Here is a 72,089-nt window from a genome sequence, read left to right as displayed (position 1 = left end):
ATTATGCTTTGGAGAATAAGTACAACTTCGATGGACTGTGCTATCCACCACCATTAAATCAGATAAAAGTTTTTGAGAAAAATAACCCTGAAGTCTCAGTTAATGTGTATGCGCTAAATGAGGATAATAAGGTGTGTCCGATTCGGGTAACCAAACAAGAAAGAAAAAATCATTTCGATTTGTTGCTTGTGACAAATGAAAGTGGTTCTGCACACTACTGCTACATCAAAAAGTTATCCTGACTTGTGAGACACCAGGTTACAAAACATCAACATAAGATTTATATGTGTAAGATGTGCTTTAAGTATTTCGCTAATCAACCTCGAAAATCAGGACTCACAGCTATACAGTGTCTTGAACAGCACAAGATTAAATGCGGAAATAAATCTTAACCAAGACTTTAGTAATTTGTCTGTGTATTTTTTGCACTTGTAGTAGTGTAGTATGTATGTAATAAAAGTTTTTTTAAAAGAACTTGTGGTGTTTTTTATTTTCTCAAAACTGCCACTTTAGTGGTACTTTTTTAAAATATTAAAGTTGGTTTGTATCGGCTAGGGATCGAACCAAGGACCTTAGTCGACCTAATCAATCAGTATATAGATTACAAATTTATTTAATGAATTTTGGAATTCTTCCCGAATTTCTAGCTAAATAATCACGGATTTTCAAGATGGCGGCCAAATGACCATATCGTGGGTGTCACAGCAATAATAAATTATTACTGCACTCTAGCGGATAAGAATTAAACTAACATGGTGTCAGCGCACTCTCGCCGACGATACAATGATAATGGCTTCCAGCATCGAAGACAAGATGGCGGACATGACGTCATACTACCTGACGATATATATGCTTTGAAAAAGAAAAGTGGTGGGAGTCAGTATGCCTGCAGCCACCGCAGGGGAAGGATCGGTCGCCATTTTTTTTTGCACTTGTCGGGTTTGAACCGAGGACTCCGAGCTCCGTGTCGTAAATGTTTGTTTTTTAAATATTTTATTAAAAATTTTATTATTTAATTTTTTTAAAATTTTTAATTTATTTTTCATTAAAATCGGATAATAAATTTAAAGATGGCGGCCGTAACGGAAATTGCAACGGTGACGTCATAATTCAAAATGGCGGATAACACAATGCCGGAATGTTCGAGAAAACAAAATGACGTCATCCAAGTTGGTGGATCCAAGATGGCCGTCGGGGTCAAGGTCAAGGTCAAAAGTCAAGGTCACATCCTAATAGAGGCTTAACTGAGGCTTGAGTTAAGGATGCTTAAGCCTCTATCAGGACATTTCTAGCCGCTGGAATTTTTACGGAATAAAATGGGAAATTTTCCCTCGAAACGGGAATTTTTCCCTCAAAAAAAGGGAAATTTTTTCTTAAAACGGGAAATTTTGAGTCATTTTGAGTCATTTTTGAGGAATTTTGAGGAATTTTTGCCGCCGTGACGTCACAATCCAAGATGGTGGACACCGGCACCGGCACCACGCGCCTGGCGCCTGCGCCCGGAAATACTTTCCTATACTACTTGCTTTCAAGAATCTGTGCCGGTTGTTTTAAGCCTAAATATTTTTCCGAACACACGCCTTTTTGCCATTGTCACTATTCTAAAAACACAGTTTATAGTATAATCAGAAAACAAAAAGTACTTTTCGGACTTCAGCGAATTCTTAAATTATTTTCGTAAACATACCACACTCAGACATCTTGAGTAGTTTTGAAACCACGTGGTTTGTTTTTTCTGAAGCTCAGCACATCGTATTTGCGCCTGGGCAGAGGGCGACTTAAAGTTATAGCGTATCCCGGTTTGATTTTTGCATATTCAAAGTATTTCTTTTTTAAATGAAAGAACAAAATTCATGTAAAATCACAGATATTTTTAAATTTACATGAAAACAACTGTATCACTTCAAGATAGTGTTCGCTGTAATACTGGGTTCGGATTCTTTCCCGGGCACTACTGCTCTGTGTTGTCCCAGTACCCCCATTTGTTAAAGTTATTTGTAAACTTTTCCCTTAATTGCTTTACAGAATTAACTGCGCATGTTGATAAGCATATGAAAATCAAATTATCCCCATTATTGAATACTTAGTACTATCTCGAAAAATAATCAAACCATGTGTCGTACAAAAGTGCCAGTATCTTTCTTGCAGTATTACAAGCTATTTCTTGACAACTGGTTGCAATAGTATATAATAGGGGCAGCTGGGACAGGCTTCCGGCTGTGGAGCCGGGAGCCGGTGTCCGCCATCTTGAATGTGACGTCACGGCGGCCATCTTGGATGTGTGTAACGGGACAGCGTAACGGGACAAGTACGACATTGACCTTTGACCCTCAAAATCCGCCAAAATTGGGCAAAATTTGCCCAAAAATCCTCAAAAATCGCCAAAATTTCCATTTATGTGGAAAAAAATTCCGCCAAAAAATCTCAAAAAATTCCACAAATTAAAAATTTCTCTTTTCGAGGGAAAAATTTCCCGTTTCGAGGGAAAAATTCCCGTTTTTAGTCCTTAAAAATCCCAGCGGCTGAAAATTCCTAAAACTGGCTTAAAACTCCTAAGAGATAGCCGCTTATAAGCCATTTCTAGGGATAAGGATACCATGACCGCCATCTTGGATGATGACGTCACCGTTGCAATTTCCGTTACGCCCGCCATCTTTAAAATCTTTATTTATTATCCGATTTTAATGAAAAAAAAATTTTTAAATATATAAAAAAATTAAATAATAAAATTTAAATAAAGTTTTTATAAAAAACAAACATTTAGGACACGGAGTTCGGAGTCCTCGGTTCGAACCCGGTGAGGGCAAAAAAAAATTAAATTGGCGACCGATCCTTCCCCCGTGGTGGATGCTGGCAGACTGACTCCCACCACTTTTTTTTCAAAGCATATATAACATCATCTAGTATGACGTCATGTCCGCCATCTTGTCTTCGATGCTGGAAGCCATCTTCATCATTGTATCGTCGACTAGAGTGTGCTGATGACATGTTAGTTTAATTCTTATCCGCTAGAGTGCAGTAATCAATTATTGCTGTGACACCCGCCATCTTGAAATTTGGACGCCATCTTGAAATTTGGACGCCATCTTGAAAATCCGTAATAATGTAGCTAGAAAAGCGGGAAAAAATCCAAAATTCATTAAATAAATCACTCATTAATTTACATATTGATTCGACCAGTTTCAGTCCTTGGTTCGATACCCGATCGATGCAATAATGTTTAATTTCATGTAAAAAATAATAATTTCAATAAACCATGCTCAAAATTCGTAAAGAGACTTTAAAACCTCTACTACCATCATCCTATAAGCCATCAACACCACCATCTTGGAAAATTCGTAATTATATTGCTAGAGATCCGGGAAAAAGTTCAGAAATCATTTAATAAATTTCCGATCAATATACTGATTAATTAGATCGACTTAGGTCCTTGGTGCGATCTAGGATGATGCAAAAAAAATTAAATATAACATCAATTTAACATATTAGTAACAGGTTCGAGGAATTAAACACCGCAAGCTCTTTTACAAACATAATATTTATTACATAATTTCTATTCTACTACAGGATCACTTACGAAAGCCAGCAATCTTACAATCATTTAGTTCCGCAGCGGTGTGAAATGACTAATTCTTAACTCCAATCGGTTTATACTAGACAGAGTCCAGCCAGAACCTTTACAGACATATTCCACCTCTTCTTGACAGAGTTTCTGGATACCATTTTTAACAGTTTACTTCACATTGTTAGAACTGTAAATTACTGCAGCCGATGTCTTGAATGCACACTTCTTCACTTTGTCATCGAACGGATATGGCTTTCCATATATACAGTCCAACCACAAGTTATATTTCAAAGGTCCGTTTGTTGCTACATCATCAGTAAGCTGATTGATTATCTTCTGTCTGATATCGTCAAGAAAATTACAAATGTCCTTCGACTCACCGAACGTATTTAGATAATAGTAGTCTTTCAACGTTCCACGAAATGCAGACTGTGCCAAGTAGAAGCAATTATCGTTCACTTGTAATGCTCCGAACACAGTCTTAGGTTTATTTCCATGTTCAGACGTCATAACAATCGGTTGCTGGGCATCTTTTTTTTGGTTGTACGCTTCCGTGTCTCCAATCTAAAGCGAGGAGTCGAAATGTTGGCAGGTAGTTCAGCAGTAGGAGCACAGACTCCACCTTTACATTTTTTCGCATGATGTCGCAAACTGTCAATTCGAGTAAACCATTTAAGGCACTCATCACATCGAAACTTCATGCGAGAAGGATTCTTCGTGCATTTGCTCCGCTCATGTCTTCGTGCATCATGGGAAAATGCGAACGACGTATCACAGTAGCTGCAAGGATACCGTGGTGATGAAGACGATCCTTTCAGACCTGATCCAGATACAGGCGTTGCAACAGTAGTACCATTTCCAGGCATACTCTTATGCACATCGATGCATCGTTGTTGCGACGAAACCTTTACTTTCTGCCGCACAGCAGGACCTTTGCATGCCTTCATGTGCGTTTTCATATTATCTTTTCTGGCAAACTGCTTATGACATTTCTCACAAACAAACATTTTACGATATAGGTTCTTGGCACATTCGCTCCTCTCGTGTCGTCGAGAATTGCTGTTGTTTGAGAAAATCTTGTCGCAGTAACAGCACCGATGTTCGCTAGTTGTCAAATCAGCATCCATTGAAGTCTCCATCGAGGTCGTATCGTCTATCGTCGTGGTTTCCTGCACATCCAGCTCTGTAGTCATTAATCTATCTTCTGCTGGTGGTATCACATCTGTTGAAATCTCCTCCAATGTTGACGTCGTAGTCGTTGTCAACGGAATCTGCTCCAACATCGTCGGCGCTGACGTCATGGTTCCCGCAGTCGATGGTACAACCTCCATCGAGTTCGACGTTAAAGTCGGTAAAGATGCCATCGAAGTCTCAAGAACAGGCAATTACACGACTTATGCACTAGATGAAATAATCTAGGTGATCCTTACACCGTCGACGACAGTAACAAACTGAGCGACCTGCTGTCTAGGACTCGCTTATATACATGCACCGGATGGAATAATGCGCAAGTCAAATCAAGAACAATTTACTATAATACTAGAGTCAAAACAACATTAAAAATAGAAGCACCATCAAAAAAAAGGCACCACATTTGTAAGCACCGACAACGAAAAGGCAGCACATTTGGAAGCACCGACAACGAAATGCAGCACATTTGGAAGCACCGACAACGAAAAGGCAGCACATTCGGAAGCACCGACAACGAAAAGGCAGCCCATTTGGAAGCACCGACAACGAAAAGGCAGCACATTTGGAAGCACCGACAACGAAAAGGCAGCACACTTGGAAGCTCCATCAACAAAAAAAGGCAAAAAGGAAGCACAAGTTACGAGATCTAAGTCTTAGAAATCAGAATACAAGAAATAAAAACATTAAGTTCTTATAATTTAAATTATTTATTTTATTTCTTTACATTATACAAATGCAAGTAAAACAAACCATTATTGTATGTAGCCAGCTTTCCTCAGTTCCATGGATCTACGAAGCTTCTAGAACATAAGTTTACGAGACTGCGAGAATACAGGACTACAAGTCTACACGAGTACTTGACTACTTCTTAGCTCCAACAGCTCCAAATGGCTCCAACCAAGGACTGAAACTGGTCGAATCAATATGTAAATTAATGAGTGATTTATTTAATGAATTTTGGATTTTTTCCTGCTTTTATAGCTACATTATTACGGATTTTCAAGATGGCGTCCAAATTTCAAGATGGCGGGTGTCACAGCAATAATTGATTACTGCACCCTAGCCGATAAGAATTAAACTAACATGTCATCAGCACACTCTAGTCGTCGATACAATGATGATGATGGCTTCCAGCATCGAAGACAAGATGGCGGACATGACGTCATACTAGATGATGTTATATATGCTTTGAAAAAAAAGTGGTGGGAGTCAGTCTGCCAGCATCCACCACGGGGGAAGGATCGGTCGCAATTTTTATTTATTTTTGCCCTCACCGGGTTCGAACCGAGGACTCCGAACTGCGTGTCGTAAATGTTTGTTTTTTATAAAAACATTATTAAAATTTTATTATTTAATTTTTTTTATAAATTTTAATTTTTTTTTCATTAAAATCGGATAAAAAATAAAGATTTTAAAGATGGCGGGCGTAACGGAAATTACATCGGTGACGTCATCATCCAAGATGGCGGTCATGGTATCCATATTCCTACAAATGGCTTATAAGCGGCTATCTCTTAGGAGTTTTAAGCCAGTTTTAGGAATTTTCAGCCGCTGGGATTTTTATGGACTAAAAACGGGAATTTTTCCCTCGAAACGGGAAATTTTTCCCTCGAAAAGAGAAATTTGTAATTTGTGGAATTTTTTGAGATTTTTTGGCGGAATTTTTTTCCACATAAATGGAAATTTTGGCGAGTTTTGAGGATTTTTGGGCAAATTTTGCCCACTTTTTGGGAATTTTGAGGGTCAAAGGTCAATGTCCTACTGGTCCCGTTACGCTGTACCGTTACACTCATCCAAGATGGCCGCCGTGACGTCACAATCCAAGATGGCGGAAACCGGCTCCCGGCTCTACAGCCGGAAGCCTGTCCCAGCTGCCCCTATTATATACTACTGGTTGCCAAAGGAATCATTTGTGAAAGTACAGGGAAATATTTTTTCTCTGTGTGTGGTTTCCCACCGCGCCCGAACTACGGAAATGCCTCGCCCCTGAGGTCGGAAGCATTGTTTCAGCGGGAGTCCGGTGGTGGAGCACCCTGGCGCTGCCAGCCCGCGGGTCAGCGGGGGAGCGGGGGTGAGTACTGAGCTGCTGGCCCCGGGATGTCCTGTGCACACTGCCCGGACACTGGTGAGCGACCCCGGCCGGCTGGTGGTGCGACGAGCGGACCTCGAGCCCAAGGTCGTCCCGGCGCGGGCGGACCAGGGCAGCACAACCGTCCACGTGCACCGGACACCAGTTCCGTGAGGCAGCTGACGTGTCGCGTCAGCTCTGTCAGTGTGATCAACATCGAAGGAACATCCGTGCTCGACATCGCGGCCGGCGTGTTCTCCTAGTTTTGAGCGCTGCGCAGATTTTAAAAATATTTCTGAACTTTTACAATATATTCCTTAAGAAACCAGTTCACAAGCAAGATGTCGTGAATGTAGATGGAATAATGTTTTGTTTATTTCTAACCATGGAAAAGAATATCTAATGTTCCACAATTGTAATATTTCCATGCGCGCAGTTAATACTGGAAAGCTATTCAGAGATTGGTTTAAAATACCTCTAGCTAATGAAGGTATTGGGGCAACGCAAAGCATAAATTCCCGGGTAAGAATACGAACCCAGTATTACTAAGAACACTATTTGGCAGTGATACAGCTTTTTCCGTGTAAATGTTTAAATTTACGGATATTTGTAATTTTTACATGAATATTTATTTTTTCGTTTACAAAAAAAATGTGCAGTGCAAGTCATATTTGGATGCCAAGTTATATTACATGGGTGAATAAGTCTGGAGTAAAGCATTTGAAAAAAATAGCACGTGAAGAAAAAAAGCTAGAGAATCTCACGGGGAACTTGCGTTAGCAAATGAACGATTTGATATTTATAAATAAAATAAGACAACCAAATAATTAAATGAAACTACACAAACGAGATTTGTCAGTCAGTTTCCGTGTCAGAGCCGCGTGCTGTTTCCCCCCCGGACATGAGTCACAGAGACTGAGCTGACCCGCCTGCGCCCGTACTCGCCATTTGCCAACAGCACTGTCAATGTAGACCGATGTGAACCGAACACACACTTTTAATGTGTATCTTAGCTCTCGGTATACTGTATTTACTAGGAGTAATTACTTGAATCGGAAGTCGCATGGAACGGATATGTGTAACCACGTTGCTGACATTTGTGGCGAATAACGGGAACCAAATTTAACAAAGCAAAAAAGAAACTTTATAGTGTTAACTGTTTAAAGAATTTTAACAAAATGGGCCTTTTATTATGGTAATAAAATTCGTTGTCGAAAATCAGCCTGAGTTTAGTAATTTTTTAAATTTTGTTTCGCATCTATCGGAGCCGTTTCTTTGTATAGGTTAACATTTCGCTCTGCAAATCGCATAATTCGGTTGTCCACGTAGCTGCTCTAGCAACGAATTCTAGCGGCGTGTGCGGAAACTACGCTTGATTCGCTTCCAGAATTTAAAAAAAAAAATAATATTCGTATGTTTATTACGCTTAACAATATTAAGAAGATTTGCACGTTAAACTTCGTGTGCGAGTTTCATATCATAAGTGTATTTTAAACACAAGAACACGTGAATTTTCTCGTTACTAAGATTAGATGTTATACATCTTTGGCGAGTAATAAAAGACTCGCTCACAATTTGTTGTTAAATATCTATTAAATGTCAGAAAAATCATACCCACTAGTAATGAAATAACAAACAAATACTGCATTAAAATTCAGATGTACAAAGCACTATGAGTTGCAGGAAGCAAAATTTCTTGATTGTACGACAGCACCAGTCAATGACGAACCTTTACGCCACATGCTCCTGGATTCAAATTGTTAAATTGATAGAACTTTCAGTACAGAAATGTTATATCCTTTCGTGGTTAGAAGCAGAATTATTGTTTTATGTACTAAAACTAGTAACCTGCATGTGTTGATTATTTATTGGCTTGGAATGGGGCTGCGAACTGTTGATAAAAATTAAATAAATAATGACTAGAATGGAAAAATTTATAATATTTTAACAGACATTTTACGTGAATATTATTTAAATTATAATCAAAAAATTTGCACGTGATAAAAGCATGCCTCGCCTCTCGCTAAGATATTATTCGTTCCAAACCCGGCTTGTTTGGAGAAGGAATTTTCACAATTTGGAGGAGTTTCACACCAAGGCCAGATGCTGCTCCACGATCTCCATTTCTCACCTACAGAGATAAAAAAAAGGCTGTACTTTTACAAAAGGTTCCTTTGGGAACCAGTTCCAATAAATGTTTTTTTAATTGCTATGGGTATTTTTTTCATGTATGAAATAAGTTTTTCAGATAATTCTAAATATTTCTCTCGAAAATCGGCACATAATTGTATATTTATTTGATTTTTTATTGTAGCATAATTTTTAAACCATAGTACAGACAACCGATTATTCAATAATTATACTTTGTTTTGTTTTGTTACGCTTCTTTATGTGCGCAGTTAAAACTGGAAACACAGTCAGTAAAGTCAATAAAGTTCATTTTAAATTTGAAAAATTAAATAAATTAATTTACAGAATAATAAAGATATGACATAATTTGCACTAAATATTATAAGATTCTTAATTTTAAATATTTAGTATTGATTATTTAATATTTTAAAGGAAAAAAAATATTGTGTGGAGTCCCTCCGCATGGAAGAAGTGAAACTTAGTAATGTGGAAATGAAAATAGGAAGGGGTAGAAATTTATCTTTAGTGAAATCATATTGCATCAAATCAAACTAAAATAAATCATGAAATCCTTCAACGATAAAAGCTGTTTATTTAATTAAGCGGACGGGTTCGCCCCAAAGAGAAAATTGACGCGACGAGACCTCGTGGACATAGAGAAATGACACACACTCACTATTTATGTGTCTATGAAACATGATTTTTTTCTGCAATTTAAATTGTAGTATACAAAAAGGGTATTGAAAATTGAAACAAATATGGCGACACTACAAACTGTCAGGAGCTTTATTTTTTTCTTTCTCTCTACTTAGTTCCTTACAATAGCGCGTTCGAGTGCCACACATTCACTCTCGCTCTGTCTCTTTCTATTCCCCCTCCCCAGGAGCGTTAAACGTTTAACGCAACCTTGTTGGAAGTCACATTAGAAATATAACTTCAATAAAATTATGTGTAAATTTTTGTAAGAAATATTCAGTATTATCTAGAAAAAAATGTATTTCATGTATGCAAAAATAACCATAGTCATGTGGTGAACAAGGTTGCAATATATTATTTGTAGTATTCAAAACTATTTCTTGGCAACTGGTTTCCAAAAGAATATTTTGCAATAGTCCAGGAAAGTTTTTTCCCTATGTACTTAAGTTACTTTAATTCACACATTGGTGTGAGAAACAACACCAGCAGTTCACACCGGCAATATTTCCCACTACGTTCACAAGGTCATTAAGACCTGAGTCAGTGGTGTTGATGAAGCGTGTATCGTGTTGCAGATGGTCTACGTGCTGGTCGGCTTGGTCAGCCTCCCTCTGCTGGTCACCGTGCTGTGGTTGCTGCGCCAGTTGTGGCGCATGCTGGCCTCCTGCGCCGGCCGGGGCTGCCCCGCCAGTCGGCCCGACCACGGCCTGGAGGAGGTCGTGATCATACCCGCCGACCACCAGTTGCATCTGAAGGAACAGGGCGTGCCGTCTTCTAGCAGTGCCCTGCTGCGTGATGGGTCACTAGCATCTTCCCAACAACAACAACAGTTTTCACCCGTTTCTCTGATGGAAGAGATGTTGCTTGCGTCGACTCGTGAACAGATGCAGAGTGCATCAACACCTCAGCTGCACGACTGCTCACTTGCCTCTTCTCGCGAGCAGATGATGTCCACTTCTGCTCCTCTGGACGAAAAGGCGGTGCTGATGTCCATCCATGACCAGCTGCACCTGGAAAAAAGGGAACTGGTGACCTGCCACCACCATATGCTCTTGTATTCAACGGCTCCACAGGTGGATTACGTTAAGGGGTTATTCGCTGATTACCAGTCTCCTATCCATCACGTAGAAGAGACGGAAGTAGAGGCCACATGCGACCAGGATCAAGCGGTGCTTTCACCTCCGATGCAGGATTTGGAAGCGTTTTCCATCCCTGATGCCTTCGCTCCCGCCGATGCCGACAGTGACAACCCACAGTATCCCCAGGAGTCACGGGTGAGTATAATAATAACTATAATTATCACGAGGGTGAAACCAATGGCAAGGTACACATTCTCAATGACTTACGAGTGAATAATAATAGTTTTAACAAACTAAAATATACGCCTTTATATTAAATGCAACAAAAAAAAGAAAATAAACATTAATAAATTTGAGTTAAGAATAGTGTAAATAATAAAAAAATGTATTTTATTGCAAAAAAACATGGGGTGCATGGTGTCATTAGTTATAAATATATTATTGACAGATATGCGTAGAATAATTATCATTTGATAATATCTTGAATAGCACCCCACGCTTTTTTTGCAATAAATAAGATTTTTTTTTCTTATTTACACTATTCTTAACACAAATTTAATAAAATTTATTTTCTATTTTTTTGTGGGATTTTCTATAAAAGAGTATATTTTATTTTTTATGCTATTAAATTTTTTTTTAGTTGGATTTTCTATAAAAGCATCTTTTTTTAGTTTTTTCAACTATTATTTATTTTTCATTTTTTAGTTACTTTTCTTTATTACATCAATTTACTTTTATAATGAGTTTGAGTAAATATTGGCTGTTTTTAAAATATATATTCGATATAGTGTGTTGAAGAACTATAGTACACAATATTTTCAATATCCTAATATGAAAATCGTAGATTTTTAAATAAAATCGGGAAGTCATTCATGTATAATTCTAAGTCGTTAACTTATCCGAAAAATTAGCAATTTGGGCGCCTGCTGCCTCCCTTGGATGAGATAGCTGGTTCTCAGGTTTCCTCTCCAAAAATTTCATCTTATTCAAAGTCGGTAACTTATCCGAGAAATAGGTGATCGGCACGCCTGGTAGTTTCCCTTCTTGGTCTTGGCGCAAAGACACTATACCAGTAAGGAAAAAAAATCGCTAACCCTGATTATCCTAGTAAGGATAACGGGTTCAAAATATATAACTGTCATCGGTCCTTGATAAGTACGCCAAGTTTCAAGTTAATCCGACGTTTTGAAGGAGGACAAAATCATGTTCAAAGTTTCCATTACATACTAACATACATACGTATGAAGCTAATAAAAGCTTATTAAAAAAGAACCAACAGGTGCCTGACATCCCTGGATGTAGAATGGAATGATTTATGTCCTTGGGACGCTGTGCTTGGAGAACATTAAGAAGATATTGTCGGCTAACGACAATGTGCCCCACATTTGCACTTTCGATGAACCTAGATCCGAATCCTCTAAACTGAAAGAAAAGTTTTTAAACTTAAATAAAATATTCGTGGCGAGGTGTCTCAGGAGACTTTTACCCTGATGATGAGAGCTGAAATATCAAACGAAATGTTGGTGAACAACGTAGCTAAAGCCTATGAAATAATTATATTTTTTTGTTGTAATTTTAGAAGGGAATATATACTTGACCCAACAAACGGTTTCGTAAACTCGACTGTTTATATCAAACAAATTTTTTTTTGTCAGTGAGAGTACTTGAAATATCTGATCGCTACACTTCTATATTCCCGAAGTGAGTTTGGTGTAACGAGGAACACAGCCAGATATACCAACCAGGAATATTTTTAGCAAAGCATGGGATCTGAAGATGATGGCACCACTAGTTTATCACCAACGCAATCCACGTCAGACCTCCAAGGATCAAATTTGGGAGCTCTATTATGTTGTCATCCAGGTCTCACTATCCTTAGCCTTTCATACCCTGGTTATAGATCCAAAGTTAGTCAGATAACCGCGCACGGATGCGAAGATCACTAATTATCGTTTGCCGCAAGGCGCCAAACGGAGCTGCGTTATTTCTTTTTTGTGAGTAGAGAAAGTGGTAGAGCCTATTCAACATATTAGTTTTACTGCGTGATTGAGATCAGAATACTGGTTCATGTTAACAAAGTTTCATTTTTGATTAACTAGTATTTATAGTCTTCCTGCTGATGACTGGGCCAATGAAAATCGGTACCTCTACAATTAAAAGTTGTATTTACTTTATTATTTCGTTTATTTTGGTTCTTCTCTCGTCAACAAAGAGGTCATTGCAAACAGACAAACACAATGCAAGTCAGGGAAGCAGGGGAAAGTAATCGGCATTGGCCTATAGTAAAAAAAACAATTCTAGGATTTGTTTCGAGTGACTTCAGGAAAACTTTGTAAAACCTAAATCAGAATTTTTTTTTTAGTATTCAAACCCGATTCCTCCAGAAAGCGAGTCTATTATTTTACGTAAGTTCCACTATCCTCTGTACTACTTTTGATAGAACTTTACGCATTTGAAAATTAAGGCATTCTGTTAAAAATTATTCCAACCCGGGGATTAAGAAGAAGCTACAGAAATTTTGTCAAATTACTTGGCCCGTAAGATTTCTGTAAAATTAAGCTATCTTTAATCATTTTCGCGATAAATCATACTAACTCATCACTTGCAAGCCGTATCAGGTGACATTGTTTTGCTTATGCTTGTCACGCTGAAGTATTTCTAGTCAGGTAAATTTCACGCACTAATACGTAGCTTAAATGGTATTCATTATGGTTCACTCAGCTTATTTTCCGGATGTAAAGCCAATTATTATTATTTGCTTGTGATAATGCTTGAAATGACATGACTATAAAAGCAATGGTTCGAATGTTATTTAACGTTTTAATATGCTTTGTTTACCAAGTCAAAACACTACTGGGTCCAGTGCTGTAGCTTGTTTTGACGGGAAGAATCTAAAACAAGTGATAATTAGAAGAATATATATGTTTTAGGCATTAAGTTAAATTATATCCCCATTTAGTTTGTTATTACACACATCAATGTTATTTAATTCAAGTTTTAACAGGAAAATAGTGATTTTCGCCAACTGGATAAATTCATTAGCGTTTAAGTTGATTCACACTAAAATGTTCACAAATCTGAGGATTTAACTTACTGCTTGCTTTTATTTATTTTTGAAGCACTCCCCGGACCATTCTCGTGACTCACGAATCAGTTATCGGTTTTTCTCAACTAAGTAAGGTCCATAATAATGTATGATGACAGTAACAGTTTTGTATTCATAATGCAACTTATGCATGTGTGTTTCAGAAAACCAGCTTTATGAAATCAACCTTATCAGCAGTTATGACAGCCAGCATCTCTGGCCTTAGGTTACTGCAAAGGACGTGGTTAGTTTTGGCTTCTATTACGCCCTATTGGCTCCACGGCATCACTCATCACCGAAACATCCAGCTTACTTATCTGAGAGAAGTGGGGGAGGTGTTTAATGTTTACCCTCCCGAACACCGACAAAAATCGCCATTTTCTCCGAGGGAAGAGGCCTTTGAATTTTATTCTCTTGAACAACTGGTAGTAGACACATCGTTTCCGAGGAAAAATGTATGTGAGACCTATCCCCACGAGCAGCTGCAAGAGTCACCATCATCGCCAAGGGAAGAGGCCTTTGAAAATTATCCTTCTGAACAGCTGCAAGATTCACCATCATCTTTGAAGGAAGAGGTCTACGAGACTTATCCTCTTGAACAGCTGCAAGCATCAACATCATCTTCAAGGGAAAGGGCTGTTGATGCTTATCCTTCCGAGCAGCTGCAAGACTCACCATTATATTTGAGGGAATATGTCTATGAGACATATCCTCCCGAGATGCATGAAGCACCATTATCCCCGTGGGAAGAGACTTTTGACACCTATCCTCCCGAGCTCATGCAAGATTCGCGATCACATTTGAGGAAAGAGGTCTACGAGACTTATCCTCTTGAACAGCTGCAAGCATCAACATCATCTTCAAGGGAAAGGGGTCTTGATGCTTATCCTCCCGAGCAGCTGCAAGAGTTTCATACACCTTTGAAGGAAGAGGTCTATGAAACATATCCTCCAGAACAGCTGCATGAGTCACCATCATCTCTGCAGGAAGAGGCCTCTGTATACCTACATGTATCGACATTGTCTCCGAAGAAAGAGGTCTTTGAGACTTATTCTCTTGAACAGCTGCAAGCATCAACATCATCTTCAAGGGAAGGGGCCTTTGATGCTTATCCTCCCGAGCAGCTACAAGAGTTTCCATCACCTTTGAAGGAAGAGGTCTATGAAACATATCCTCCGGAACAGCTGCATGAGTCACCATCATCTCTGCAGGAAGAGCCCTTTGAGAAGTATCCTTCTGAATACCTACATGTATCGACATTGCCTGCGAAGAAAGAGGTCGTTGAGACTTATTCTCTTGAACCGCTGCAATCATCAACATCATTTCCGAGGGAAGATGTGAATGAGACTCATCCTTCCGAACAGCTGCCAGTGGTATCTCCACACAAGAAAAACAAGAGTTCTGGTCCCCTTATCTACTATAAGCTTCAACTACCACCGTTTCCTCCACAACAAGTTCCTTTGAAAGAAGTGCTGTATGAAACGTTTCCTCCTTTGAAAGCTGATATTGACACTACCCCTTCAGAATAAAGAGTCATTTTTGCGATAAACCAATGACCGTGTTTCTATCACCCCTTAAGGACGAATGATTGTAGACCATTTCCTAGACCAAATTCACATGTAATCATATTGCCCAAGGGTGAGTGGTAATGGTACCACTGACACATATACTTTCCCAAGAAGTAAATTGAGGTCACAGTAGCCATTCGTCAACTGAATGGTTACCGTGAGCCTTAGAACATCAGCGTACAATGTACAACGATTCAAAAGGAACATTACGACAGCTTCGATGCCAAACCGATTGATCTAATGATTCCGTAGAACTAAATTGCCGCTGTGATCTATTAGTCGAAAAAGGGACTAGGGCAAACCAAAAAGGATAATTTCTTCGTGATCACTACTCTAAATGTTCTACTTATCTTACAAATAATAATCATTAATTTTCTTTAGCAAACATCAAACATGCGCATCCTGGTTGACATTCAGATAATGCCAAAGAGTGGATCTTTACGCCACCCATTCATTTTGTTAGAGACATCCTTGGCCTGATAAATGACTTGAAAGAGGCATTATTTAAAAATATATTCTGGCTTTATAGATTTCCGTTTATTATACAGTGGTCACATATGTGTAGCTAAAACCAGGATATTTAAATTTGAGATCATTCACAAAATTCATTTCCAAATAAGAAGCTGCTTCAAACTACTGAATATCAGTGAAATTCCACTTATTTATAGTAAATGAATTTACCTAATTTTCTGTTTTTAACAGTTTTTTTAAGAGTACACTTTTACTTTTAAAAGCGTGAAATAAATCTAAATAAAAAATACCATTGTAAAAGAACCTAAGCTTTTTGTCCGAAACTAGGTCACATCAAAGTTCTTTATGAATTATTCGTGCATTTGATTTAGAATTATAAATAGCGTGGAAACCCATTTGCTATAGAACATAAAAGAAAGATCAACCAAAAATATATGCTAACTAGCTCATTAGGATATTGCTTATATCGCCGTTGTGATTTAAATGTTTTACATGACGAAAAGAATTATGTTTCTTATAACGTGAAGTGCTTGAAACACGTTAGTAATGTAAAATCAGCCGAGAAAAAAAAATCAACAGTTTATTTTCTACGAGCCATACCAGTACCCCAGAATAAACAATTGGTAACAGAAGCGACAGAGTGGATTTAATCCCGAACTCGCACAAAGTTTGTTTACTTTTCGGTCGCCATCTTCTCGGGGCGCGTTTTGCCAATGCCGGGATAGCAGTTTAGTCGGATTTGAATTAAGTACTGTATTAGTTAGTGATTGCGAGTGAATTCAGGCATTGTAAATGATTTAAGCGTGTACTTGCAATTATGTATTTTTGAGTTTATTTTATTTGTGCGTGTTTTTTTTATATTCAAAGGTATACATGACGTAAGTCAATGTGGAGTTCGTGAAATGTTTTGCAATTTTTTCCCGTTTATTTTAAGGGATTGTAATGCCAGTTGTAAAACATAAGAGGAAATAAATACTTACGTACTTACTATTTACTGTGAATCAGAATATCCCTACAATATAAAGCAATGTTTCAATTTTTCTAAACCTGTGTATGGTAGGACACGGCATTTTTAAAATTTGAGTTTCAAAAGCACATAACTTCCTTAAGGCACAAAGTGTTGTGTGAATTTCCTATTTATTTATCCACAAGGAACTACCTTCCTTATATTTTAAGTCCAATTTATATACACTATACTCTGTAATATTAAATCTATAATTATTGAATTTTTTTCCAATATTATTATTATTGAGATAATGAATTGCTGTAAAGTCCTCAATGGTGTTCAATTCTACAAATACATTTACTCTTGTATTTTAAGTGTAGTAACAAGATTTGCGTGACAGGTTAGCCTACTCCAGATAAACTTTCCAACTGCCTGCATGGTAAATTACTAGAACAGGTCACTAGGATGCTTCCAGCGAACCTTGTACAGAACATATCATGAAATGGTGTCTTTGTGGCTAGGAACGATTACAAACTATTAATTACTGGTATATATTTCTACTGCATTATTTATAGTAATTGACAGGAAATTATGTAATCTTCACATTTGCGTACACTTATTAACATTATGCAAGGGGTTTTTTTTTTTTGTGTTTTGTATTTACGTCTAATATCTTTGTACAAACGTGTACACACAGAAGATCTGACAAGATGGACAAAATAAGCTAAACAAAATGTCATAATGATATGTTGTCCTCCCATTAAGAGCTAAAATTTACAGACGTGAAAGTTTCTTCAGTTAGTGTCAATAAGAAAATGGTTAAGTTAACTTAAATGTTAAATTAATTTGTGTTATGAGATTCCACTTAGTTAACAAGCAAAAAAACGTAAGTAGCTATTTAGGCCTACATTAAAAAAAGATACGATGTGCATTTACAACGTTTATTATATTATAAGTATGTAAATACATGTTTGCTACGTGTTAATTACATAACGTAGGGGCCAATTAAAAGCAACGACTTAAAGGAATTCACTCTCAACAATATTGCATTAGGCCTACAGGAAAATAAATCACACGTATGTAAAGTGGGGCATTTGTAATATAAATGGCATATTAAATTATAGACAAAAATCACACTACATTTTAATTGCTGTAGCCTTAGGTGCATTGAGGCAAAAAAAAGAGGCATCGAGACACGTTGCATGGCAGCAAGCACAGAGAGTTACACAAATATCACGCATTCTTTCCATCAAACGAAATGACGGACAAGAAGACACCTACTGGCTTTCAATCATTATTTAATAACATGTGGACAAGTTTCACCAAAAATTATGCATGCTTTCTGAAATAAATTTCACAAGGCTAGAATGCGCATGAACTAGCTTATTTATTCCAATACAAAAGAATAATGTTGAATGGAATCACGCATGGATACTAAGTACTATGAATTCAAACATATTTGTGAAATTACGACGAATTATTGTATTTACTACCACACAAACTATTAATTAAATCATAAACCCCTTACTTTCAATAGGAAAACATCGTTTATTTACATTCGTGTACGCCCCGAGAGTAACTGGCCAATCAGAGTGTTGGTACGCACAAACCAAGGATAAAGCCACATCTTGTCGCTTCTGTTACCAATTGTTTAGTCTGTGCCAGTACCACGGTTGTGATTCAAGTGGAATGCTATTTCACCAGTTTTTTAATAGAACATAACAATTCGTTTAGTTTAGCAGATCACACTGAAAATTTGTTCCCGAAAATGTTTCTGACTTCAGACACAAAAAAAGTATACTTACGGGTCCAAAAAAAACTGCTGCTATATTCAAAGAAATGGCATCGGGAACCAATAAACGGCAATTTCTCAAAAAACAGTAAGAATTTAGAAACGCTGTTTGCAGGGTAAATATATGAATTTCTTTAGAGTTCAAAAGAATTATTTTCGGAATAATATTTTATTTACGGAAAAGGTAAGAATATTAATATATATATTTGAATATAGACTCCACATACTTTTTTTTTGTTGAACTTGTGTACATGCATGTGACGTTTTTAATAATATTAATTGTAATCAAAATTAAAGGATCATATCTATTGGTAAATTCACCTATATTTGAATCGATTAGCCCTGGTTTTCTTTCGTTTTTTTAAGTATACTTTAATTAGTTCTTCAAGTATTAAGTATATTTTTACAGGTATGCATCCATTAAACTATTGATGTGTTAAGGATGTTGCTTTACTTATGGTCCGTCTTTCACATCGCTAATGATTTTAGCATTTTTTTTTTTTTTTCAAATCTTTCTGATGGTGTTCTTGCCAAGTTGGCAAGTATATTGTGTCGGCTGCGGTCGGCTACGGTTAAGTTAAGTGGGCTCTCAGAGCTTTACCGGCAAGCCCTAGGATACCCAATCTGAAACAGGTGGACTCGTTAGCAGCATTAATCTGCTCCGGCACAAGCCTGGAGTGTAGTAAAGGTTTGGATAGGAACCTGGTCGGATTATGGGCTTTCTGTGGGCACCATTCGGTATATCCTGTGGGGGTTTACAGAAACCTATAGACTCGGATAGGCACACGTGGTTCCTCGCTAGGGGACTTGCCAGGGAGGAAGCCACTAGTTTGCTGAACGGCATCGGAGAGTTAGTGCCGATGTTGGTATAGGTGACTTCAGCCTCTCGACATTGCCTCCATCGACGCCTCTGGGCTGCGATGAAACAGCGTATCTGTTTCCGTCGCCATTTGGGGCCACGCCTTGCTCCGTCGCATTCATCCCCTCTCGGGGAGTACATGCCGGCCCTCAAGAGTTCAGGAACTCGCGCGTTATAAATCAAGTGAAGCGAAAGCATTGAACTAGGTGCCCGTGCTGTTTGCTCTGAGGCACCGGAGCTAAGGGAGTGTATGAGTGGCTGGCCCCACGGGACTAGTTTCCGAGGTATATCATGCATCGTAGACTGTGGCAGTTACCGTATTAGTTTACGGACTAACAGACTATACAAGACCGCAGGTACTTAAAAGGTTTAGGCAGTAGTACAAGGTGACCCGTCCTGAATTATGAAACTCCGTTGAGGTTTTCAGTACCAGCTGAGGTCACAGAGTGAGGTCATGCACCAGCAGATGGTCGTTCTGACCGCTTAGAGCTCGTCCAGATGGATCCCTACCCTGTTGAAAACCGGACGCAGTGAGCAGCGAAACAGCTCTGGTACTAGCCTGGAAAGCTAGAATAGGTATAAATAGATTACTGCCAGATTACAGGCTCTCTGAGTTTTGTGAGGGGTCCAAGATGTGATAGACTTGGATAATTAACTTGTGATACTCATAGGGTGGTGTTATTCCTCGGAATATGTAGCCTCGGTCACTCGTTGTAACTTCTCCTAATTATTTCCATGTTACGACGAAATGGCATATCCATTTTCCGATGGCTCTAATGTTGGGTGGATTCTGCCTTCACAGGAGTATATTCCAGTTAAATCCAGAATATAAAACAATTGCAGCATTTTGTTGAATAATCTGCTCATCTGAGTATTGAGACCCTAGGGTCAAGGACACAATCAATTATTTGGTTAACTGAGTTAGCTAGGGGTTGCTTGGTGATGACGGTGTTGTAATGAGTTGCCTCAGCCACTCGTTATATCCGGGGCTCTAACAGCTTACCCGATTGTGATTATAAGGAGTTTATCTCCTTCAGTATAGCGGTTGAATTATCACCCACATTCTCTTCTGTTCTGGATGAGGTTGGATCAGAGAAGGTGTGGCCAGCTTTTGATGGGTATAATGGATAGTACAATGGGTTGGTGCTGGCTGTAGGATTGGTCAGCCGAAGGTTCAGCTCCCTCCCCTCATATTAACACCATGTTAGGGGTCCTCTTGATGTAAAGGATGGATGTTCCCAGTGCCTGACTGATGGCGCCAGTACTGAGTCTCTTAAAAAGTGCTGGACTGTTAAACAACTGTTGTTGCCCAGTTATACCCGGTGGTGCACACACTAGGGTCCAGTTATGTTAATATCGGCAAGCGGAGATAGCCGAATAACATGCTCATGTGAGTGGGTGATTTGGGAGTGAGCCTGAATCATGGCGATAATATGCTTGCCGCTTGCAGTGTCGGATCATTTGCTAGCACTAGTATCCGTTGCAGAATCCAACATACTCACAGAAAGGATGCATGGGTGCGAACATATAGCATCTCCACGCCAAGGCAACTCACTCAGTACCTCAGCTTGGTACCAAGAATGTTTACCAAAGTAAGCTCTGCTGGGGATTCCTCGGAAAGAGATATCTGTAGTGGTGTAAAAGGCGTCTCTACTGACAATGGCCAAACGTTCGAAAACTTTAACTGGGCCCTCAAGCTGTTGGGTCCCAAAAGACTTGGCTCAATGTGCAAAACTAATCGCAATTGCTAGTCTGTGCACACATTGATGTAAAATCTGGGGTGCTGAAGCCAGTGGGGTATCCGAGGGGCTGGTTCTATGGGACCAGTTTCCCAGGCATCCCCTGTGTCTTGGACCGGGACAGTCACCGCACTACCTCAAGGGCTACCTGACCATATAGGCCTGCAAGTGCATGAAAAATCCAGGCGGTAGTGGGGGGTGACCCTTGTTAATGCTGGGATTCCACGCTGGTGAGGAAGATATAAAATTACTGTTAAGAGTAGAGTTCAAAATTCAAATTTATAATTGTGCCGAAAAATTACTATTGGCAGCACAATTCACACTCAAAATCGCTTAGAGCACAGCCAAAGGGGCCCCCACTCCAGTGAAGAAAGCCCGAAGTGAGCAGCGAAACAGCTCCATTACTAGACTAGAAGCTAGCAGAGATTGGTTAAACCTCGGCCAAATCATAGGCTCTCTGGGTTATCTTAAGGGTCCCAGAGATGTGATAGCTTTGGCTAAGTGCCTTATGATACTCTCGGGATGGGATTCTCTGAGCCAACCACAGGTTATACTAAGGATTAAGATGGTTTGGTGGCAGTGATGCTGATTGGTTGTCTCAGCAATTCATTGTAGCTCTTCCACAAACACCTCCAAGTCACGATTAAATTGGGTATCCATTCCCTATGGCTATAGAAGCCTGGGTTTGCGGTGATCCCGCCCTTCTCAGAGAGTAGTTACCATATAATGTAGTAGGTTAAATCAAGGTGCAGTAGTACTGTTTAGTGCCCGTAACATTTCTCGACATACAACTGTCTCTACCAGGGGTGCTCACAAAGGTTCCTCCTTGAATTTTTTTGGGGAAAGTGGGAGAAGGGAGAGGCTTCTCCAAAGAAAAAAGATGATAAAACAATCTGTGATTTGCATTATTATTTAGCAACGTACAATAATGCAAACTGTTATCTATGCACTTTAATAACCTGTACCATTAGTTATTTGGCTATTTAACAAGATCTAATTAGCCAACAATAAACTCGAAAAAATTGTGACCCATGCATAAGCAAATAAGACGAAAGATTCAATGCAACAATATCCAAACTCAATAAATAACGCCATCCCAAATATATACGAAAATTTGGAGTCCACCTTGGTGCCAGAAAAAAAAACCGAGTTCTCCAACAATAACTTTTAAAATTAATTATAAATTCATCGGTATATGACTTACGTAATGAATGATGTCACTCAAAGTTTTCATCAGTTTAATTTTTTTTTCTGGTCTACTTACCAGTGTTCCCTAAAGACCTAAGCCACGATTCCACGCAAAATTTATTATTTGTGGGTACACGCGGATTGAAATATTGTAGCATTGGCATTTACTCACAAATGCAAATGTTATCACTTACAAAGAAAATTACAAAACTCGAACTACGAAAGTCAATTTTCGGACCTTTTTTTCCGTACATCCTGAAAGTGAAACATCCCATTGGACAGAAGGAAAGAAAGCACGGCAGGCCGCCCTGGTTGTTACCATCAGCTCCGGCGCACTGGAACACACGCTGCTAGCCCTGAGGGGATCCCTGTGATTAGCTGCCCATCCTGACATCGCAGACGAATGACCCACAAGCTATATTGTTGTCATAGCAGAACTAAACAGGCTTCGTGATACGAATAATTTCACTGGTCAGCGAACGAAGAGAATACCAGATGGCAGAATGCCAACCACTGCCTTTATTAACGATGTATATTATAAAGCACCCCGTCACCTGGGCACACATGCGGTGTGAAGAGTAATTTGAAAACTTCTCAGAGTGGTGTCTGTTTACGAAAAGCCTTTCATAATACTCTAAGTGTGGATGAGTAGTTATCTTTCTGCATTTATTTTCTAAACTCAATTTTTATTAGAATTAAAATTGCTAAAACGCTTATTTTCAGAATATGTTTTAGGCATGAAACATCCGGTACGGATTCTTGAAAGCACGTAAGGGCTTTGTAATACATGTTTGTGGTCATTTTTCCGCCTTGTTAATGTTATGGTGACCGCTCAATTCTCAGTTGCCCAATGCACAACGAGATGATTGCGTGCCAGTCCAGAGGCGACACCGCGCCAGAAGCACCAGCGAGCGTCACACTCATCATCCCGCCTCACTAATAAAAATACACCCCTGACTGGGCCAGGTCCTGAAGGTTATAACTGTAGTAGAAAGCGAAATTTATGAGATGGAATCGTTGCTTTTAGTTTAATGGTGGCTCGAACTCATGTGTTTGTTGGAAATTAAATAATTGTAAGTTGTAAACTGGAAAGGGAGGGGAGGAATAAATTGATGATATTGGAAAATGTGTGTGTTGAAACCCCAGTGGAAGCAGTTTCAGGTATGATGTCTGTCCGGCGTGACTGTGCGTCTGAGCGCAAAGCGCCTTCAACATTCTAGGTATTCCCACCGTCGCTTCGCTCCAGTGAAAACATTTTCCTTCTTTGTGACTGAAGAGTTTCCACAAATTCACTTAATTTATAAATATCAGGCCTACTTAAAAACATACAATTTTTTGTATCTAATTGGCCTACTTCATGCTTGAACTTGACACAATATTGTAGTTATAGCATTGTTTATAAAATTTAAAAAAAAAGTTTACACACTTAGCAATTTTTTTTATAAATGGAACAGAAATATTAAAAAAAAACAGATAATTGTAAATATGTACATTTATATGAAAACAACTTTATCATACAAAATAGTATTTGCAATAATCCTGGCTTCGGATCCTTACCCGGGCATTAATTCTTGTGTTATCCTAGTACCTCAGAAAGTTAAAGCTATTTGTAAACTTTTCCATAGATAACTTTACAGTATTAATTACAAACATTAATAAGTATGATAAAACCAAATATAAAGTCCAATGGTTAAATAAAGAATTATATTTTTCCTTGGTTTTAAAAAAAATTATGCTGGAATTAAATATCAATTAAAATATAAAATAATGCACTAATGCTCCTGACAAATACTCAGGGCTGTTTTCACCAACGCCTCCTAAACACACCCCCAGCAAAGGACTGCTTACGAGTAGTGTGTAAATGGGGCTACTGGCACAGGCTTCAGGCTGTGGTGCCTGGTGCCGGTGTGCCATCTTGGATTGTGACGTCACGGCGGCCATCTTGGACTCAAAAATTCCATAACATTCCTCAAAAATTACTCAAATTGACTCAAAAATTCCTGTTTTGAGGAAAAATTTCTCGTTTTCTTCCACAAAAATTCGAAAATTAAGATTTCTAAAAACCTCAATAGTCGTTTTGCCTTAGAAACCACGAAATTCCTAAAAACGGCTTAAGCATCCATGTCTACAGCCTCCGATAGGCATTTTTTTAGGAATAAGGATATGACCGCCATCTTGGATTATGACGTCACCGTTGCAATCTCCGTTACGCCCGCCATCTTGTAAATATTTATTTATTATCCGATTATAATGAAAACAATTCAATTAATAAAATGTTAATAAAAATATCAAAAACATAAATTTACGGCACGGAGATCGGAGTCCTCGGTTCAAACCCGGTGAGAGCAAAAAAATAAAAATAACAACCAATCCTTCCTTCACTGTGGCTGCTGGCAGACCATATAACTGTGGCAGACTGACCCCCGCCACTTATGTCATAGTATATATCGTCACCTAGTATGACGTTATGACCGCCATCTTGAAAATCCGTAATGTTTCAATTAAGATATCGGGAAAACATTTAAAATTCATTAAAAAATTAATAGAATTAAATAATAAAAAATAAATAAAATATTACTTAAAAACCACTGTTGCACCTATCGTTACGGTCGTCATATTGGATTATATAAATGTTGCATGTTTCATGACGCCCGCCATCTTGCACGATGTCATCGTTACACTTTACGTTACGACCACAATATTAGGTCATATTAATATTGCATTTCGCGTTACGGCCGCCATCTTGAAAATCCGTTTAATGCTAGAAATTTGGGAAAAATTCTAAAATTCATTAAACAATTCACTCATTCAAGTAATAATTGATTCAAAACTTGGTTCTATCTCTGGTCAATACAAAAAAATATATTTATGTAAAAATACCTCAATAATGACAGGTTCGAAAATATAACACCTCAAGTTCTTTCACAAACACAATATTTATTACATAATCTATATTTTACTACAGGATCACTTGCGAAACCCAGCAATCTTATAAATATTTAGCCCTGCATAGGCGTGAATTGACTAATTCTTAGCTCCAATCGGTTAATACTAGACAGAGTCCATCCATAACTTTTACAGACATAGCCCGCCTCTTCATGACAGAGTTTCTGGATACCGTTTTTAACAGTTTGCTTCACATCGTCAGAACTGTAAATTACTGCCGCCAATGTCTTGAATGCACACTTCTTCACTTTGTCATCGAACGGATATGGCTTTCCATATAAACAGTCCAACCACAAGTTATACTTCAAAGGTCCGTTTGTTGCTACGTCATCAGTAAGCTGATTGATTATGTTCTGTCTGATATCGTCAAGAAAATTACAAATATATTTCGACTCACTAAACGTATTTAGTTAATAGCAGTCTTTCAACGTTCCACGAAATGCAGACTGCGCCACGTAGAAGCCATTATCGTTCACTTGTAATGCTCCGAACACAGTCTTGGGTTAGTTCCATGTTCAGACGTCATAGCAATCGGTTGCTACCAATCTGTTTTTTTGGTTGTACGCTTCCGTGTCTCCAATCTAAAGCGAGGATACGAAATGTCGGCAGGTAGTTCAGCATTGGGTGCACGGACTTCACCTTAAATTTTTTCGCATGATGTCGCAAACTGTCAATTCGAGTAAACCATTTAAGGCACTAATCACAGCGAAACTTCATGCGAGAAGGATTCTTCGTGCATTTGCTCCGCTCATGTCTTCGTGCATCATAGGAAAATAGAACCACGTATCACAGTAGCTGCAAGGATACCGTGGTGATGAATACGAGCCTTTCAGACCTGATCCAGGTTTTGGCGTTGCAACAGTAGTACCATTTCCAGGCATACTCTTATGCACATCGATGCATCGTTGTTGCACCGAAACGTTTACTTTCTGCCACAGAGCAGGACCTTTGCATGTATTCATGTGTGTTTACATATTATCTTTTCTGGTAAACTGCTTATGACATTTTTCACAGGCAATCATTTTACGATATAGGTTCTTGGCACATTCGCTCTTCTCGTGTCGTCGAGCATTGTTGTTGTTTCTGAAAATCTTGTCGCAGTAACAGCACCGATGTTCGTTATTTGTTGTCAAATCAGCTTCGATTGAAGTCTCCATCGATGTCGAATCGTCTCACGTCTAGGTTTCCTTCACAGCCAGCTCTGTAGTCATTAAGCTCTTTTCTGCTGGTGGTACCACATCTGATGAAGTCTCCTCCAATGTTGACGTCAGTAGTTAGGTTATGTAGGTCCGAGCACAGAGGAATGAGAATAAGGATTCAGGATTCGTGACCTTTGACCCCTGACATCACTGTTATGACCTTTGACCGATGACATCATCACCGATTTCCTGAAATTTCCCGATTTCCCCCCAAATTTCCTCAAAATTTCCCGTTTTCCCCTCCAAATTTCCCTTTTTTCTCTATAAATTTCCCCATTCCTCAAAAATTCTAACAATCCACAACTCTCCCCATAGTGGGTTGGTATCCCCCTTACCTAGCCTCCCATATCTGGATAAAGGGTTGGTATCCCCCTTACCTGCCCTCCCATATATGACATCACCACACCCCCATCTTGGAATACATCATATCCGGTCACCATCAATTCCAACCGCCATTTTGGATTCAATTTTCGCATGCTCTATTATTCCATTATTATTATGCAATCATATAGTATTACATCATATATGACCGCCATCTTGGATTACATTATTTCCATTAACCATTTTGATTTCTAGAACTTTATACTGTCTCTATTACATCGCCACTGATAAGACTTAGGGATTCGGATTTAAGATTTTCACATTAATATTATACAATCACCAATTTGTTTTATAGAAACACCCACCATTTTTAATTATGAAATCACACCTACCACCACTGGATCGAGTACCCCGCTCCTATGTTGTACTTTTCGTTACGATGACATCATACCATTTACATGCATTACACTTTTTCTTTACGGTCACATAACCACAGCCATATTGTATGACCTTGACCCCAACTGACATTTAGAACTATACCATCTTAGATTCAACCATTTTGAATTATGTAATCACACCTAACACCCCACAATCGAGCACCCTACTCCTATGTGATGATATTTTAATTATACAGTCATAGTAATTTAACCTTCTGAGGGCAGCCATATTGGATTTTGTTAATCCTCACCTTTAACCTATGACATCATGAACATCATATTGGACTACGTCGTCATCACCAACTCCAAAGCCATCACGGACTCTAGAACTTTCGATCATTTTGAATTATGACATCATGCCTATCTCGTAATCTAGTGCCCCAAACCTACATATTGCAGTTGTCGTTAAAACACCAAGCATCCGTACTTTTCATTATGATTATATCATTATATATTTCATCTTCTGTAGGCAGACATATCGTATTGTCATCACTGTAGCTCTTTCGAACGACATCTTGGACTATATCGTCTTCACTTGACCTATAACATGTGGACTATGTCCCTCAACTTGAATTTTCCACTATATTGGATTACATCATTTATGTTCACCCTCTTATATGTCGTCACCAACACAATCTTGGCATCATCACATTTCACATTACTGTAGACACCCTGAACTTCCCACCATCTTGGTGTATGTCATCACATTACTGTAGACACCCTGAACTTACCACTATCTTGGGGTATGTCATAACATAATACTTATAACACATCCACTTCACCACAATTTTAGATTATGTTATCACCCACTTTAATCTTGACCATAAACATATTGTATTATCATCTCTCTTGTATGCACCCACCATACTTGATTATATAATCATACTAACTTTCATCCTCTGCTAGAGTATGTAGATTAATTATTCGTAATGAGCATCACGTGATCATCCTAAATACTAAAATAAAAATAAAAATTATTCCTAGTATTACCATTAAACGTATCACAGCCCATATACCAAAGTCATACCATAGACTTGTGGACTGTAGCACTCTACTCAAACTAACTTACATAGCTTATGATTTCTTTACATGCTTTCATTTGCGCTTACAATTTCTTTGAGGGCTTTCATTTGCGCTTACAATTTCTTTGAGGGCTTTCATTTGCGCCTCCCAAATACTAAGATAAAAAATGCATTGCCATTAAACTTATCACAAACCTTATTACAAAGTCATACTGCAGACTTGTGCACTGTAGCACTCAAACTAACTTACATAGCTTAAGTTTTCTTTACATGCTTTCATTTGCGCTTACAATTTCTTTGAGTGCTTTCATTTGCGCTTACATTTTCTTTACGTTCTTTCATTTGCTCTTACATATCCTAACATGCTTTCACTTGCGACTACAAGTTCCTTGAGGGCTTTCCTTTACACTTATGTTTTCTTTGAGTGTTTTAAGTTTCGCTTAAGTTTACTTTACATGCATTCCTTTGCACTCACATTTTCTTTATATTGTAACTCAGTATCTCATGAAAACAATATTTATGTATGCTTATATACACATTTTTGTATTGGAAATTATTTCATTATATATAATTTTCACCATAAATAAAGCAGGATAAATTAAGGTAAAAAAAACAACATAGTATAATTTAACAATTTATTTTATTTACAACGTGTATTTTATACACAGTCTTTTACATAAAGTAAAACATCTATATTGAGTCAAAATGGCTAATTCTCAGCTCCAGACGGTCCACCGAATTCAGTGTCCAACCAGATCCTTTACCCATATATTCTTCTTCTTCCATGCAGAGTTCTTCTATACTCTGTTTAACTGACTTATCTACTTCGTCAGAATCGTAAATTGCAGCAGCCGATGTCTTGAAAGCACACTTGCGCACTCGATTCTCGTGCGGCTCCGGTTTACCATATAGACAATCCAACCATAAGTTATATTTTAAAGGTCCATGTGATGCTGTATCATCCATAATCTGTTGTATTATATTCTGCTCAATATCACTCAGAAAAGTGCAAATATCTTTTGCCTCACTAAAAGTATTTAGATAGTAATAGTCTTTCAGAACTCCTCCAAATGCAGATTGTGCCAAGTAAAATCCATTATCATTTGTCTGTAACTGACCAAGCACAGTGTTAGTTTTATGTCCAGATGACGATGCGGGTGGTTGTTGCTGCTGATCTCCTTTAATGCTGTAGCCTGTTTCTAGTTTAAATTGAGGAGTCGTGACGTTCACATGCTGTTCTACAAGCAAGCGGTCTTCACATTTGCATATCTTCAAGTGTCTTTTCAAATCATCGTTGCGAGTAAACTTACTCTGGCATTCATTACAGAAAACAATAGTGCGAGAAGGATTCTTCAGGCAATAACTCTTCTCATGACGTCTCATGTTGGAGATCGTTGAGAACATCATATTACAGTGCGGACACCGATGCTTCAATGGAGATTCTTGCTCCATGCAGGATTCCGAAGAACTAGAGGTAGATTCCATACTCTCCCCAGATGTCTTTGTAGTTAAACAAGAAAGAGAGCTCCCAAGCGATGTTCACTCTTCGGAGTCAGGATGACAACTATGCTACTAATTCCGTCCACATCCCTACATATAAAGATAACCCCTACCCCCACTACGTCACTCTTCACGTCATCAACATGTTTACTTAGGACTCATCTTACATAGGGTCTCTCTTCTACTCCAAATCATTCAACTATCCTAGAATTCTTGAAACTATCTAGATGATGCAGATTCATAACTTAACCAATGGAATCACGAGATGATTATTGGTATGGTAAACACGACTAAAATACATCTCCTCCCGCTGCCATGATATATTATTAATAAAATGCCTAGCATCCTCAAATATTAACATCTGTATAGGACTTTGCACCTCATTTAATTTCAAAACTCCCAGCCACTATATCTACGCAGAACCATAAATCATTAATTCTATTTCAAATCACAGTCTTAAGCCGGCATATTTGTGTAATATTATACGCTGTATTATTTCGTATTATTTCCATTCCCACCCAACCTACTGACATAATACTTACACACAGTGGCGGTTATTGCATTAGAGCACACTCGCACGTGAACCCCCTCGCCTCATTTAAATAGGCGCCTACTGTAATACTTAAATATCATACACTTCGATAATAAATAAATGCAACCCATTTGGTCTTATAACCATTAGCAATATTTTCCAAAACCGCCGCTATAGAGTAAGCGCAGCTTGCTGGGATCGCACGTGCGATAGTGGCTAGGTTGGCGACGGCGCGCCGCTTGGCTCGGAGCAACGTGGTGGGGGTAGCTCCCCATAAGCCAGCCTAGGAGCACAGTCCAGTCGTGCGCAACGCTATCCTGTGCGCGGCGCGACATTTCTTGTCCTGTTTCTCCCATTTTTGCTCGCTCTTCGAGGATGATGACAGCGCTGTTTGTCACGTGTTATTGTTCTACTTATGTGCGTTTAGAGCGACGTTTAAAAAGTTTGTTTTAACTACTAAGTTAAGTTACTCGTTATGGTCTTGAGTAAGTTAACAGTCTCGGACATAAAAACACTGGTGTTTCTAATTTGTCATTGGAAAAGAAAATACATCAAAAAAGAAATTTCATGTGCAAGTTTTGATTCAGTGATTGCAGACGAAACGACAGACATATAATCTTTATTTCAATTGGTTATAGTTTTTCGCTATTTGTTACCTAACGGGCAAGCAGTAGAACGATTCTGGCAGTTTGTAAATCCTCCAGGACAATATGCTGCGTCAATTGCAGAATTTATTCTCATTGTTTTGGAAAGTATTGTTGACAATCCCGAGAAATTTATATCTCAGAGTTATAATGGGGCTAGTGTAATGAGTGGACATTGCAATGGTGTTCAGGCCATTATTTAACAAAATTTTATATGTGCACATTATGTGCATTGTTATGCGCACCAGTTGAATTTAATTGTGGCACAATCTACAAGCCAAAACCATCAAGTCCGTGTATTCTTTTCCAAATTGAGTGATATAACTAACTTCTTTAGCCACTCACCACAGAGAATTGCTGTTCTTAATGGCGTTGTTGGCAGGATAATTCCTCGTGCTTCTTCTACAAGATGGAATTTTAAGAGTCGTACTGTTAACACGGTGTACGAGCACAGAAAACAACTGATTTAATGCATGGACGAAATTGAGTCGTCATGCAAGCAGTCAACAACAATCAACCAATCGGCGCATGTTAAATGATCCAGTGTTTGTATTTTGGCTGACAGTTTTTCACAATATAATGCCGCACGTAGACATTTTGTTTAATCAGCTACAAAAAAGGAGCATCGATGCCGATAAAGTCAGGACACATGTTGACAGTTTTCGACTTTTATTTGAGAAAGAAAGAGAGAATATGGATAAAGTGAGAATGCGAACTGAAATGTCGGTTCCAGAGCAGCATGCTAAAAAAAGGAAAGTGGAAGATGTTCATGTAAATAGAACTGTTGCAGCCAAGGAAGTATGTGATGTGATTACTAATCAAGTAAAGGAGAGGTTTTCTTTAACAACATATTCTTCTGCGGTATGCCTTTTTGATTCCGAAAACTTCCGGGAATATAAGCAATTTCCTGTTCATCTTCTTGAACAAACAACCAAAACGTATCCTTTCTTAGATAAGGCTCGTTTAAAAACTGAGCTAGCAGTAATTTACAAGCGACACGACTTCCGAGATATGGATGGATCAGCTAGTCTTCTGCAGTTTGTCCTTGAAAACAATTTACAGACCACGTTTACGGAAACAAACAAATTGTTTCGTATTATTTCAACTTTTCCGATGACCACAGCTGAAGCTGAACGATGTTTCTCAACCCTGATGAGGATAAAAACATTTTTAAGAAGTACAATGTGTGAAGACAGACTCAGTGCGTTAGCCATGCTTTCAATAGAAAAAGACGTTATAAACGAAATACCAAATTTTATTGTCATGGTCATTAAATTATTTTCTTCTAAAAAACATAGAAGGATCGATTTAGTTTAAAATAACTGCACTTAAGCATTTCAATTTCAATAATATTCTAAATAATATCATCACATAATGTTTTCCTATGTTGTTTAAACCACAGTTCGTAAATTGTTCAACTTAATTTTTGGCGAAAAGAATTGTTCAGCTCATTTTACAGTGAATTGTTCAGATTCGTTTCAAGTTAAGATGTATATAGTAATGCTTAAAGAATGTTCTCTCAAAGGAAAAGATTAAAAACTAAATTAAAATTATGAATACCATATGTTTATATTACTATTGTACTACTGTAATTCTATTTTAGTGCTTAAGGAAAGTAAGTTCAAAGGAAAAGTATAAACTACCGGCAATTCAAATTTTGAAAGTCAATGCTGTATTTAAATATTGTAAATGTAATGCTGTTGTAAATACAATATATCTATTTATATATAATTACCAACAAAACAATGGATAAAATGATAGACCTTATTTACAACTGGTCACATTAATAACACTCTTGCTAGCAAACTGTATCAGAATTTTGTGTACTTTACATTTTATGGTAATCATTTGTATTTATTTTAAAAAGACTTCACACTGCATAATTTAACATTTGCTATATTATCAGTGTGAGCGGCATATCCGGTGGCTATTTTGGAGGTAAAAACTTACTTTCGTCCCACAATAACTTGGAAAAAATTGTTGGTATTTATGTGATTTAAAATGCCCAAAAAGCACCATTTTACACCTTAAAATCCAATTTTTTTCCAGGGGAAGGCCCCCGGACCCGCCCCTTCAAAAGGGAAGGAGGTCGGTGATTCTTTATATAAAGAGACCAATGCTGTGAACCCCATTTTCAAAAGGCACCAGCCGACACTGTTTACACATATAGTGTTATGTAGCATTCCATCTCATTGTAGCAGTTAAAGTCGTAATCGTACATAACTAATTGTCTCCTCACTTACCATTATTCCAAAGCAACCAGAATTTAATATTATTTGTCCATCATAATCAAACTACTTAATAGATTTAATTCCATAAATATTTACCATACGCAAACATTAACTACATCATAGTAAATATACAACATAGGTCCACCCAACAATCCAAAATGAACATGTCAAAAGACAGTTTTAAATCTAAGAGCCATAATATACACTCCTATTCCTCAGCCCGCAGTACCCAACATTCATCAGCTTACAAACACTTTAAATTGAACATTTAATTATGTATTTTCTTTCACGCTTTGAATGTTTCTTGAAGTAAAGAATTTTTTTGAGTCAAGTACCACTTACAAACATAACCAGTCACATCATGCCATAGAAATATCACAGCATATACCGACTTAACCACAGGATAAATCCATACATCTTAAAAACCAACTAAATATATGTACAAAGTCCGATCTGACATTCTGGTCGAGTCATTGCATATGCATACAAATATGAGGAGGGTACACACAAGCTAAGTCATTACATACGAATACAAATAACGGGAGGAGGGACCATAGCATATGGATACAAATATGAGGAGGAGGGATGTTACCACTGGGTTGGTAACGGCGTCACCTGGTTACCTATGTTTTTTAACGGTATTTATTTGTTATGATTAATTAATCTATATTTGTTTATTTCTAGTAGATGGTAATTTTTTTTATTTTGTTCTTCCGAACTTTCCCGTGTTGGTGCGGTCTGAACGTACGGACAGTTTGTGAAGTTGGTACCAGTGTGACTGACACCTTCGTGGTTTTTCGGTGGAGTGGGGGATTGCCGAGTGAGGAGCCGACTAGCAGTGTGTGGCGAGCGCCACTGTGGGGGAGTGCTGGTCTGGACGCCGAAGTGGGCACATGGTGAAGTAACTTTCAATGAAAGGCACATAAGGACAAGAAATACAGTGGAACGCCAGTATGGGGTGTTCAAGCTCAAGCTGAGATTCCCCGTACTTGCAGTGGGCATGCGCGTTTCTGTTTATACAGTCATGGCAGTGATTGTGGCATGTTGCGTTCTCCACAACATATGTGTCGAAAACAACGAAGAACTACCTCCTCATGAAGGAGTTCCTGCTGAACTGGAACTAGCAATAGCCAATGGACAGGTGCCCATCAACATACATGAAGTTGATAATCAGTATGGAAATACCAGGGCATTTCTTGTGAACAATTATTTTAACAATTTGTAACGTGTGATTCGTAAAACAAATTTTCCTAAAACAGAAGAAATTTTTATGTGTACTTACTAACACATATATAATGTTTAAATAGTTGGATTTTAAACAAAATATTAGGTGTACAAATTTTACTTCAATCAAAATGTACTAATATTTTAAGATTTGATTTTAAATTAATATATACTAATAAATACATATATTTTTAGAGGATAACTAACAAGTTTTGACTGCATTTTTAATTTAAAAATGTTAAAAATTTGTTGAATAATAATACTGTGTAGTTAGTAAATATTTTTCTCATTACTATATTCTGTGGTGAACAAAATATGTTTCTTGTGGTGATGTCCCTTTACCAAATACACAAAAAACAGCAGAGACCAAATACAATGAATGCCAGTAGATCAATTTCAGACCTTATTTTGCGTCCTCGTGGTAATGTGTCATAATTAACACACTTTGCAGCAAAATGTGATCACCAATCTCTAATGACGCCTTAAAATTACATTTCATTACAACAGGTTGTGACAACAGTTTAATTAAGATTTGAACTTATGTCCTGCTAAATTGTTCCTTAAATACATTTATATAAGACATTCAAATCTCCTTACAATATTATGTAAGTCTGTGCTCTAGGAAAAATGTGCTTTTCTATTTTTCACGGGTTTTTGTACAAATTTATTAATACATTAAATTATGATAAGAATATTTTAGTTATCTCTAAGTACAACAAGAGTAAATATTATGTGTTTATCAGTGAAATATAAATTAAGGTAATATTAATTTGTGGGCTTTGATATGTTCTCATGACCTAAAAGGTGCTTTGCATCCTAGAAATTTTGTCACTGTAGATTGACAAAGTGGGCTAGTACATGATCCAAAAATAATTAAATGATTAAAAATGCTTTGTTTTAAAAAATCCTTTGTTTCCCCTTGCCCTACAACGTATTATGCAGATTTTGGTAAAGGATAACAATCATCCTTACAACAAATAAAGTGTAAATTTATACAATACAAAACCATCTTCATTAATGTTATAATATAAATCAGTTATTCACAAATGCAAGACTACACAGTTAAGACAAACGCTATTTCCAGACACAAATAACTTTTATAAAAATAAAATCACTAGGAATTAAAATTAACCTAGCCATACTGAAGGCCTGAGTATTCTTAAGGTGAACTTAATGTGAACTCCTTTATTATAAATACATTCGAGTATGTTCGCATACTCCACTTTTATTTAAGAACTCATATAATAAGGAAGAAATTAAAGGTTTTCCTGTTGAAAAGTCTTAAAAGAACATTTATTACAACGAATTTTGTATGTCCTAAAGGAAATAAGCTGATTTTTTATTTATTTTCATTTGCTATTAAATCTTAGTTTAAACTTAGACAAAATTACAATAGCTCCCATGCTGCGTCCTTTTCTTTGCTCGAAACAGCATCCGTCCTCTTATTTTCTATTATATTTTTATGCCTCTCAACTAGGCTCAACACCTTCATTTACTCATCAGAAGAAAAGTTTTGCGTTCTTATTCTCTCTGTTTCAGACATTTTCACACTACTTTGCAACGACCATATAGCTACTTCTTTCCGTGAAAATACACAAAAATCCAATTACCACGAACTTAATACACATTCAGATATTTGTTTACTGTTTAGTTAAAATAATTGATTGCTTTATATATGTCACGTGACAACACGTTCGAAGTACCAACCTGAAAACTATTAGTGCTTATACTTATATCCGTAAAAACCCTCGCTCTATGGCAAGCCAGTTCCTAACTAAGAAACCCCTATATAAGTGAATGTTACGATCGAGAAACCCAATTTCGTGAGAATTGACTTTAAGGAACGCCTAAACTTAAGAGTAGTGTGTAAATGAGGCTACTGGCACAGGCATCAGACTGAGGTGCCTGGTGCCGGTCCGCCATCTTGGATTGTGACGTCACGGCGGCCATCTTGGACTCAAAAATTCCTCAAATTTCCTCAAAAATGACTCCAAATGACTCAAAAATTCCTGTTTTGAGGAAAAATTTCTCGTTTTCTTCCACAAAAATTCGAAAATTAGGATTTCTAAAAACCTCAATAGTCGTTTAGCCTTAGAAACCACGAAATTCCTAAAAACGGCTTAAGCATCCATGTCTACAGCCTCCGATAAGAATTTTTTAGGAAAAAGGATATCATGACCGCCATCTTGGATTATGACGTCACCGTTGCAATTTCCGTTACGCCCGCCATCTTGTAAAACTTTATATTTATTATCAGATTTTAATAAAAAAAATTTAATTAATAAAATGTTAATAAAAATATCAAAAAATATACATTTACGGCACGGAGCTCGGAGTCCTTAGTTCGAACCCGGTGAGGGCAAAAAAATAAAAATGACGACCAATCCTTCCCTCACTGTGGCTGCTGGCAGACAGACCCCCGCCACTTATGTCAAAGTATATATCGTCAACTAGTATGACGTCATGTCCGCTATCTTGAAAATCCGTAATTTTTATGTTAGCAAATCGGGAAAAAAAATTAAAAATCATTAAAAAAATTAATAGAATTAAATAATAAAAATTTTATAACATATTACTTAAAAACCACTGTTGCACCTTTCGTTACGGTCGTCATATTGGATTTTATAAATGTTGCATGTTTCATTACGTCCGCCATCTTGTTTGAGTACGATGTCATCGTTACACTTTACGTTACGACCAACATATTGGATCCTATTAATGTTGCAATTCGCGTTACGGTCACCATCTTGAAAATCTGAAAATTTAATGCTAGAAATTTGGGAAAAATTTTAAAACTACAACATTAATAGGATCCAATATGGTGGTCGTAACGTAAAGTGTAACGATGATGTTTGGAAAACTTACAAATTCTTTTACGCATTTTAATTAATTTTCAACAGTAGAATTTCAGCTAAAGAAGAATGTACTAAGATATGTGTTTATCACATATTACTCGATTTTAGGACAAAATCTATGGGTGTTCAATAACAAATTAACTAACAAAACTAAATTACTGTGTCATTGATCATTACGGGAACTCTACGTAAGTGTATTAGTGTATAAATATCGAAGACGTTAAAAATTGGCTAAAATATTATAAATATGGGAATGTTTAAAACATTTATGTTGTTTTAATTAATTTTTATATTTTATATATCCTGAACCAGTTACAGTATCATTCCCATACGCATAACATATCATTCCTTCTGAAATTGTAAATTGTATATTGTTTAGTAAAACAGCGAATATTGAGACTTACTATTGAGGCATATTTAAATTTAAAAGCCCAAGTTTGTTGTTTGTTCTAAACTGAAGTGACGTGAGGAACTATTCTCATACTGTTTTTAGATTTCTTTGAGAATTATTATTCTAAAAAGCTTCATTGTAACCAACGGCTAACTAAATGCAGTCTGGGCTGCTACCAACAATCTCTCTGGACAAATATTTTAACAATGGAATGTACCAAACAAAGCTATTGGCAACCAATTTCTGGTCATTTTGCAAAGGCGATTCATTCGTGTTGCAGTGAGAGCGGTTAAAAAATGCGAAGAATATTGCGCGTTTGTGCGTTTGTAATAATCGATGTACTGTTTGCTGAACTCTGCACGTGCATGCCGACGCCGCAGTTTTACAGGTCAGTTAGTTAGTGACTTGTTACCGAGACACGCATAAAACATAAGCTTTCTCGAAATTGGCAGCAAAGTGAGTCAAACACGTAGCACCTAATACTGTAGTATTCTTAATTATTTTGCTTCTAATATTTCGTGTTTTGCACATTATTTTAAATAAATTCATAGTATAATCATTTATGTTTTTATAAAAAATGTAAATAAATATGTCTACAGTTAATGTTTTTCAATGAAATAAATTGCAAATATTTAAATCAATCATTACATGTATTGAAAGCCATGGAATCATGTGGTATGGCGCTTTGGATTTAACCCTTCGTATGTAACGTTCATCTTAAATCACTTTATATTTAGTATACCATTAATAAATCAATAAAAGTTTTACAAAAACCAATAAAAGTTTAGTTTTTTCAGTGTTTTGGAAAAATTACCTTTTTATTGATTTATATATGATATACTAAAAGTAAAGTGCTTCAAGATGACCATTACATAACTGTATGCCTCACGATTCTATGCTTTCAGTACCTGTTAGGACTAACACAAATGTTGACCATTAAGTTCATAAACACCATTAAGCAATGACTTTTAAGCAAGAAAATCCTTTCATAAACAATTATATATGATTAAATCATGAATTTATTTAAAATCACATGCAAACGCCACGAAATATTAGAATCCTAATTTTTTAAGACCTACCGCCTTAAGTTCGGTTCACATGAGACGTAAGCTTCGTTCGCTCAGTCACGGAGTGTCAATCGCACTCACTCAAATTTAAAAAAAACCAGCAAATCCTCCATTTATTTATTTTTATTTAAATCAGTTATTGCTTGTAATTATTTCAGTGACCCGCAGTGATTTCTACTTTTCTTGCATCGAATTTCACATGAACGAATATTGTTTCTCAGAGAAATTCACTGATTTTTCAGTTATTAGAACCTTTTAAGCAGAAAATTAACTGAAATTACTCAGTCAGTTTTAAAGTTAATTTTTTTTTAGTTAAAGCTTGTCGGCAGTGAAGTCATTTCAGATAGAAAATATATTTTTAACTTTTACAAAAGAATCCTTTGGAAACCAGGTGCCAAGAAATAGTTTAAATACGTGTTTCAAGATAATGCTGAGTATTTCTTACGAACATTGGTGCATATTTTATATTTAATTGATGTTTCGTTCATGCATTTTTTTAAAACCAGGAAAAGATAATAGAATAATCAACCAAATTGACTGATTTTGTTTTATTATGCTTATTATGCCGCTGTTAATATTGGAAAGTAACTCTAGGTACGATTTACAAATAACTTTAATTATTGGAGTTACCTGTATAACACAAAGCATAAATGCCCGGGTAATAATCCTGGCAAATGAATAATAACTGCGAACACTATTTTGAAGTGATACAGCTGTTTTAATATAAATGTACTAACTAAAAATATCCATAACTTATTGTAACTATGACTGATCTATTTACAAAAGAAATTTACAGTGTATAAACGATGATACATAACACTCCCAAACAGAACAGCAACATTGCATATTGTAAGAAACTATCCCAGCTTAGCGTCTGGAGAAATTTAGGGTAATATCTAAAAACAGAAATCAGGATGACCAGGATAGAATGTCAGCCCGCCTCCTCTGGAACTTAAGTTAGTGTCTCTAGTGTCTCTAGTGTCTCACCTATCTCCATTTTAGAGAGTAGGACTAGAGTAAAATTTAATGCTTATCAAGTACGACTGTCACGACATTTGAATCTGCTGTGAGGACAAAGTCAATAAAAATTTCACTTTTAAAAACATAGTACTGAGGAGAGTATCAGTAATATCTTGTTGTAGATTTACTATAGAACTATAGAATATTTACAATACCTTCTTAAAGAATACTAAAGGTTTAAGTGAAGAAGCAAGTTTGAATCATATTTTCTCAAATTTTGGTAGAATTTGGAGTAAAAGAATATTTATTTTGCACGTTAAACAAAGGTTTCTTAGGAAATATAAGACTTTTGATTTGCACTACTATAATAAAATATTTTGGCAACATTTCTCCATTACATTTCCTTGTGTAACGTGTTTAACGCTATTTTTTAAGTTTTCAATTGACTACTTTTAAAAGATACGTAAGACTGCTTGGGAGTACTTAAAAATCAGAAAGTAGAAGAGTTTTCAATTTTTTATTCTTCTGTAGCAGGTTCCCACTATCGGCAAAGAAGTATTTTTGAAATCTTCCCATGAACCCTTTGTTATCATAATATTATTCTGCACGATGAGATAAAAAAAAGTAAATAGAGTATCCCTGGTGGGTAGACAACCTTGCACACATTGTACAACTTCAGTCTAGTTGGTATTTTTCCGCCAGGGTGACACTTTGTTTCTTGGGGCAAAGTATAGTTAAAAGATGTAACAATTAAAACACTATTAGCATTACTGGGGGGAGGGGGGGAAATGTGACCGAGTCTTTCAATACTCGCTAGTTATGTGTAATATCTAACCTAGGTAACGATCAAATTAATGTGTTCACGTGTTGCAAATACACTTATAAAATATAGGAAAATCGGACAAAAAATTTAACGTAGGTTTTTTTAAAATAATGCGGAGCGTGATTTATATCCGAAACTTGTGTCGTCAGCTACATTATTTGGGGAATTCATTATCGGAGCAGCTACGTCGACCATCAAATCATTCAATTACCAAGGCGAAAGGTTAAATATATAATGAAACGGCCCCGATAAAAACGAAAAAGACTTGAAAAAGTACTTTATCTCCGGCTTTGGACCAGGTTCTGACAAGGAATTTTATTAAAATACTACCCAACTTGTTAAAATTCACTAAACAATTAGTACCATAAGGTTGTCATATGGCGTTGTAAACTGTTGTTCGCGCCATCGCTACAGATGGCAGCACCTGGTTAAACATATCTGTACCATGTGAATTCCGTTCCATTCCCGAAATTACTCCCACCAAATACTGTATACCGAGAGCTAAGATGTTACACGTCAAAAATTGAGTACCTTAATTTTAATTTTTTACGTTATTTAAAAGTGACAACATGTAAGTAACTAAACTGTGTGTAAATAAATAGCTGAATATTTTAAATTATGTAAATTCTCTCATATTTAAGTAAGTTCATTTCTCTCATAATAATTAAGATTTTTTTTCAATTAAATTTAATTTCATATACTTTTAAATACTACTAAACTGACTTTTTCCGACAGTTAAAGTGGAAAACAATTCGCATGATTTAAATGTAATTTTTCTATGAAATCGTATCCATAGTAATAATAATGCACGTAAACATAAAGCACACTATTCACACTCAAACACAAGCTAACTTTTGTGAGTGTTTTTTAATGTAAAATAATCTGTTAATATGTAAATATGGAAAATATAAAACAATAATGAAAAATACCTATGATGTGGATATGAGTTTTAAAAACCACACCAATATATTTGTTCTCAAAAATGTAAAATGATGCACTTTTTTCCTATGTAAAAAGTTTGTAGTTGACAACTTCAATTATAAAGCACATATCATCAGTGTCGTATTACCTGTGCATACATATATACACACCATATTATCTATAAGTCACAAAAAAAAACGAAATAAAAGTCATGGAAAACGGCATCTTGTGTTTATGAATTGCAGGTAGACTCAATAACGCCAATGGATGCGCAATTACGTGCACAAAAGTTTTCAGCGAGTTGCATATCGCCAGGCGGTCTCAGGGAAACGCATCCTACCATTAGAGACGCCTGTTACTCGAGCGAAAATGATATACTTCTTTAGAATGCGACAATATGAGTTAATTAACAAAATTTATTATATTATAAACATGCTCATTGTTATATTTATCGGAGGAAAAATTGTCCTAAGTTATCAAGTACATACGGTATTAATAATATTTATGTTTAATACATTTATATAAAAAGAAATAAAATGATTAGTACCCAGATGTAATTTTAAAAAAATGTGTTGTCTGTAAAGTCGGTTTACGGATGATAGTTTAACATGACGTCATTACAAAACATTGATGAAATAATTGCATACTTTATAAATAAAATTGAATCATTTTTATTTTAATAATAAAAGAATAAATACTTCAAATTATACTAGTAATCAGATTTATAAAATCCAAGATTAATTAACATTTATTGCCGAAATTTTTGTTGTAATAAGCAATTAAAACCACATTAACATTGCACTTCACTTTATAAACAGTCGACGAAACAGTTCACGTGTAGATGTAAGTTGTGTGCTGCCGCTGTCTTTCTTCTCCTCGGACGCATAGGCCAATCGAGTGGAAGAGAGATAGATGCGGCGCAAGCGTACAATGAGCGTAACGGGACACAGCGTAACGGGCCAATATGTGTACCGGGACAATGAGTCATCCTTTTTCGTGAGTGCAGCCGGCTATCATCGATTAATTAGACGTTGCCACGTTAAAAAATTTAAAACTATTTGGCAGAAATATTTCTTGTCAAAATACAGGTAATTCATTTAACAACTTTGATAACGATCATGTAGGATATAAAATACGCACACTGTTTAATATAATACTAGGAATTAAAACGCTTGCACCAATTAATAGTTAGGTGTATATCTTCATAGAAATATTATTGACGTTTTTCTTGGAAAGCGTTACACTGTGCCCCCGATTATAATAATGACCTCGCTGTTATTAAGGTTTAAAACTCAATACAAAATAAAAAGAAGGGTTCCGCAATGCTAGCATTTTAATGGTCGTGTTTGTTTGCTGTTAACTTACCATATTGGCATGTAACTAGGACGAATAAGTCACCAAGTTGAGAAAACTAAATTGTTTAGTATAGCATGTTTTTTTATTTTTCTCCTTAAATTGTGCCTAACCCTGCTACTAAGATATTTATTATTAACAGTATTAGGAATTCATAATTTTACAATTATATTTTGCATTTTTTTGACGTGACAACGTGTAATAAATCGATGAACACCGGCTGCACGCACGAAACAGTGTCCCATCACGCACATTGTTCCGTTACACTGTGTCCCGTTACGCACATTGTTCCGTTAAGCTGTGTCCCGTTACGCGCATTGTACGCTTGCGCCGCATCTATCTCTCTTCCATTCGACTGTTTATAAAGTGAAGTGAAAAGTTAATGTGATTTTCATTGCTTATTACAACAACAATTTCGGCAATAAATGTTAGTTATTCTTGTATTTTAAAAACCTGATTAGGAGTATAATTTAAAGTATTTCTTCTTTTATTATTAATATAAAAATGATTCAATTTTATTCATAAAGTATGCAATCATTTCATCAATGTCTTGTTATGACGTTGTCACGTTAAACTATCGTCCGTAAACCGACTTTACAGACAACCAATTTTTTATTTATGACACTGAACTACTTTGAAATGTATTGTAACAAATATTAATAGAAACATAAGTATAAAATTAATGATGTAATTCAGTAATAAACAAGATAAATTTTAATTGACAATGAAAATCATTAAATGTGTTAAATATTTGTTTAATAAATTTTAACTATTTGTTAACTAATGTTAACATTTATAATATATAATGCAAATAAATTATACATACGGGAACAAACTCAATTATATAAATACATTTTAACTGACCGTTAAAAAGTTAATGAATATAAATTCGCGGGTGCGCTGGAAAAAGGGGATATGTCAAAATTACTTAAATTAAGATATTAAACATTTAAAGTTCTTCCAAGTATGCAAGATCAGAAATTAATCATTCCAGAAGTTCAGTGCCATAGAATAACACACGAGGGCGCTAGACTTAAACCATTTGGACCAATTTATAGAGCTTGTTCTCCTTTATTTCATACCATAAAAAACCTATTTTTTGCCAATATTTGACTTATCCCCTTATTCCCGCGCACCCGCGAATTATAATACTAATATTAACAACGAATAAATGATTTTAGTTATTATGACCAGTATTCAATATCACTAAATTTCTGAATGTGACTCATGCGTAGTTCCACAACTGCCTCTAGAATTCGCTACCAGATTAGCTAGATTTATATGAAAAATCTGCTATAAAAAACTAAAAGACTTGAAAAAATTTATAACCCTCTTTTAGACCTGATTTTTGACCAGTAATCTTATTAAAATACCTCACACCTTGTTAAAATTCATTAAAGATAATACCTTAAAGGTTTTCGCACAAGTTAGGTGACTATGAATTATTAGGTGTTAAAAGATAGTTTCGCTACGGGAATTGAAAAAGTTTTATTTTTCTTACTTATGCGAATACATGGAAGTTCATTTCTCCACAAACGTAATTAATGTAATATTACTTTAAGTAAATATTAGAGGATTTAGGTCTACATAATATGCAATAATCAATACAATGGACTGAGCTATGAATTTAATAATATTATAGCAATTCAATGAACAATAAAATTTATTTATTGACTATATATTTTCTTAAAGTACAATTTGTATAATCCAGTTATTTTGTAATTTTTTCCCCAGCTGAGATTTGAACATCGTATTCATGTTTGTAAGCCGCGCTGCACTATAACTACCGTTCTATAACTCCTGCGAGGTGAGAATATATTATGATAGTAATAATCGTAGTATTCTTATTTTTTAACTTGAAATAACTCTTTACTATGACTATGTTAGTTTAACTAATATATTCCAGGGTAGTTTCATTATCATAAAGTTCCATTTGGCACATAATGTGTTTGGTAGGTATGTCCCCTAATTACTATTAAAGAGAATATTAATGGATTAAGTTCATAAACGTAGGTACGCTAGTTCTGTGAAAATTTCATTGTATGGTGCGCGCGCATCGTAAAAATTCACTCATCATTTTTACATAACTCGCCTAAAGAAGTATAACTTCAAAAATTACATACTTCATGCCTCTACTTAATCAATTGACTTTACATTACATACAATACAAGGTTCTAAAAGTGTGTAATATTAATTTTCAATTATTGTAAAACGTGCATATAATTTTTAAACAACGGACATCATATATAACATATTACAGATATATTAATTAAACATTTATGAAATAACTGGGTTCGTCATTCGTTTTTCTCTCACTGTTCGGAACGTTAATGAATTGCTGCTTATGTAAGAGAATCCAACGAAAATGTCTAAAAAGAAGCAGATAAAAAAAAATTACATCGGTCCTAGTACCTAAAGAACATTGGAATTTAGAGTACAGACTGCAGTTCAGCAAACCCATGAAATTATTTTCACCAGAGACTATTCTGATCGCTTGCCAAATATCTCTTCTTGGAGTGTTTGTGTGTCTCCTTCGACTGATTCGTCGGCTAAATGTTAAGCCAAGCCTAGAAACGCGCGGAAGTTTTGTAGGTAGAGATCTGCAAAATCATAGATATCTTTTCGTGTCAGGCTATACTTCACAAACGTGTGCATAATCAAGTCGATGTTGTCTTCATCGTCTTCAACCATCTCTCCGGGTCAAACATGGTTGAGTGGTTGTATGGTAATTCCTGTCAAATAATGCGCGATGCATTTACGAAGGCCATTCAAGTGTAGAAACTGTTAAAGTATAGACTGTTGCACCTGATAAATTTAATCCTACGGGTCCTTCTTCACAGGGCAGCGTGGTGGTCAAATAACCCCGAAATGGTTCAATGTTAAGGGGAATGTATGTGTATCAGTGGGGCGGGATGATAAGTGCGACGCTAGCTGATATTTCTAGTGTGGTATAGCCTCTAAGCATAAGGCTCTGAACTGGCGTGCAGTCTCCTCGTCGTCACAGAAAACGGTGAAATTTGAGCGGTCACCGTTACATTATACGGTGGAGAAATTAATATAAAGGTATATTGCAAATCCTTTAAGTACTTTTAAGAATCTTGTTTTACACCTAAAAATTATTCCGAAAACATGCCTTTTTGCAATTTTCACTATTCTAAAAACACAGTTTATAAAGTTAATCCGAAATCAAAAAGTACGTTTCGGCTTTCAGCTAATTCTTAAATAATTTTCGTAAACATACCAAATTCAGACATCTTGAGTAGTTTTGAAACCGCGTGGATTTTTCTGAAGCTCTGCACACGGTATGTGCACCTGGGCAGACGGCGCCTTAAAGTGATAGCGTATCCCGGTATTATTTTTGCCAATTCAATTTTTTTTTGTAAATTAAACAGAAAAATTCATGAAAAATCACAGATATTTTTAAAGTTACATGAAAACAACTGTATCACTTCAAGATAGTGTTCGCTGTAATACTGGGTTCGGATTCTTTCCCGGGCACTACTGCTCTGTGTTGTCCCAGTCCCCCATTAGTTAAAGTTATTTGTAAACTTTTCCCTTAATTGCTTTACAGAATTAACTGCGCATGTTGATAAGCATATGAAAATCAAATTATCCCCATTTTTGAATACTTAGTATTATCTCGAAAAATAATCAAACCATATGTCGTACAAAAAAGGCAGTATCTTTCTTGCAGTATTACAAGCTATTTCTTGACAACTGGTTGCCAAAGGAATCATTTGTGAAAGTACAGGGGAATATATTTTTTCTCTGTGTGTGGTTTCCCACCGCGCCCGAACTACGGAAATGCCTCGCCCCTGAGGTCGGAAGCATTGTTTCAGCGGGAGTCCGGTGGTGGAGCACCCTGGCGCTGCCAGCCCGCGGGTCAGCGGGGGAGCGGGGGTGAGTACTGAGCTGCTGGCCCCGGGATGTCCTGTGCACACTGCCCGGACACTGGTGAGCGACCCCGGCCGGCTGGTGGTGCGACGAGCGGACCTCGAGCCCAAGGTCGTCCCGGCGCGGGCGGACCAGGGCAGCACAACCGTCCACGTGCACCGGACACCAGTTCCGTGAGGCAGCTGACGTGTCGCGTCAGCTCTGTCAGTGTGATCAACATCGAAGGAACATCCGTGCTCGACATCGCGGCCGGCGTGTTCTCCTAGTTTTGAGCGCTGCGCAGATTTTAAAAACATTTCTGAACTTTTACAATATATTCCTTAAGAAACCAGTTCACAAGTAAGATGTCGTGAATGTAGATGGAATAATGTTTTGTTTATTTCTAACCATGGAAAAGAATATCTAATGTTCCACAATTGTAATATTTCCATGCGCGCAGTTAATACTGGAAAGCTATTCAGAGATCGGTTTAAAATACCTCTAGCAAATGAAGGTACTGCGACAACACAAGGCATAAATTCCCGGGTAAGAATACGAACCCAGTATTACTACGAACACTATTTGGCAGTGATAGAGCTATTTCCGTGTAAATGTATAATATTTACGGATATCTGTATTTTTAACATTAATATTTATTTTTTCGTTTGCAAAAAGAATGTGCAGTGCAAGTCATATTTGGATGCCATGTTATATTACATGGGTCAATAAGTCTGGAGTAAAGCATATGAATAAATAGCACTTGAAGAAATAAAGGTTTAGTATCTGAAGGGAACTTGCGTTAGCAAATGAACGATTTGATATTTATAAATAAAATAAGACAACCAAATAATTAAATGAAACTACACAAACGAGATTTGTCACTCAGTTTCCGTGTCAGAGCCGCGTGCTGTTTCCCCCCCGGACATGAGTCACAGAGACTGAGCTAACCCGCCTGCGCTCGTACTCGCCATTTGCCAACAGCACTGTCAATGTAGACCGATGTGAACCGAACACACACTTTTAATGTGTATCTTAGCTCTCGGTATACTGTATTTACTAGGAGTAATTACTTGAATCGGAAGTCGCATGGAACGGATATGTGTAACCACGTTGCTGACATTTGTGGCGAATAACGGGAACCAAATTTAACAAAGCAAAAAAGAAACTTTATAGTGTTAACTGTTTAAAGAATTTTAACAAAATGGGCCTTTTATTATGGTAATAAAATTCGTTGTCGAAAATCAGCTTGAGTTTAGTAATTTTTTAAATTTTTTTTCGCATCTATCGGAGCCGTTTCTTTGTATAGGTTAACATTTCGCTCTGCAAATCGCATAATTCGGTTGTCCACGTAGCTGCTCTAGCAACGAATTCTAGCGGCGTGTGCGGAAACTACGCTTGATTCGCTTCCAGAATTTAAAAAAAAAAATAATATTCGTATGTTTATTACGCTTAACAATATTAAGAAGATTTGCACGTTAAACTTCGTGTGCGAGTTTCATATCATAAGTGTATTTTAAACACAAGAACACGTGATTTTTCTCGTTACTAAGATTAGATGTTATACATCTCTGGCGAGTACTGAAAGACTCGCTCACAATTTTTTGTTAAATATCATTTAAATGTCAGAAAAATCATACCCACTAGTAATGAAATAACAAACAAATACTGCATTAAAATTCAGATGTACAAAGCACTATGAGTTGCAGGAAGCAAAATTTCTTGATTGTACGACAGCACCAGTCAATGACGAACCTTTACGCCACATGCTCCTGGATTCAAATTGTTAAATTGATAGAACTTTCAGTACAGAAATGTTATATCCTTTCGTGGTTAGAAGCAGAATTATTGTTTTATGTACTAAAACTAGTAACCTGCATGTGTTGATTATTTATTGGCTTGGAATGGGGCTGCGAACTGTTGATAAAAATTAAATAAATAATGACTAGAATGGAAAAATTAATAATATTTTAACAGACATTTTACGTGAATATTATTTAAATTATAATCAAAAAATTTGCACGTGATAAAAGCATGCCTCGCCTCTCGCTGAGATATTATTCGTTCCAAACCCGGCTTGTTTGGAGAAGGAATTTTCACAATTTGGAGGAGTTTCACACCAAGGCCAGATGCTGCTCCACGATCTCCATTTCTCACCTACAGAGATTAAAAAAAGGCTGTACTTTTACAAAAGGTTCCTTTGGGAACCAGTTCCAATAAATGTTTTTTTAATTGCTATGGGTATTTTTTTCATGTATGAAATAAGTTTTTCAGATAATTCTAAATATTTCTCTCGAAAATCGGCACATAATTGTATATTTATTTGATTTTTTATTGTAGCATAATTTTTAAACCATAGTACAGACAACCGATTATTCAATAATTATACTTTGTTTTGTTTTGTTACGCTTCTTTATGTGCGCAGTTAAAACTGGAAACACAGTCAGTAAAGTCAATAAAGTTCAGTTTAAATTTGAAAAATTAAATAAATTAATTTACAGAATAATAAAGATATGACATAATTTGCACTAAATATTATAAGATTCTTAATTTTAAATATTTAGTATTGATTATTTTTTAAATATTTTAAAGGAAAAAAAATATTGTATGGAGTCCCTCCGCATGGAAGAAGTGAAACTTAGTAATGTGGAAATGAAAATAGGAAGGGGTAGAAATTTATCTTTAGTGAAATCATATTGCATCAAATCAAACTAAAATAAATCATGAAAGCCTTCAACGATAAAAGCTGTTTATTTAATTAAGCGGACGGGTTCGCCCCAAGGAGAAAATTGACGCGACGAGACCTCGTGGATATAGAGAAATGACACACACTCACTATTTATGTGTCTATGAAACATGATTTTTTTCTGCAATTTAAATTGTAGTATACAAAAAGGGTATTGAAAATTGAAACAAATATGGCGACACTACAAACTGTCAGGAGCTTTATTTTTTTCTTTCTCTCTACTTAGTTCCTTACAATAGCGCGTTCGAGTGCCACACATTCACTCTCGCTCTGTCTCTTTCTATTCCCCCTCCCCAGGAGCGTTAAACGTTTAACGCAACCTTGTTGGAAGTCACATTAGAAATATAACTTCAATAAAATTATGTGTAAATTTTTGTAAGAAATATTCAGTATTATCTAGAAAAAAATGTATTTCATGTATGCAAAAATAACCATAGTCATGTGGTGAACAAGGTTGCAATATATTATTTGTAGTATTCAAAACTATTTCTTGGCAACTGGTTTCCAAAAGAATATTTTGCAATAGTCCAGAAAAGTTTTTTCCTTATGTACTTAAGTTACTTTAATTCACACATTGGTGTGAGAAACAACACCAGCAGTTCACACCGGCAATATTTCCCACTACGTTCACAAGGTCATTAAGACCTGAGTCAGTGGTGTTGATGAAGCGTGTATCGTGTTGCAGATGGTCTACGTGCTGGTCGGTTTGGTCAGCCTCCCTCTGCTGGTCACCGTGCTGTGGTTGCTGCGCCAGTTGTGGCGCATGCTGGCCTCCTGCGCCGGCCGGGGCTGCCCCACCAGTCGGCCCGACCACGGCCTGGAGGAGGTCGTGATCATACCCGCCGACCACCAGTTGCACTGCTCAGTTCCTCATCTGAAGGAACAGGGCGTGCCGTCTTCTAGCAGTGCCCTGCTGCGTGATGGGCCACTAGCATCTTCCCAACAACAACAACAGTTTTCACCCGTTTCTCCGATGGAAGAGATGTTGCTTGCGTCGACTCGTGAACAGATGCAGAGTGCATCAACACCTCAGCTGCACGACTGCTCACTTGCCTCTTCTCGCGAGCAGATGATGTCCACTTCTGCTCCTCTGGACGAAAAGGCGGTGCTGATGTCCATCCATGACCAGCTGCACCTGGAAAATAGGGAACTGGTGACCTGCCACCACCATATGCTCTTGTATTCAACGGCTCCACAGGTGGATTACGTTAAGGGGTTATTCGCTGATTACCAGTCTCCTATCCGTCACGTAGAAGAGACGGAAGTAGAGGCCACATGCGACCAGGATCAAGCGGTGCTTTCACCTCCGATGCAGGATTTGGAAGCGTTTTCCATCCCTGATGCCTTCGCTCCTGCCGATGCCGACAGTGACAACCCACAGTATCCCCAGGAGTCAGGGGTGAGTATAATAATAACTATAATTATCACGAGGGTGAAACCAATGGCAAGGTACGCATTCTCAATGACTTACGAGTGAATAATAATAGTTTTAACAAACTAAAATATACGCCCTTATATGAAATGCAACAAAAAAAGAAAATAAACATTAATAAATTTGAGTTAAGAATAGTGTAAATAATAAAAAAATGTATTTTATTGCAAAAAAACATGGGGTGCATGGTGTAATTAGTTATAAATATATTATTGACAGATATGCGTAGAATAATTATCATTTGATAATATCTTGAACAGCACCCCACGCTTGTTTTGCAATAAATAAGATTTTTTTTTTCTTATTTACACTATTCTTAACTCAAATTTAATAAAATTTATTTTCTATTTTTTTGTGGGATTTTCTATAAAAGAGTAAATTTTATTTTTTATACTATTAAATTTTTTTTTAGTTGGATTTTCTATAAAAGCATCTTTTTAAGTTTTTTCAACTATTATTTATTTTTCATTTTTTAGTTACTTTTCTTTATTACATCAATTTACTTTTATAGTGAGTTTGAGTAAATATTGGCTGTTTTTAAAATATATATTCGATATAGTGTGTTGAAGAACTATAGTACACAATATTTTCAATATCCTAATATGAAAATCGTAGATTTTTAAATAAAATCGGGAAGTCATTCATGTATAATTCTAAGTCGGTAACTTATCCGAGAAATGAGCAATTTGGGCGCCTGCTGCCTCCCTTGGATGAGATAGCTGGTTCTCAGGTTTCCTCTCCAAAAATTTCATCTTATTCAAAGTCGGTAACTTATCCGAGAAATAGGTGATCGGCACGCCTGGTAGTTTCCCTTCTTCGTCTTGGCGCAAAGACACTATACCAGTAAGGAAAAAAAATCGCTAACCCTGATTATCCTAGTAAGGATAACAGGTTCAAAATATATAACTGTCATCGGTCCTTGATAAGTACGCCAAGTTTCAAGTTAATCCGACGTTTTGAAGGAGGACAAAATCATGTTCAATGTTTCCATTACATACTAACATACATACCTATGAAGCTAATAAAAGCTTATTAAAAAAGAACCAACAGGTGCCTGACATCCCTGGATGTAGAATGGAATGATTTATGTCCTTGGGACGCTGTGCTTGGAGAACATTAAGAAGATATTGTCGGCTAACGACAATGTGCCCCACATTTGCACTTTCGATGAACCTAGATCCGAATCCTCTAAACTGAAAGAAAAGTTTTTAAACTTAAATAAAATATTCGTGGCGAGGTGTCTCAGGAGACTTTTACCCTGATGATGAGAGCTGAAATATCAAACGAAATGTTGGTGAACAATGTAGCTAAAGCCTATGAAATAATTATATTTTTTTGTTGTAATTTTAGAAGGGAATATATACTTGACCCAACAAACGGTTTCGTAAACTCGACTGTTTATATCAAACAAATTTTTTTTTGTCAGTGAGAGTACTTGAAATATCTGATCGCTACACTTCTATATTCCCGAAGTGAGTTTGGTGTAACGAGGAACACAGCCAGATATACCAACCAGGAATATTTTTAGCAAAGCATGGGATCTGAAGATGATGGTACCACTAGTTTATCACCAACGAAATCCACGTCAGACCTCCAAGGATCAAATTTGGGAGCTCTATTATGTTGTCATCCAGGTCTCACTATCCTTAGCCTTTCATACCCTGGTTTTAGATCCAAAGTTAGTCAGATAACCGCGCACGGATGCGAAGATCACTAATTATCGTTTGCCGCAAGGCGCCAAACGGAGCTGCGTTATTTCTTTTTTGTGAGTAGAGAAAGTGGTAGGGCCTATTCAACATATTAGTTTTACTGCGTGATTGAGATCAGAATACTGGTTCATGTTAACAAAGTTTCTTTTTTGATTAACTAGTATTTATAGTCTTCCTGCTGATGACTGGGCCAATGAAAATCAGTACCTCTACAATTAAAAGTTGTATTTACTTTATTATTTCGTTTATTTTGGTTCTTCTCTCGTCAACAAAGAGGTCATTGCAAACAGACAAACACAATGCAAGTCAGGGAAGCAGGGGAAAGTAATCGGCATTGGCCTATAGTAAAAAAAACAATTCTAGGATTTGTTTCGAGTGACTTCAGGAAAACTTTGTAAAACCTAAATCAGAATTTATGTTTTAGTATTCAAACCCGATTCCTCCAGAAAGCGAGTCTATTATTTTACGTAAGTTCCACTATCCTCTGTACTACTTTTGATAGAACTTTACGCATTTGAAAATTAAGGCATTCTGTTAAAAATTATTCCAACCCGGGGATTAAGAAGAAGCTACAGAAATTTTGTCAAATTACTTGGCCCGTAAGATTTCTGTAAAATTTAGCTATCTTTAATCATTTTCGCGATAAATCATACTAACTCATCACTTGCAAGCCGTATCAGGTGACATTGTTTTGCTTATGCTTGTCACGCTGAAGTATTTCTAGTCAGGTAAATTTCACGCACTAATACGTAGCTTAAATGGTATTCATTATGGTTCACTCAGCTTATTTTCCGGATGTAAAGCCAATTATTATTATTTGCTTGTGATAATGCTTGAAATGACATGACTATAAAAGCAATGGTTCGAATGTTATTTAACGTTTTAATATGCTTTGTTTACCAAGTCAAGACACTACTGGGTCCAGTGCTGTAGCTTGTTTTGACGGGAAGAATCTAAACCAAGTGATAATTAGAAGAATATATATGTTTTAGGCATTAAGTTAAATTATATCCCTATTTAGTTTGTTATTACACACATCAATGTTATTTAATTCAAGTTTTAACAGGAAAATAGTGATTTTCGCCAACTGGATAAATTCATTAGCGTTTAAGTTGATTCACACTAAAATGTTCACAAATCTGAGGATTTAAATTACTGCTAGCTTTTATTTATTTTTGAAGCACTCCCCGGACCATTCTCGTGACTCACGAATCAGTTATCGGTTTTTCTCAACTAAGTAAGGTCCATAATAATGTATGATGACAGTAACAGTTTTGTATTCATATTGCAACTTATGTATGTGTGTTTCAGAAAACCAGCTTTATGAAATCAACCTTATCAGCAGTTATGACAGCCAGCATCTCTGGCCTTAGGTTACTGCAAAGGACGTGGTTAGTTTTGGCTTCTATTACGCCCTATTGGCTCCACGGCATCACTCATCACCGAAACATCCAGCTTACTTATCTGAGAGAAGTGGGGGAGGTGTTTAATGGTTACCCTCCCGAACACCGACAAAAATCGCCATTTTCTCCGAGGGAAGAGGCCTTTGAATTTTATTCTCTTGAACAACTGGTAGTAGACACATCGTTTCCGAGGAAAAATGTATGTGAGACCTATCCCCCCGAGCAGCTGCAAGAGTCACCATCATCGCCAAGGGAAGAGGCCTTTGAAAATTATCCTTCTGAACAGCTGCAAGATTCACCATCATCTTTGAAGGAAGAGGTCTACGAGACTTATCATCTTGAAGAGCTGCAAGCATCAACATCATCTTCAAGGGAAAGGGCTGTTGATGCTTATCCTTCCGAGCAGCTGCAAAACTCACCTTTATCTTTGAGTGAAGATGTCTATGAGACATATCCTCCCGAGATGCATGAAGCACCATTATCCCCGTGGGAAGAGACTTTTGACACCTATCCTCCCGAGCTCATGCAAGATTCGCGATCACATTTGAGGGAAGAGGTCTACGAGACTTATCCTCTTGAACAGCTGCAAGCATCAACATCATCTTCAAGGGAAAGGGCTGTTGATGCTTATCCTTCCGAGCAGCTGCAATACTCACCTTTATCTTTGAGTGAAGATGTCTATGAGACATATCCTCCCGAGATGCATGAAGCACCATTATCCCCATGGGAAGAGACTTTTGACACCTATCCTCCCGAGCTCATGCAAGATTCGCGATCACATTTGAGGGAAGATGTCTACGAGACTTATCCTCTTGAACAGCTGCAAGCATCAACATCATCTTCAAGGGAAAGGGCTGTTGATGCTTATCCTTCCGAGCAGCTGCAATACTCACCTTTATCTTTGAGTGAAGATGTCTATGAGACATATCCTCCCGAGCTGCATGAAGCACCATTATCCCCATGGGAAGAGACTTTTGACACCTATCCTCCCGAGCTCATGCAAGATTCGCGATCACATTTGAGGGAAGAGGTCTACGAGACTTATCCTCTTGAACAGCTGCAAGCATCAACATCATCTTCAAGGGAAAGGGGTCTTGATGCTTATCCTCCCGAGCAGCTGCAAGAGTTTCATACACCTTTGAAGGAAGAGGTCTATGAAACATATCCTCCAGAACAGCTGCATGAGTCACCATCATCTCTGCAGGAAGAGGCCTCTGTATACCTACATGTATCGACATTGTCTCCGAAGAAAGAGGTCTTTGAGACTTATTCTCTTAAACAGCTGCAAGCATCAACATCATCTTCAAGGGAAGGGGCCTTTGATGCTTATCCTCCCGAGCAGCTACAAGAGTTTCCATCACCTTTGAAGGAAGAGGTCTATGAAACATATCCTCCGGAACAGCTGCATGAGTCACCATCATCTCTGCAGGAAGAGCCCTTTGAGAAGTATCCTTCTGAATACCTACATGTATCGACATTGCCTGCGAAGAAAGAGGTCGTTGAGACTTATTCTCTTGAACCGCTGCAATCATCAACATCATTTCCGAGGGAAGATGTGAATGAGACTCATCCTTCCGAACAGCTGCAAGTGGTATCTCCACACAAGAAAAACAAGAGTTCTGGTCCCCTTATCTACTATTAGCTTCAACTACCACCGTTTCCTCCACAACAAGTTCCTTTGAAAGAAGTGCTGTATGAAACGTTTCCTCCTTTGAAAGCTGATATTGACACTACCCCTTCAGAATAAAGAGTCATTTTTGCGATAAACCAATGACCGTGTTTCTATCACCCCTTAAAGACGAATGATTGTAGACCATTTCCTAGACCAAATGCACATGTAATCATATTGCCCAAGGGTGAGTGGTAATGGTACCACTGACACATATACTTTCCCAAGAAGTAAATTGAGGTCACAGTAGCCATTCGTCAACTGAATGGTTACCGTGAGCCTTAGAACATCAGCGTACAATGTACAACGATTCAAAAGGAACATTACGACAGCTTCGATGCCAAACCGATTGATCTAAATATTCCGTAGAACTAAATTGCCGCTGTGATCTATTAGTCAAAAAAGGGACTAGGGCAAACCAAAAAGGATAATTTCTTCGTGATCACTACTCTAAATGTTCTACTTATCTTACAAATAATAATCATTAATTTTCTTTAGCAAACATCAAACATGCGCATCCTGGTTAACATTCAGATAATGCCAAAGAGTGGATCTTTACGCCACCCATTCATTTTGTTAGAGACATCCTTGGCCTGATAAATGACTTGAAAGAGGCATTATTTAAAAATATATTCTGGCTTTATAGATTTCCGTTTATTATACAGTGGTCACATATGTGTAGCTAAAACCAGGATATTTAAATTTGAGATCATTCACAAAATTCATTTCCAAATAAGAAGCTGCTTTAAACTACTGAATATCAGTGAAATTCCACTTATTTATAGTAAATGAATTTACCTAATTTTCTGTTTTTAACAGTTTATTAAGAGTCCACTTTTACTTTTAAAAGCGTGAAATAAATCTAAATAAAAAATACCATTGTAAAAGAACCTAAGCTTTTTGTCCGAAACTAGGTCACATCAAAGTTCTTTATGAATTATTCGTGCATTTGATTTAGAATTATAAATAGCGTGGAAACCCATTTGCTAAAGAACATAAAAGAAAGATCAACCAAAAATATATGCTAACTAGCTCATTAGGATATTGCTTATATCGCCGTTGTGATTTAAATGTTTAACATGACGAAAAGAATTATGTTTCTTATAACGTGAAGTGCTTGAAACACGTTAGTAATGTAAAATCAGCCGAGAAAAAAAAAATCAACAGTTTATTTTCTACGAGCCATACCAGTACCCCAGAATAAACAATTGGTAACAGAAGCGACAGAGTGGATTTAATCCCGAACTCGCACAAAGTTTGTTTACTTTTCGGTCGCCATCTTCTCGGGGCGCGTTTTGCCAATGCCGGGATAGCAGTTTAGTCGGATTTGAATTAAGTACTGTATTAATTAGTGATTGCGAGTGAATTCAGGCATTGTAAATGATTTAAGCGTGTACTTGCAATTATGTATTTTTGAGTTTATTTTATTTGTGCGTGTTTTTTTTATATTCAACGGTATACATGACGTAAGTCAATGTGGAGTTCGCGAAATGTTTTGCAATTTTTTCCCGTTTATTTTAAGGGATTGTAATGACAGTTGTAAAACATAAGAGGAAATAAATACTTACGTACTTACTATTTACTGTGAATCAGAATATCCCAACAATATTAAGCAATGTTTCGAATTTTCTAAACCTGTGTATGGTAGGACACGGCATTTTTAAAATTTGAGTTTCAAAAGCACATAACTTCCTTAAGGCACAAAGTGCTGTGTGTATTTCCTATTTATTTATCCACAAGGAACTACCTTCCTTATATTTTAAGTCCAATTTATATAGCCTATACTCTGTAATATTAAATCTATAATTATTGAATTTTTTCCAATATTATTATTATTGAGATAATGAATTGCTGTAAAGTCCTCAATGGTGTTCAATACCAAAAATACATTTACTCTTGTATTTTAAGTGTAGTAACAAGATTTGTGTGACAGGTTAGCCTACTCCAGATAAACTTTCCAACTGCCTGCATGGTAGATTACTAGAACAGGTCACTAGAATGCTTCCAGCAAACCTTGTACAGAACATATCATGAAATGGTGTCTTTGTGGCTAGGAACGATTACAAACTATTAATTACTGGTATATATTTCTACTGCATTATTTATAGTAATTGACAGGAAATTATGTAGGCTTCACATTTGCGTACACTTATTAACATTATGCAAGGTTTTTTTTTTGTTTTTGGTGTTTTGTTTTGTTTTTACGTCTGATATCTTTGTACAAACGTGTACACACAGAAGATCTGACAAGATGGACAAAATAAGCTGAACAAAATGTCATAATGATATGTTGTCCTCCCATTAAGAGCTAAAATTTACAGACGTGAAAGTTTCTTCAGTTAGTGTCAATAAGAAAATGGTTAAGTTAACTTAAATGTTAAATTAATTTGTGTTATGAGATTCCACTTAGTTAACAAGCAAAAAAACGTAGGTAGCTTTTTAGGCCTACATTAAAAAAAGATATGAAATACATTTACAAAGTTTATTATATTATAAATATGTAAATACATGTTTGCTTACATGTTTGCTACGTGTTAATTACATAACGTAGGGGCCAATTAAAAGCAACGACATAAAGGAATTCACTCTCAACAATATTACATTAGGCCTACAGGAAAATAAATCACACGTATGTAAAGTGTGGCATTTGTAATATAAATGGCATATTAAATTATAGGCAAAAATCACACTACATTTTAATTGCTGTAGTCTTATGTGCATTGAGGCAAAAAAAAAAAAAGAGACATCGAGACACTTTGCATGGCAGCAAGCACAGAAAGTTACACAAATATCACGCATTCTTTCCAGCAAACGAAATGACGGACAAGAAGACACCTACTGGCTTTCAATCATTATTTAATAACATGTGGCTAAGTTTCACCAAAAATTATGCATTATTTCTGAAATAATTTTGTTCGGTACCTACTGCACAATTCCCTGAATCACGGAACACAAGGCTAGAATGCGCACGAACTAGCTTATTTATTCCAATACAAAAGAATAATGTTGAATGGAATCACGCATGGATACTCGTACTATGAATTCAAACATATTTGTGAAATTACGACGAATTATTGTATTTACTACCACACAACCTATTAATTAAATCATAAACCCCTTACTTTCAATAGGAAAACATCGTTTATTTACATTCGTATACGCCCCGAGAGCAACTGGCCAATCAGAGTGTTAGTACGCACAAACCAAGGATAAAGCCACATCGTGTCGCTTCTGTTACCAATTGTTTATTCTGTGCCAGTACCACGGTTGTGATTTAAGTGGAATGCTATTTCACCAGTTTTTGAATGGAACATAACAGTTCGTTTAGGTTAGGAGATCACACTGAAAATTTGTTCCTGAAAATGTTTCTGACTTCAGACACAAAAAAAAGTATACTTAAGGGTCCAAAAAAAACTGCTGCTATATTCAAAGAAATGGCATCGGGAACCAATAAACGGCAATTTCTCAAAAAACAGTAAGAATTTAGAAACGCTTTTTGCAGGGTAAATATATGAATTTCTTTAGAGTTCAAAAGAATTATTTTCGAAATGTTATTTTATTGACAGAAAAGGTAAGAATATTAATATATATTTGAATATAGACTCCACATACTTTTTTTTGTTGAACTTTGTACATGCATGTGACGTTTTTAATAATATTAATTGTAATCAAAAATAAAGGATCATATCTCTTGGTAAATTCACCTATATTTGAATCGATTAGCCCTGGTTTTCTTTCGTTTTTTTAAGTATACTTTAATTAGTTCTTCAAGTATTAAGTATATTTTTACAGGTATGCATCCATTAAACTATTGATGTTGCTTTACTTATCCTCCGTCTTTCACATCGCTAGTGATTTTAGCAATTTTTTTTTTTTTTTTTTTTTTCAAATCTTTCTGATGGTGTTCTTGCCAAGTTGGCAAGTATATTGTGTCGGCTGCGGTCGGCTACGGTTAAGTTAAGTGGTCTCTCAGAGCTTTACCGGCAAGCCCTAGGATACCCAATCTGAAACAGGTGGACTCGTTAGCAGCATTAATCTGCTCCGGCACAAGCCTGGAGTGTAGTAAAGGTTTGGATAGGAACCTGGTCGGATTATGGGCTTTCTGTGGGCACCATTCGGTATATCCGGTGGGGGTTTACAGAAACCTATAGACTCGGATAGGCACCTATGGTTCCTCGCTGGGGGACCTGCCAGTGAGGAAGCCACTAGTTTGCTGAACGGCATCGGAGAGTTAATGCCGATGTTGGTATAGGTGACTTCAGCCTCTCGACATTGCCTCCATCGACGCCTCTGGGCTGCGATGAAACAGCGTATCTGTTTCCGTCGCCATTTGGGGCCACGCCTTGCTCCGTCGCATTCATCCCCTCTCGGGGAGTACATGCCGGCCCTCAAGAGTTCAGGAACTCGCGCGTTATAAATCAAGTGAAGCGAAAGCATTGAACTAGGTGCCCGTGCTGTTTGCTCTGAGGCACCGGAGCTAAGGGAGTGTATGAGTGGCTGGCCCCACGGGACTAGTTTCCGAGGTATATCATGCATCGTAGACTGTGGCAGTTACCGTATTAGTTTACGGACTAACAGACTATACAAGACCGCAGGTACTTAAAATGTTTAGGCAATAGTACAAGGTGATCCGTCCTGATTTATGAAACTCCGTTAAGGTTTTCTGTACCAGCCGAGGTCACAGGGTGAGGACGTGCACCAGCAGATGGTCGTTCTGACCGCTTAGAGCTCGTCCAGATGGATCCCTACCCTGTTGAAAACCGGACGCAGTGAGCAGCGAAACAGCTCTGGTACTAGCCTGGAAAGCTAGAAGAGGTATAAATAGATTACTGCCAGATTACAGGCTCTCTGAGTTTTGTGAGGGGTCCAAGATGTGATAGACTTGGATAATTAACTTGTGATATTCATAGGGTGGTGTTATTCCTCGGGATATGTAGCCTCGGTCACTCGTTGTAACTTCTCCTAATTATTTCCATGTTACGACGAAATGGCATATCCATTTTCCGATGGCTCTAATGTTGGGTGGATTCTGCCTTCACAGGAGTATATTCCAGTTAAATCCAGCATGTAAAACAATTGCAGCATTTTGTTGAATAATCTGCTCATCTGAGTATTGAGACCCTAGGGTTAAGGACACAATCAATTATTTGGTTAACTGAGTTAGCTAGGGGTTGCTTGGTGATGACGATGTTGTAATGAGTTGCCTCAGCCACTCGTTATATCCGGGGCTCTAACAGCTTACCCGATTGTGATTATAAGGAGTTTATCTCCTTCAGTATAGCGGTTGAATTATCACCCGCATTCTCTTCTGTTCTGGATGAGGGTGGATCAGAGAAGGTGTGGCCAGCTTTTGATGGGTATAATGGATAATACAATGGGTTGGTGCTGGCTGTAGGATTGGTCAGCCGAAGGTTCAGCTCCCTCCCCTCATATAAACACCATGTTGGGGGTCCTCTTGATGTAAAGGATGGATGTTCCCAGCGCCTGACTGATGGCGCCAGTACTGAGTCTCTTAAAAAGTGCTGGACTGTTAAACAACTGTTGTTGCCCAGTTATACCCGGTGGAGCACACACTGGGGTCCAGTTATGTTAATATCGGCAAGCGGAGATAGCCGAATAACATGCTCATGTGAGTGGGTGAGTTGGGAGTGAGCCTGAATCATGGCGATAATATGCTTGCCGCTTGCAGTGTCGGATCCTTTGCTAGCACTAGTATCCGTTGCAGACTCCAACATACTCACAGAAAGGATGCATGGGTGCGAACATATAGCATCTCCGCGCCAAGGCAACTCACTCAGTACCTCAGCTTGGTACCAAGAATGTTTACCAAAGTAAGCTCTGCTGGGGATTCCTCGGAAAGAGATATCTGGAGTGGTGTAAAAGGCGTCTCTACTGACAATGGCCAAAGGTTCGAAAACTTTAACTGGGCCCTCAAGCTGTTGGGTCCCAAAAGACTTGGCTCAATGTGCAAAACTAATCGCAATTGCTAGTCTGTGCACACATTGATGTAAAATCTGGGGCGCTGAAGCCAGTGGGGTATCCGAGGGGCTGGTTCTACGGGACCAGTTTTCAGGCATCCCCTGTGTCTTGGACCGGGACAGTCACCGCACTACCTCAAGGGCTAACTGACCATATAGGCCTGCAAGAACATGAAAAATACAGGCGGTAGTTGGGGGTGACCCTTGTTAATGCTGGGATTCCCCGCTGGTGAGGAAGATATAAAATTACTGTTAAGAGTAGAGTTCAAAATTCAAATTTATTATTGTGCCGAAAAATTACTATTGGCAGCACAATTCACACTCAAAATCGCTTAGAGCACAGCCAAAGGGGCCCCCACTCCAGTGAAGAAAGCCCGAAGTGAGCAGCGAAACAGCTCCATTACTAGACTGGAAGCTAGCAGAGATTGGTTAAACCTCGGCCAAATCATAGGCTCTCTGGGTTATCTTAAGGGTCCCAGAGATGTGATAGCTTTGGCTAAGTGCCTTATGATACTCTCGGGATGGGATTCTCTGAGCCAACCACAGGTTATACTAAGGATTAAGATGTTTGGGTGGCAGTGATGCTGATTGGTTGTCTCAGCATTTCATTGTAGCTCTTTCACAAACACCTCCAAGTCACGATTAAATTGGGTATCCATTCCCTATGGCTATAGAAGCCTGGGTTTGAGGTGATCCCGCCCTTCTCAGAGAGTAGTTACCATATAATGTAGTAGGTTAAATCAAGGTGCAGTAGTAATGTTTAGTGCCCGTAACATTTCTCGACATACAACTGTCTCTACCAGGGGTGCTCACAAAGGTTCCTCCTTGAATTTTTCCGGGGAAAGGGAGAGAAGGGAGAGGCTTCTCCAAAGAAAAAAGATGATAAAACAATCTGTGATTTGCATTATTATTTAGCAACGTACTATAATGCAAACTGATATCTATGCACTTTAATAACTTATACCATTAGTTATTTGGCTATTTAACAAGATCTAATTAGCCAACAATAAACTCGAAAAAATTGTGACCCATGCATAAGCAAATAAGACGAAAGATTCAATGCAACAATATCCAAACTCAATAAATAACGCCATCCCAAATATATACGAAAATTTGGAGTCCACCTTGGTGCCAGAAAAAAAACCGAGTTCTCCAACAATAACTTTTAAAATTAATTATAAATTCATCGGTATATGACTTACGTAATGAATAATGTCACTCAAAGTTTTCATCAGTTTAATTTTTTATTTTTCTGGTCTACTTACCAGTGTTACCTAAAGGCCTAAGCCACGATTCCACGCAAAATTTATTATTTGTGGGTACACGCGGATTAAAATATTGTAGCATTGGCATTTACTCACAAATGCAATGTTATCACTTACAAAGAAAATTACAAAACTCGAACTACGAAAGTCAATTTTCGGACCTTTTTTTCCGTACATCCTGAAAGTGAAGCCTCCCATTGGACAGAAGGAAAGAAAGCATGGCAGGCCGCCCTGGTTGTTACCGTCAGCTCCGGCGCACTGGAACACACGCTGCTAGCCCTGAGGGGATCCCTGGGATTAGCTGCCCATCCTGACATCGCAGACGAATGGCCCATAAGCTATATTGTTGTCATAGCAGAACTAAACAGGCTTCGTGATACGAATAATTTTACTGGTCAGCGAACGAAGAGAATACCAGATGGCAGAATGCCAACCACTGCCTTTATTAACGATGTATATTATAAAGCACCCCGTCACCTGGGCACACATGTGGTGTGAAGAGCAATTTGAAAACTTCTCAGAGTGGTATCTGTTTACGAAAAGCCTTTCATAATACTCTAAGGGTGGATGAGTAGTTCTCTTTCTGCATTTATTTTCTAAACTTAATTTTTATTAGAATTTAAATTGCTAAAACGCTTATTCTCAGAATATGTTTTAGGCATGAAACATCCGGTACGGATTCTTGAAAGCACGTAAGGGCTTTGTAATACATGTTTGTGGTCATTTTTCCGCCTTGTTAATGTTATGGTGACCGCTCAATTCTCAGTTGCACAATGCACAACGAGATGATTGCGCGCCAGTCCAGAGGCGACACCGCGCTTGAAGCACCGGCGAGCGTCACACGCATCATCCAGCCTCACTAATAAAAATACACCCCTGACTGGGCCAGGTCCTGAAGGTTATAACTGTAGTAGAAAGCGAAATTTATGAGATGGAATCGTTGCTTTTAGTTTAATGGTGGCTCGAACTCATGTGTTAGTTGGAAATTAAATAATTGTAAGTTGTAAACCGGAAAGGGAGGGGAGGAATAAATTGATGATATTGGAAAATGTGTGTGTTGAAACCCCAGTGGAAGCAGTTTCAGGCATGATGTCTGTCCGGCGTGACTGTGCGCCTGAGCGCAAAGCGCCTTCAACATTCTAGGTATTCCCACCGTCGCTTCGCTCCAGTGAAAACGTTTTCCTTCTTGGTGACTGAAGAGTTTCCACAAATTCACTTAATTTATAAATATCAGGCCTACTTAAAAACATACAATTTTTTGTATCTATTTGGCCTACTTCATGCATGAACTTGACACAATATTGTAGTTATAACATTGTTTAGAAAATTTTAAAAAAAAGTTTACACACTTAGCAAATTTTTTTATAAATGGAACAGAAATATTAAAAAAACAGATAATTGTAAATATATACATTTATATGAAAACAACATTATCATACAAAATAGTATTTGCAATAATCCTGGCTTCGGATCCTTACCCGGGCATTAATTCTTGTGTTATCCTAGTACCTCCGAAAGTTAAAGCTATTTGTAATTTGTTCCATAGATAACTTTACAGTTTTAAGTACAAACATTAATAAGTTTGATAAAACCAAATATAAAGTCCAATGGTTAAATATAGAATTATATTTTTCCGTGGTTTTAAAAAAATTTTGCTGGAATTAAATATCAATTAAAATATAAAATAATGCACCAATGCTCCTGACAAATACCCAGGGCTGTTTTCACCAACGCCTTCTAAACACACCCCCAGCAAAGGACTGCTTAAGAGTAGTGTGTAAATGGGGCTACTGACACAGGCTTCAGGCTGTGGTGCCTGGTGCCGGTGTGTCATCTTGGATTGTGACGTCACGGCGGCCATCTTGGACTCTAAAATTCCATTAAATTCCTTAAAAATTACTCAAAATGACTCAAAAATTCCTGTTTTGAGAAAAATTTCTCGTTTTCTTCCACAAAAATTCGAAAATTAGGATTTCTAAAAACCTCAATAGTCGTTTTGCCTTATAAACCCCGAAATTCCTAAAAACGGCTTAAGCATCCATGTCTACATGTTTTCGAGGGCCCGAAGGCCAACGCACCCGCCTACCACCCCTCCCAAATCTGCGCCCTTTAAGGGTAGATTGGGAGTCTGCTTACTGATCTGAAGAATACAGAGCTCTTTTCCACTGAAACTTCCAGATCCAGGAAAACATGTCCCCTCCACCACTACATACATAGTGGCTTCTTAGGGACCTGTAGACCAAAATCCCCACATGGAGCTACATGCAGGTAAGGGTTCAAGACAGGTGCTTCCACAGTCCAGCGAGCCCCACAGTCACCGGACATGCTTAGCAGACTGCTACCCATTAGTCATCCAGGTCTTTCCAGTGCTACAGCCAACTTTTGGTCTCATCGGCAGACTGTTCGCCAGTAGTTTGACCAGACCATCACGCTTCAGAGTGCAGCCACGAGGTGTCCTCGTCGCCTCGGAAAACCCTCCGACCCGCCGTACCTCGGCCCGGCGGGTTTACAGCCGATTAAGGCCCGGATGCAACTGCACCCCTCTGGCGACGGCCGCCATCAACCCCAGCTGGAAAATGGCAGTCACAGTGCACGGGCAGGAAGCACCTGGGGGTTACCTCAGTACATCCACCGACTACAAGGCTAAAGGGGATACCTCGCCGTGCAGTTTACAGCCCGTTTTTAGGCCCGGTCGCCCGACACCGCAACTACCATACCCAGTCGAACTCCATTTCCATGGGGCCTAATCCATTCACTATGGGGCCCTTTGGGACCGATGCACCGAGGCTTGGCCGGTTAACCCCCCGGAAAGGTTTCTATCGCATCTGCTGTTGCCCGCAGATTCAGCCCTTTCACCATTTCCGGTCTCATACATACTATGTGGCAGAGTTAGGCCCGGCAGCGCCCTCTTCAGTAAAGAGGTGCTTTGACCAGAGGTCGGGGTGATCCATGTCTACAGCCTCCGATAGGCATTTTTTTAGGAATAAGGATATGACCGCCATCTTGGATTATGACGTCACCGCTGCAATCTCCGTTACGCCCGCCATCTTGTAAATATTTATTTATTATCCGATTATAATGAAAAAAATTCAATTAATAAAATGTTAATAAACATATCAAAAAAAAACATAAATTTACCGCACGGAGATCGGAGTCCTCGGTTCGAACCCGGTGAGAGCAAAAAAATAAAAATAACAACCAATCCTTCCTTCACTGTGGCTGCTGGCAGACCATATAACTGTGGCAGACTGACCCCCGCCACTTATTTCATAGTATATATCGTCACCTAGTATGACGTTATGACCGCCATCTTGAAAATCCGTAATGTTTAAGTTAAGAAATCGGGAAAACATTTAAAATTCATTAAAAAATTAATAGAATTAAATAATAAAAAATAAATAAAATATTACTTAAAAACCACTGTTGCACCTATCGTTACGGTCGTCATATTGGATTATATAAATGTTGCATGTTTCATGACGCCCGCCATCTTGCACGATGTCATCGTTACACTTTATGTTACGACCACAATATTAGGTCATATTAATATTGCAATTCGAGTTACGGCCGCCATCTTGAAAATCCGTTTAATGCTAGAAATTTGGGAAAAATTCTAAAATTCATTAAACAATTCACTCATTCAAGTAATAATTGATTCAAAACTTGGTTCTATCTTTGGTCAATACAAAAAAAAAATATATTTATGTAAAAATACCTCAATAATGAAAGGTTCGAAAATATAACACCTCAAGTTCTTTCACAAACATAATATTTATTACATAATCTATATTTTACTACAGGATCACTTGCGAAACCCAGCAGTCTTATAAATATTTAGCCCTGCATAGGCGTGAATTGACTAATTCTTAGCTCCAATCGGTTAATACTAGACAGAGTCCATCCATAACCTTTACAGACATAGCCCGCCTCTTCTTGACAAAGTTTCTGGATACCGTTTTTAACAGTTTGCTTCACATCGTCAGAACTGTATATTACTGCCGCCAATGTCTTAAATGCACACTTCTTCACTTTGTCATCGAACGGATATGGCTTTCCATATAAACAGTCCAACCACAAGTTATACTTCAAAGGTTCGTTTGTTGCTACGTCAAGAAAATTACAAATATCTTTCGACTCACTAAACGTATTTAGTTAATAGCAGTCTTTCAACGTTCCACGAAATGGAGACTGCGCCACGTAGAAGCCATTATCGTTCACTTGTAATCATAGGCGTACCTACAGGGGGGGCCAGGTGGGCCATGGCCCCCCCTAATGTAATCACTCAGATCGGCATTTTCTCTAATGCGTTCGTTAATATTCGTATATTCCTGGCACTGTGACACTCAAACTGTTTTTCAGTGTTGCAGCGTGCTAATTAACAATATTTTTAACATTTTATCGTTTTGGAAATACAGCCGCCTTAGTTTATTTAAAACACGAGGTCCCTTAAAATGGCCAAGCAAAAAAAAAATTTTAAGAGGTTTGTTAAAGTTCTGTTGTCTGAATTGCTGTGTTTGCATTTACTAAAAAGAAGTTCATTTCAAGGTAGATCTGGACCAAGCTATTGGAAAATTCGAGGGGGGAAAATGTGTAAGTACCCTTTAAACATTTATCTATGGGGAAAAAAAAACAACATATTTTCAAGATTGTTAAAATTATATGGTTATAAATATTAACTTGTAAACATATCTCATTGATACTGCACAAAAAAATATACACGGCAATGAGTGAATGTATTTAGGCTATTTAACATTCTAAATTGAGCTTCTGATTTAAAAATTTAGCAGGGCCCCCCCTAATGGAAATGTCTGGGCACGCCTATGCTTGTAATGCTTGGTATTGGCTTGGTACATTAACTACAGGACAACTGACACAAATTTGCAGATCGCGATCTAGCATTAAAAAAAATACATCTAATATAACCAATCCTTAACAACTACCAATTACGCTTAATTTTACAAACATTTAAGAAAACTTAGATTTTCCCTAACAACTCCGTTAAAAGTAATCATGGATAACGTAGTTGTCTATAAATGTTTCTTGGCACATCCCTAATTCTCTTCGTCAAATCGGTCTCTAGTTGTGGCGCTATAATCCGTGCCTAACATCCCGCACCACAGCATAAAAAAAATGTCCAAGTCTCACTTGCAGTAAATGTAGTTTTCTCGCACGGCCCAACATAATAAAGAAATAGAGTATAGTTCACGGCGTTAAAGATTTCTGATGCTATTAGGGTCTGAGTTTGTGATCACTATAGTCGCTCTGCTTTTCGTTCCATTGAAAACTCAACCCGATGTCTGGTTGTTAATATCAAGTGCGTCGAGGCTTACTTTCAGTCCATGCAGCGTGCTGGATGACAGCCCCGGGCTGGGCACTGCTCGAAGCATTGGTGAATGGAATACTGGCTTCCATTTTGCTGGAGTCCAACTCGCTTGCTCCCGCAAGCCGAAGTGTACTCCACCAGCCGCCAGCCACGTCTCCTCTGCCAGCGCGCCGCAGTAGTTCGCTCGTTCACGCCTCCCCATGACGTCACACCGCTTCGCGCGCGCCGCGGTGTTGGCTCGTGGAAACACAAACGCAGATCCGCAAATGTCCGTAATGTTCTTTTGTTTTTTACCATACTTCAAGGCGAGTTGGAGACAAGTGCCCAACTAACTATAATATCATATAATATAATCTAAACCAAATCAATTTAAAAGACGTTAATAATAAAGACGTTCAAACTACAAATTAATTATAAAAGTGAAACTAATGGAGGCGTAGTAAACGCCTCACTCTATTATTCCATTATTATTATGCAATCATATAGTATTACATCATATATGACCACCATCTTGGATTACATCATTTCCATTAACCATTTTGATTTCTAGAACTTTATACTGTCTCTATTACATCGCCACTGATAAGACTTAGGGATTCGGATTTAAGATTTTCACATTAATATTATACAATCACCAATTTGTTTTATAGAAACACCCACCATTTTTAATTATGAAATCACACCTACCACCACTGGATCGAGTACCCCGCTCCTATGTTGTACTTTTCGTTACGATGACATCATACCATTTACATGCATTACACTTTTTCTTTACGGTCACATAACCACAGCCATATTGTATGACCTTGACCCCAACTGACATTTAGAATTATACCATCTTAGATTCAACCATTTTGAATTATGTAATCACACCTAACACCCCACAATCGAGCACCCTACTCCTATGTGTTGATATTTTAATTATACAGTCATAGTAATTTAACCTTCTGTTGGCAGCCATATTGGATTTTTTTAATCCTCACCTTTAACCTATGACATCATGAACATCGTATTGGACTACGTCGTCATCACCAACTCCAAAGCCATCATGGACTCTAGGACTTTCGATCATTTTGAATTATGACATCACGCCTATCTCGTAATCTAGTGCCCCACTCCTACATATTGCAGTTGTCGTTAAGACACCAAGCACCCGTACTTTTCATTATGATTATATCATTATATATTTCATCTTCTGTAGGCAGACATACCGTATTGTTATCACTGTAGCTCTTTCGAACGACATCTTGGACTATATCGTCTTCACTTGACCTATAACATGTGGACTATGTCCCTCAACTTGAATTTTCCACTATATTGGATTACATCATTTATGTTCACCCTCTTATATGTCGTCACCAACACAATCTTGGCATCATCACATTTCACATTACTGTAGACACCCTGAACTTCCCACCATCTTGGTGTATGTCATCACATTACTGTAGACACCCTGAACTTACCACTATCTTGGGGTAAGTCATAACATATTACTTATAACACATCCACTTCACCACAATTTTAGATTATGTTATCACCCACTTTAATCTTGACCATAAACATATTGTATTATCATCTCTCTTGTATGCACCCACCATACTTGATTATATAATCATACTAACTTTCATCCTCTGCTAGAGTATGTAGATTAATTATTCGTAATGAGCATCACGTGATCATCCTAAATACTAAAAAAAAAATAAAAAGTATTCCTAGTATTACCATTAAACTTATCACAGCCCATATACCAAAGTCATACCATAGACTTGTGCACTGTAGCACTCTACTCAAACTGACTTACATAGCTTATGATTTCTTTACATGCTTTCATTTGCGCTTACAATTTCTTTGAGGTCTTTCATTTGCGCTTACAATTTCTTTGAGGGCTTTCATTTGCGCCTCCCAAATACTAAGATAAAAAATGCATTGCCATTAAACTTATCACGAACCTTATTACAAAGTCATACTGCAGACTTGTGCACTGTAGCACTCAAACTGACTTACATAGCTTAAGTTTTCTTTACATGCATTCCTTTGTGCTCACATTTTCTTTATATTGTAACTCAGTATCTCATGAAAACAATATTTATGTATGCTTATATACAAATTTTTGTTTTGGAAATTATTTCATTATATATAATTTTCACCATAAATAAAGCAGGATAAATTAAGGGAAATAAAAAAACATAGTATAATTTAACAATTTATTTTATTTACAACGTTTATTATATACACAGTCTTTTACATAAAGTAAAACATCTATATTGAGTCAAAATGGCTAATTCTCAGCTCCAGACGGTCCACCGAATTCAGTGTCCAACCAGATCCTTTACCCATATATTCTTCTTCTTCCATGCAGAGTTCTTCTATACTCTGTTTAACTGACTTATCTACTTCTTCAGAATCGTAAATTGCAGCAGCTGATGTCTTGAAAGCACACTTGCTCACTCGATTCTCGCGAGGCTCCGGTTTACCATATAGACAATCCAACCATAAGTTATATTTTAAAGGCCCATGTGATGCTGTATCATCCATAATCTGTTGTATTATATTCTGCTCAATATCACTTAGAAAAGTGCAAATATCTTTTGCCTCACTAAAAGTATTTAGATAGTAATAGTCTTTCAGAACTCCTCCAAATGCAGATTGTGCCAAGTAAAATCCATTATCATTTGTCTGTAACTGACCAAGCACAGTGTTAGTTTTATGTCCAGATGACGATGCGGGTGGTTGTTGCTGCTGATCTCCTTTAATGCTGTAGCCTGTTTCTAGTTTAAATTGAGGAGTCGTGACATTCACATGCTGTTCTACAAGCAAGCGGTCTTCACATTTGCATATCTTCAAGTGTCTTTTCAAATCATCGTTGCAAGTAAACTTATTCTGGCATTCATTACAGAAAACAATAGTGCGAGAAGGATTCTTCAGGCAATAACTCTTCTCATGACGTCTCATGTTGGAGATCGTTGAGAACATCATATTACAGTGCGGACACCGATGCTTCAATGGAGATTCTTGCTCCATGCAGGATTCCGAAGAACTAGAGGTAGATTCCATACTCTCCCCAGATGTCTTTGTAGTTAAACAAGAAAGAGAGCTCCTAAGCGATGTTCACTCTTCAGAGTCAGGATGACAACTAAGCTACTAATTCCGTCCACATCCCTACATATAAAGATAACCCCTACCCCCACTACGTCACTCTTCACGTCATCAACATGTTTACTTAGGACTCATCTTACATAGGGTCTCTCTTCTACTCCAAATCATTCAACTATCCTAGAATTCTTGAAACTATCTAGATGATGCAGATTCATAACTTAACCAATGGAATCACGAGATGATTATTGGTATGGTAAACACGACTAAAATACATCTCCTCCCGCTGCCATGATATATTATTAATAAAATGCCTAGCATCCTCAAATATTAACATCTGTATAGGACTTTGCACCTCATTTAATTTCAAAACTCCCAGCCACTATATCTACGCGGAACCATAAATCATTAATACTGTTTCAAATCACAGTCTTAAGCCGGCATATTTGTGTAATATTATACGCTGTATTATTTCGTATTATTTCCATTCTCACCCAACCTACTGACATAATACTTACACACAGTGGCAGTTATTGCATTAGAGCACACTCGCACGTGAACCCCCTCGCCTCATTTAAATAGGCGCCTACTGTAATACTTAAATATCATACACATCGAATAATAAATAAATGCAACCCATTTGGTCTTATAACCATTAGCAATATTTTCCAAAACCGCCGCTATAGAGTAAGCGCAGCTTGCTGGGATCGCACGTGCGATGGTGGCTAGGTGGGCGAATGCGCGCCGCTTGGCTCGGAGCGACGTGGTGGGGGTAGCTCCCCATAAGCCAGCCTAGGA

At 37.4% G+C, this 72,089-nt stretch overlaps 2 protein-coding genes across 2 annotated transcripts; both read left to right on the top strand.

Moving 5' to 3' along the window:
* The first annotated feature begins 37,928 nt into the window (after positions 1-37,928).
* LOC134533196 (uncharacterized) lies at positions 37,929-48,116 on the top strand. The gene is made up of 2 exons (XM_063370568.1): positions 37,929-38,067; positions 46,643-48,116. Exons 1-2 carry the CDS (start codon positions 37,976-37,978, stop codon positions 46,872-46,874), a joined length of 324 nt encoding a protein of 107 aa, XP_063226638.1. The 5' UTR covers positions 37,929-37,975; the 3' UTR covers positions 46,875-48,116.
* LOC134533440 (adhesive plaque matrix protein-like) lies at positions 47,185-55,734 on the top strand. Its single transcript, XM_063370963.1, has 3 exons — positions 47,185-47,190; positions 50,105-50,818; positions 53,872-55,734. Exons 1-3 carry the CDS (start codon positions 47,185-47,187, stop codon positions 55,603-55,605), a joined length of 2,454 nt encoding a protein of 817 aa, XP_063227033.1. The 3' UTR covers positions 55,606-55,734.
* The last annotated feature ends 16,355 nt before the right edge of the window (positions 55,735-72,089 follow it).

Source organism: Bacillus rossius, chromosome 6 (assembly GCF_032445375.1).
Source record: "Bacillus rossius redtenbacheri isolate Brsri chromosome 6, Brsri_v3, whole genome shotgun sequence".
Classification (NCBI taxonomy): Eukaryota; Metazoa; Arthropoda; class Insecta; order Phasmatodea; family Bacillidae; genus Bacillus; species Bacillus rossius.
The sequence above is the reverse complement of the archived record's forward strand: the minus strand, read 5'-3'. Positions and strand labels throughout refer to the sequence as shown.

What these genes read in the sequence shown, in the direction of transcription:
- LOC134533196 (XM_063370568.1), top strand. Translation starts at nt 37,976, where the DNA reads ATGCGAAGAATATTGCGCGTTTGTGCGTTTGTAATAATCGATGTACTG. An exon ending in CCGACGCCGCAGTTTTACAG is followed by an intron (nt 38,068 to 46,642) that starts GTCAGTTAGTTA and finishes GCATTGTTTCAG; the next exon opens with CGGGAGTCCGGTGGTGGAGC.
- LOC134533440 (XM_063370963.1), top strand. An exon ending in AGTATCCCCAGGAGTCAGGG is followed by an intron (nt 50,819 to 53,871) that starts GTGAGTATAATA and finishes TGTGTGTTTCAG; the next exon opens with AAAACCAGCTTTATGAAATC.